The following is a 72,089-nucleotide window of genomic DNA, read 5'->3' on the forward strand; positions in this document are numbered from 1 at the left end:
CTGTAAGAATGACCTTAGATGATCCAGCATCTGTTTGGTGTCCACACGATTAGAGGAACCCCTGTCCTGTGGTCGGCACCCATCTCAGGCTTCAATCTCTAGCCATTTCCTATGACTGCAGTCTGAGATATTGCTCTCACTGACGGACTCCCCGTTCTTGGGCTGTATAAGTGCTGTCCTCATTCTCGCACTTGATGAATCATTGAATGACTTGCACCTGCCACTGTTGGACCCTTGTCCTGGGCTATGTATGCCATGGCCCTCATTCTCTGGCTTGACAAAGCATTGAATGACTTGTACCAATCACCAATCCTCATTTGATCTTGGGGACACATAAGATCACACTTGGATCACATTTGGTTTTTTTTATTTTTTATTTTTTTCTCTCTGCCATGGTCATGGGAAATAAAGCTTCCAACCCTATTAGTCCTACCTCTTCCCTGGGATATCTTTTAGAAATTCTTAAGCCTCTCAGCTTAATGCCTTACTTAAAGATCTTAAGCTTGTCCACCTTTGTACTAAGAAATTGCCTAAATGTCCCTTAGATAGCAATAAAAAATGGCTATCTAATGGCTCCTTGGATATTTTACAGTAATAATCTAACTTCTACCAGGGAATGGGCTAATGGAAAAAGGTGCCTTATACTCAAGCTTTTTTTTTTTTTTTTTTTTTTTTTTTTAGCCCAAGCTCCAAACCCTGTCTTCTTGATTCCTTCTCTCCTACCCATATGCTCCTAACTATGCAACCTGAACTTGAGGAATCTCTGACTACTACTCTAGACCCTGATAATAAACCTCCACCCACCTGACCTTCTGCTCGTGCTCCTCAGGTTTCTGCCCCTTTGGCTCCTCCTCTAGTCCCCTCCTTCTCTCCAATATTGGGCCACTACAAACACCTGAATCTGGCTCCAACCTTTACCCCTCCTATCACTCATTCATGGGCTGCTAAGGGATTCGATTCCAACCATGCCAACCTGTCAACCATTCTCCCTTTGCCAGGTGAGAGGGGTGGATGGATTGGTTAAGGATCATATCCCTTTCCCCCTCGCAGAACTTTCTCAGATAGAAAAAAAATGAATTCCTATACCTCTAATTCTGCTTCCTTTATTAAACAATTCCAATATATTACCCAATCTTATAGCCTCACTTTCATGGTATATCTATATGGATATATATACATATATGTGTGTATATATATACATATATGTGTGTATATATACACATACATATACATACATACATACACACACACACACACACACACACACACATATATATATATATATATATATATATATATATATATATATATATTCCTTGTTAATAGCCTACTTCCTGAGGAGCACAGATGGGTTTGGGAGCAGGCTAGGACACATGTAGATGAGGTTCATCAAACTAATGCTTCCCATCCACCCAAAGCTGAAGTAGTTCCCAATTAGGACCCACATTGGGACTACAATAACCCAGATGGCTCTCTAGCTAAGGATTGGTTGTAGATGTAACCAACCATCTTATTAAATAAGAAACACAGAACCAATGTAAAAGAGAAAGCCGAGAGGTCAGAGCTCAGAGCTAAAATCTCACCCTTCCTCCTGCGGTGGTCCTAGCTCTCCGAAAAGGACCTGTTTCCTGTGTGTATGTCTTTTCCTAGTCTTTTGTTCTCCCTTCTCATTGGTTGTAAACCCAAACATGTGACTGCCTCGTCACTGTCTGTATGTACAGCCCCCCAGGTATTAAAGGCATATGTCTCCAATGCTGGCTGTATCCCTGAACACACAGAGATCTACCTAGCTCTTCTACCAAGTGCTGGGATTAAAGGCGTGTGCCACCACCGCCACACTCTTGCTATGGCTCTAATAGCTCTGACCCCTGGGCAACTTTATTTATTAACATACAATCAAAATCACATTTCAGTACAATTAGAATACCACCACATTTCCCCTTTTCTATTTTAATAAAAAGAAAAAAAGAAAAAGGTTATAACATAAGAAAAACTATATACAAAAGTACAATAACTATATACAATATATACAAATAATAAATACCTAAACAATGTCTAGTCCATTTGTATTTGACAAATCAGAAAAAAATAATTCCATTATCTATCCTATTTTGGTAAGTCCAAAATGTATCTAATTCACTTTCTATCCTAGTTAATCTTCAACTATAACTAACTAATCTTCAACTATAACTAACTAATCTTCAACTCCCTCAGAGACCCAAGAAGGAAATAATATTAGCTAACAAAAAATAAAAACAGGAAGTGCATGCAAGCAACTTCTAAAAAATTTGTGAGTTGACAGAAACAGCCAGCTGCCTAGACAGTCACCTGAGGTTTCTCCACAGTGTTGGGGCATCATCTTCAGCCTACAGGTTTAGTGTATCTGACAGACTCATTTGTGAAGTAGGATGTACACAAGGTCAACAGTTCAACCTCACATTGGGTGAGAACAGTCCATGTACCAGAAACACCGGAATTCCACTAGTGTCCTGTCATGATTCAGGATTTTAAATTCTGGAAATTATTGATGGTTTTTGAACTCAGCTGTCCATTCTTCTTGGTTGTGTATATATGGTTTCATCTCAGCATCCCCTTCTTCTCCACATCCTTCTATTAAATGCCAGTCTACTATTGAGAGGCATGAACTTCCAGCTGCTGTTCCATTGCACAACAGAAGCCATCGGCCCACTGCCTGTTCAGCTGCCTTCGAAGAAAAGGGCACTATTCCTTTTCTGGATTGCGAAGGCCACTTCAGGGATGGTGCCATATTGTCTTGGCCTCAGAAAATGCCTTTTGATAAAGCCATAACCACACTTGTTTTGGCAACAATCAGTAGTCCTTTGTTTCATGTCCTGTCTGTCCATTTTGTCCTGTTGATTCGAGGATACTTTGTTGTCCAGTGGCCAAACTTTTGCCACAATAAAAGTTAACTCCATATGCAGTTTCTTCAATGCCCATATTTTCTCTGAAGTAGATTGGTACTGCCAGGAGCCGACATGTCTCAAAAAAGAAAAATTTCTAAGTTATTAAAACATTTTAAATGCCATATTCTGTAGATCTCTGAAGGGTTTGAAGATGACCTGTCTAAAACATCTCTGCTCAATTTTTAAAACATATCTAATATGACTACAAGTTCTATTGTAATGTCTAACTACTAACTTTCATTTCTTCATATCCTAATAGTTGGTAATAATAACATTCAAGGATCAGAAAATTGCATTATATTGTTAAATGAATGGTATAAATACAATTGGCAATATACATATAGCATTTTCTAACAATATCAATTTCAAATTTGTATACAATATAAAACAAACCAATGCAATGTAAAGTATTTAAAACTAGTAATTGTCTTTTTCTTTTCTTTCTTTTTTTAAACAAGAACCTTAAATCTAATCTCCTTTGCTTAGCCTTTTTCCTAACCCTTGACAACAACTTGTAACCAACCCCCCTAAACAATGAAAATTATCCCAGACCCAAAACCCATTAAAAAGACCAAAAAACCACCTGCCCCACACCACCTCTTTGGGAATGTGGGCGTTGCATTCTTAAAATTGCTTCCTGCTGGGTATGGGCGAAGTTATCTCTATCCTGAAAAAAAATTTTTAGGTTGTCAAATTCTAGGAAAGGTAACTATATCCTTCATTAACCAGTCTGTGTATAATGCCAAAGTTCAGGGTTTATCTCAAGTCATGATTCAAGTAGTCTTTGAGACTGGATCATCTCAGCTACTCATCTCAAAATTGCTCTGAGCACCTTGTAGTTCAAAGTTGTTCTATAGATGATGTTTGTCAGCTTAGTGATATTATTATTGTCCACATGGAATTGTTGTTGTTGTTGGGCCCCATCTTCTTTCTGGAGACTTCAGTTGATGTTAGGCCTGGCTGTGATTTCCTGCAGAAAACTGATAAGAGACTGGAACACAAAGACATATATATGCACCTAATTGAAGCCTTTTTTTCTAGAATTAGTTAGTACTCTATATGACCATTCATATCTTAACAAAGTTTAAAATGTATATATATATATATATATATATATATATATATATATATGTGTGTGTGTGTGTGTGTGTGTGTTAATCTTGTAAATTTTGATATAAAATTCATACTTTAAGAAAGGTTTAAAGAATCAAAATAAAATCAAAGAGTTGAGATTAGTAGTAGAATAGTCCCTTAATTAATTTGGCTTTTGTCCTGTCCCATAGCAGAAGATGGCTCTTTTATTCTGGCATGATACAGGGAGTTTGCATTTTCCTTTTAACAACATGCTTGAGTTTAAAGAAGGAGAGAGCCATTCTTCAACTCCAAAGTCAGCTTTAAATTTTAATTGAACTGGGACTATTAGGAGATTAATAGTGTCGGGCGGTGGTGGCGCATGCCTTTAATCCCAGCACTCGGGAGGCAGAGCCAGGCGGATCTCTGTGAGTTCGAGGCCAGCCTGGGCTACCAAGTGAGTTCCAGGAAAGGCGCAAAACTACACAGAGAAACCACGTCTCGGGGGGGGGGAGAAGAAGAAGAAGACTAATAGTGTTAAATCTTTAGAGAAAAGCAGAAACAAACATTTAGAAAGACATAAAATTTTTTAGATAATATATACCCATACACTGTTTCACTCTGTTTCCTGGGATAGATGATTTGTCCCTTTTCTTCAGTTGTCTCATTTGTCCAGTGTTCTTCAGATTCCTTAACCTTCATTCTCCTAAAAGACAAAAACAAAAACCTTTCCCCAAGACTAATTTTGGGGATGTTCCTTTTTGGCAAGTTATTATCTGATTAAATGAAAAGGCATGTGTTACTGGTACAAGTTAGTTTAAATTAGATGCTCATGCTGGTTGATGAACTATTACCTCCTCTAATTAAGAGGATTCTCTTGTTCAAATCGAACCTTTATCAATTTTGATGGTACCCACAGCTTATCTTCTCCTGTAGAAACCAAAGCAAGACCTCGTCCCCAACATAATACAACCCTGGTTTCCATTCTGAGGTCAGCACATCCTTAAAGTATATAGGCTGATTTAATTCTGTAGTTTTTTCTATTATCCAATGTCTCTCTGCAGCTGTTGTTCCTTTCTCATTGGCATTCAGAAAATTCAAAGTTAATGGAGCATTATGCAGTCTATTTCTGGGGTTTTTTGTTGCTCCTTTCTGTTTATTTAGCATACCCTTTAGAGTTCTGTTTGATCTTTCTATAACTGCTTGACCTGTAGGATTATGTGGTATACCTGTAATATGCTTTATATTGTAATAAGCAAAAAACTGTTTCATTTTAACAGAGACATATGATGGAGCATTGTCAGTTTTGATTTGTGCAGGTATACCAATGATGGCCATAACTTCTAGCAAATGATTACAGAATCAGCTTTTTCAGAACTCAGAGCAGTTGCCCATTGAAATCTTGAATAAATATCGATGGTGTGGTGTACATATTTCAATTTTCCAAATTCTGCAAAGTGAAACACGTCCATCTGCCAGATTTCATTCTTCTGAGTACCCTTTGGGTTACATTCTGCTGGTAATGGCATTTGATTGTAGAAGGAACAAGTAGGACATTTCTTTACTATTTCTTTGGCTTGTTGCCAGGTTATGGAAAAATCCTTTTTTAAACCTTTACTATTGACATAATGTTTTTAATGAAATTCTGAGTCCTCCAGCACATTTCCTACCAATAATTTATCAATCTCATCATTTCCTTGTGCTAGAGGGTCTGGCAGACCAGTATGGGATCGGATGTGAGTTATATATAAAGGATGACTCCTTTTCCTGATTGTATCTTGTAATTGAATAAATAGTAAAGTTAATTCTGAAGCATCAGGGATGAATTCTGCAGTCTCAATATGTAATACTATTCTTTCAGCATACTGAGAGTCAGTTACTATGTTGAGAGGTTCTGAAAAATCCATTAATACCAACAGAATAGCATACAATTCTGATTTTTGAACTGAATTATAAGGACTTTGAACCACTTTACTTAAATTTTCTGATTTGTAACCTGCCTTTTCTTGTTTGTTGGCATCTGTATAAAATGTACAAACTACAGATATGGGTTTTTGCCTTACAATTCAAGGCAAGATCCAATCAGTTCTCTTTATAAGATCAATTATATCACTTTTGGGATATTTGCCTTTAATTTCTCCCAAGAAATTACTGCAAGCTCTTTGCCAAGGTTCACTTTCTGTCCATAATTTTTCAATGTCCTTAGTTAAAGGTATGACAATTTCTGCTGGGTCTATTAAAATCAAAATCACATTTCAGTACAATTAGAATACCACCACACTTGGTTTATAACCTGCCTCCTGGCAGGTCTTCGTAAGACTTCCTTCAAACCAGTAAACTATGAAAAGCTAAAAAAAAAAATGTAATTCAAGATAAGGGGGAAAATCCATCTCATTTTTTAGAACAGTTTACAAAGGCTCTCTTACAGTATACTAGCCTAGATCCTGAGAGACCAGAGAGCAGACAGCTCCTTATGACCCACTTTGTCTTGCAGAGCTTCCTGGACATCAGGGCTAAACCTTAGCATCTGGAGAGGGGGCCCCTGACACACAGTCTTAGCTGTGGCATTTAAGGTGTGCCATGGGAGAGATGAGAAAGCCCATAAACAGAACTGCCAAATGCTGGCTCACACTATCCAACTGACTGCCTGAAAGCTTCCAGGTCCCTGTTTTAAATATGGTAGACAAGGCCACTGGGCTTGTGTGTGCCCTGCCCCACTCAGGCCACCATCAGGGCCTTGTCCAAAGTGTCACCAAGAGGGACACTGGTCAGCTGACTGCCCCTGTGCACCTCGTGGCATGGGGACATCAAACAAAGATCACCCTCCAGCTGATCTCCTAGGCTTGGCAATGGACAATTGAATGTGCCCTGTTCCCAGCCCATCCATCTCTCACAGGGAATCCAGGGTAGCCATTATAGTATCAGGGTGATCCATTTTCTTCCTTTTGGACACTGGAGACACTTACTCAGTCCTGAGGGAGTTTTGGGGTTCCACCTCTCATTCTTGTCTCCCTATTGTTGGGGTAGAGGAACAGCCTTACCTACCTCACCAGACTCTACCTCTTAATTGTATTTTCAGGGGTGTCCCTCTCACCCACACATTTTTAGTTGTGCCAACCTGCCCTGTGCACCTAAGGGGAAGAGACTTTTTATTTCATTTGCTCCCCCCATTTTCCTTACTCCAGACTCATCAGCAGCTCCTCTCCTTCTCCTCTTAGCCACCCAGCCTACTAGCTCTAACATTTCATTTCCCTTGACAGCCTCTCAGGTGGACCCCAAAGTCTGGGACATCCAGAACCCTTTTATTGCTAGGCACCATCCCCCTATTATTATCCAGTTGCAGGACCCTACCAGGTACATTACCCAAGCTCAGTACCCTTTCTCACTTCAGAGCCTTAGAGGACTTAAGCCCATCATTTCTGACCTCCTCAGATAAAAGCTGCTCTGCCCAACCTCTCCACCTTTTAACATTCCCATACTTTCAGTTATGAAGTCTAATGGAACCTACCGCCTGGTTCAAGACCTCTGGATCATTAACTCTGCAGTGGTCCCTCTCCATCTGGTAGTGTCTAACCCTTATAATCTTCTCTCCAGTATCCCTCCAGGGACCTCTCACTTTTTAGTCCTAGATCTCAAGGACGCATTTTTTTTTCTATTCCTCTCATCCCTCAGTCTCAAAATACCTTTGCTTTCACCTGGACTGACCCTGACACTCATCTGTCTATGCAGCTGACCTGGACTGTTCTGCCACAGGGATTCAAGGGACAGTCCGCACCTATTTGGTCAGGCCCTGGCCTCTGACCTGCTCTCTCTGTCCCTCCCTGGCTCTAAACTCATACAATATGTAGATGACATTCCACTCTGCAGCCTGTCATTACAACTGAGCCAAACTAACACCTCTGCTCTCCTAAATGTCTTATCCAGCTGGGATTATAGGGTCTTGCCCTCCAAAGTTCAGCTGTCCACTCCTCAGGTCATGTATTTGGGTCTAACCATTACTCCAAACAATAAAATTATCACTGTAGATAGAAAGCATCTAATCCCTCTACTAAACAGAAGATTCTGTCCTTTCTGGGAATAGTGGGCTTCTTATGGTCTTGGGTTCCATCTTTTTCTCTCCTTGCTCATCCCTTATATGAGACAGCTCTAGGCTCCCCCCGTGAATCCCTCCTTCACCCCATTACTAAACCCCTCCAGAAGCTCAAACAGGCTCTCCTCCAGGCCCCAGCACTTCACCTCCCAGACCTAACTCATCCTTTCTCTCTCTATTTAACAGAAAAAGAGGGATGTGCCATTGGAAACCTAGGGCACTGGCTGGGACCCTCCATTGTACCTTGTAGCCTATCTGTCAAAGAAGTTAGACCTTACCACCCAGGGCTGGGCACCTTGCATTTGTGCTTTAGCAGCTGCTGCATTCCTTATTCAGGAGTCAAAGAAGCTAAACTTTGGGTCACCCACCACTATCTTCTCCCACCATAATCTGTCCCATTTCTTAACTTAAAAAGGCTTACACACTTTACCTCCTTCCCGGGTTCTTTCTCTCAAAGTGTCATTATTGGAAGATGCCATAATTACTTTCCAGACTTGCCCACCCCTTAATATTTCAAGCCTCCTTCCTCAACCTAACATTAACTATTCTTCTTCTCATTCCTGCACTGAAACCTTAGAGGATCTACTGCCCCACCCTTCACATATACAGGAGGGCACACTGCCTCAGGCCACTTATACCTGGTACACAGATGGCAGCTCCTTTTTACATGAGGGGACCCATAAAATGGGCTATGCCATAGTGTCAGACACTGGGGTGGATGAAGCACAGGCATTATCCGCCCACACTACTAACCAATAGGCTGAGCTGATAGCTCTCACCTGTGCCTTCCAATTGGCACAGGGGCAATCTCTAAATGTTTACACAGACTCCAAATATGCTTTTCATATCCTCCTGTCCCATACTGCTATCTGGAAAGAGTGCAGGCTACTTACAGCAAAGGGAGGATCCATATCTAACTCAGGCAAATAATTGCCATGCTAAAGGCTTCCCACCTCCCCAAGGCTATAGAAATTATCCACTGCCAGTCTCATCAGACCAAAAGCTCCTTCATCTCTAAGGGAAATAACGAGGCTGAGCAGGCAGCTAAGACAGCGGCCCTCCAGGGCCCAGACCAACCTCACCCACCACAGGGAATCCATACTGTGCAACACATCCTCACAGGGAACCCCTGACACTGGGCAAATTCTGCCTATTTACATCAGCTCTTCCACAGTCTTGCTCTGTCTCAATTTGTAAAAGCCCACCTGCAGCCCACCTCTGAGGACTTACAGTTCTTAAGAACTATTACTGCCTCCTGTGAAATTTGCCAAAAGTCAGATCCCAACTCCAAATATCAGAGCCAACCTTTTCCCACCCACCATTCCTTACCCCAGCCATGTGATTACCCATGTCCACCCCAAATCCACACTGGGGATCAGGTCCTTCTTTCCCCTCTAGGCCAGTGCTCTGCACGCCTTCCCCCTAAATGGCAGGGATGCTTCAAGGTAATCCTTATAACCCCCACAGCTGCTAAGTTCGAATTCTCTCCCCACTGGATTCACCTGTCTCACCGGAAACCTTTTATCTTACCCTCACCCCAGGAGATTTCCTCCTCATACACAGTGACACAGACAGGGCCCTGCTCTCTCAAGTTCCAGGGGACACCAGGATCCACTGACTTGTCACCAATTCCAGAAGAATGAGGTTTCACCCCACAAGTTTTTCCTTCCTGGTTCCCTCTCCTGTCTCTACTGACCATATTCTGCTTCATCATTTCCCTCTGTGTCTCTAATAACATAGTCAAACTTCTAATTAACCACTCAGCTAATTGTTACAGGACCGCCATAGAGCCAGAGGCCAAGGACCATCAAGTGTACCCAGGTAGCAAGGAACAATAACAGTCCAGAGGTATTTATACACCCAGACTCAAAAGGGTCTGGACTCTGCAAAAAACAGACTTTAGTCATTGGATGAGATTTCTAGCATGACAATTAGGGTGTTTGGCCATCCTATCACGACAGTAGGTCAGTTCAGGCTGTCTCTCGACCATTGCCAGCTGTCTATTGTGGGGGTATCTTTGTGGATTTCTGTGGACCTCTCTAGCACTTTGCTTCTTCCTATTCTCATGTGGTCTTCATTTATCATGGTCTCTTATTCCTTGTTCTCCCTCTCTGCTCTTGATCCAGCTGGGATTGCCCTGTAGGAGATGGGAATGGGAGGTGGGTTGGGGGAAGGTGGGGGAGGGAATGGGGAGGACAAGGAATCCATGGCTGATATGTAAAATTAAATTAAATTATAAAATAAAAAAACAGACTTTAATATAACAATCTATCACTGTTAAATGCCCTCAGCAATTGACCACCTGTGTCTCCTGGATGCTAAACTAACAAAGAAAGCAGGTGCCTTGAGGTTTATCTCAGATAAGACTTATTTCAGGTGAAAATTAAAAACATGTTCCAGGTCTCTCTCTCTCTCTCTCTCTCTCTCTCTCTCTCTCTCTCTCTCTCTCTCTCTCTCTCTCTCTCTCACACACACACACACACACACACACACACACACACACACATTAATCAATAAAATTCTGATATCAGAGTACTAAACATTATGATATCGTGGCTTCCAGCTCAAGATTTTAAATTCTCTGTGGCAGCTTCTTAATGTTTAAAAATTCTTTCAAGCTCCAGAGCTAGCTTAAATCCACCTGGACAGGTCAGATCCATTTCAAATAAGTATAATTCGGGCTGGACAGATGGCTCAGAGGTTAAGAGCACTGACTGCTCTTCCAGAGGTCCTGAGTTCAAGTCCCAGCAACCACATGGTGGCTCAAATAAGTATAATTCAAACTTTCCTGATCCCAGGATCCTCCTCTCTCACCCTGGGACTCCTGGGAGACCCCCCTCCAAGGTTAATTTTTTTTTTTATAAACTCCCTCTTCTGCCTCACCAGCACCTTGTCAGACCCAAACAGTCACAGAGCCCAAAGCAGTGGAGGACAATGACCTCAGGATGTCTGGCTACCCCAAAAGCCCCCTTCCCTACCCCCAAAAGTTAACTGATGCCCACCAAGTCAGCTGGAAGCAGTTTTGGGAGACATGATACCCGCATTTCCGTTCACCCACCATTTTTTATAAAAAAAAAAAAAAAGAAAGAAAGAAAAAGAGTCTGGAATGTTAGAATTCCTAGCCACTCTGCCAGCTGATGCCCTCACGTGCACTGGCAAGATGTTTAGTCATCCCAGAGCCTTATGTCCTATGTAATCTGTGTGCTGTGCGATCATGTAATTTGGGTGCAGCATGATCATGTAATATATGTGTATGTGTGGCATAGCTACATAAGCCCATATGTGCATATGTGGGGGGAACCTATAGAAGCGGGTTCCACTTATCCCTCCTCCCTCTTCCTGCACAGTCATCCCCCATAGGCCTATCACATCCCTTCTCTTCCCTTCCCTTAATAAACTCTTATGGTGGGTTTTGTTGTACCTCACAGCATAGGAATTTGGGGTCCAACATTGTCAAATAGAGCAAGGGTCCACATCTTCAAAACCAGAAACATGCCTTTTGCTCTTCTGCCTGCTTGCTCCAACCTCCAAACCTCCATCTGTCATTAACAGAATATTCTACAAGCAGGAAAAGACAGCCTCGTCAAACCACAGAGATGTGAAGGTAGCTACAGCCACTATGACCTCTAACACTATAGAGTCAGATAAGGACGAACTACATACAACAAACTTCAAGCCCCTCAAATTACCCTGGCTTTGGTCTCATATAAACCAGGAAAACGTGCAGGCTCCAGGACTGGCTTTAGAATCCTTCCTCATAAGTGCTCCCAGAGATACACTTGTGTGTACAGACACATAGGTTGACCATCAGCACACAGAGGTTTAGTTATAATACACAAAATTCCTGAATAGCTAGGAAAGACTACAGGGCAAATAAATGTCTCATTGATGATATCAGTCAAATATGAAGGGCTTCTGCCTGGGAAGTGAACGTGGCTCACAAGAATGGCCAGACTTTCCACATTCCAGAGAAATCCCAGGTACCTCCACATGGTCAATACTGAGACCTCAGACACACTAGGCCAAAGACAAAATATGTCATAGTATGGGTGATCTTCACAGTCCAGTGGTCAATACTTGGACCTCGAACACACTGGGCCCAAAGATAAGATACATTATATTATGGGTGATCTTCACAGTCCAATGAAGAACCAATAACTTTAACTTGAAAGAGTCTGAGCACTGATCTGCTCACAAACTAGAAAACCCTCAGAGCAGGTCCTGGACCCCGGCCTGCAGTGAGCAGGACAGCAGCCAGGGGTAAAGGGGGAAGTGAGGTGTGGCAGCAGGCTTCCTGCACACTGGGGCCCCAGATGGACCAGCTGTGGTCCACCAGCTGATTACCAAAACATGTCCTAGTGGCTTCTCGCAGCCTCTGGATTATTAGACTGCAGTTCACACCTAAAGCCTGTGGATGCGGGAACAACCACAGGGGACTTGGTTACACTCATTAGCAGTAAGGAATCTGAACATGTCTCCTTTTCATCTCTCAGTTTAATTGAATTTTTAAAAACATTTTTATGAATTCCATGAGAATTTCATGATGTATTCTGATCATATTTACCACAGATCCTTCCTCTATGTCCTTCCAGATCAACCATCAGCTACCAACTTGTCAGCTTTGTTATTCACCAAAATAAAAAAAAACCTACTCTGATTGGAGATGTGCATATACTGATTGGAACTGTACATATATTGCAGAGTAGGTATCCACCCACTGGAGCACAGGAAACAGCAGGATCCATGCCTGTAGAGAAAACAGACTCCTTCATCAGAAACCATCAACTCCCCACAGCTCCTCAGCTAGTGATGAGGGCACATGAGCCCCTCGACCCTCTGCGCTGGAATGTGATGGGCTTGATCTTGTACAGGTCTCATAGCAGCAGCCAAATACTCTGTGAGTTCCTGAGTGCAGCAGTCTGCTCTTGTCCAGAACACACTGTTTCACTCTGGTCCTCTCTGCTCTTCTTTCATGGTGTTCCCTCATCAAGGGGAAGAGGGTGATACAGATGTCCCATTAGTGACTGAGCACTCCATTGGCATTCACTCTCTGCTCTTTGAACAATTGTGAGTTTCTCTGTAAACCACACTAAACTGAACATGAGACTGATGAGGTCAGAGAGCTAAACTAATCTATGGGAATGAACATAGGAATATAGAGACTTTTCATACCTAGTTCATTTAGCATAATAATTATAGGTACATCCATGGGAGTAATGAGCTCCCCAACCATGAGGTTGGGCTTATGGCCAGATTTACAGTACTTTTTTAAAGTTAGATTAATTTTCACTGATTAAATAGTAACAAAAATTATGCACATAAATATCCTGATATTATGGAAAAATAAAAGGAGGCTATTCATGAAACAGTGATTTGGCCACCATGAGATCCAGCAATCACACTCCTGGGTACAAATCCAGAGGACACAGCCAGTGTGTCAGAGGTTTGCTCACATGCTCACAGCAGTGCTGTTCACAATAGCCAAGAAACGGGAACCACCAAGTGCCTGTCAGCTGGTGAAGAGGAAAGACATGGAACAGCCACACCATTACAGCCGTCTCCACCTCCAGTTACAAAGTTAGATGTACTGCTCCTTCACAGTGAACACTGGCCATGGTCTATGCATGAGTAGCAGCAACATGTGGCTTATATTCTGCTTGCTAGTGATGTCACTCATTCTTTTCATCATTATGATAAAAATGCTGCTTCGTGTGACAGTTTTAATGTAGCTGTGCAGCGTGAAAGATGGGAAAGGGCAGTGGAAGATCTAAATTCCCGCCAGGAAACATTGGGCAACTAGGCTCACCCTAATACCACTGTTGGTTATGCTTGCGTCTGTAGTTCCTGTTCATTTACTCAGATTTCCCATTTCCAGTATTTGTAGCTGGAGGGCTTCTCTCCAGATTCCCCAAGCCCCGCAGTCCCACAATCCACTTATAAAATAATCACTCAGACGCTTGTATCACTTATAAACTGTATGGCCGTGGCAGGCTTCTTGTTAACTGTTCTTATATCTTAAATTAACCCATTTTTATAAATCTATAGCTTGCCACGTGGCTGGTGGCTTACCGGCTTCTTTACATGCTCTTCTCCTGGCGGTGGCTGCAGTGTCTCTCCCCTCAGCCTTCCGCTTCCCAGAATTCTCCTCTCTCCTTGTCCCACCTACTTCCTGCCTCGTCACTGGCCACCAGTGTTTTATTTATATAGAACAATATCCACAGCACTTGCCCTTTTTTCTTTTTTTTTTAAAAAAAGGAAGGTTTTAACTTTAACATGGTAAAATTATATATAACAAAACAATTACCGAGGAAGAATTATAGTTACAATATTAAAGAAGATGTTCTATCTATCTTATATTTGTGAGTTTAAGGTTTTATATCTAACTTATCTTTTATCATAACTGAGGAAATTACAACTATCTAGTTTTCAACTACATCAAAGACCTGAGAAGGAACATAATGGTACCTGAGAAATGGTAGATGGATGAAAGCAACTTTCGGGAATCTTGCAAGAGTAGACCAAGACAGCTGGCAGCCTGGACAGTCACCTAATGTTTCTCAGCATTGTTGGTGCATTCAGATTGGCTACAGGCCTAGAATATCTGACAGACCATTTTTAGAAGCAGGAATTTTGAGAGACCATCTTACCCTGTGCTGTGGGATGTTCTGTAGGTCCTGTGGGAGCCCATTCTCAGGTTCTTTGTGGCGTTACCCAGCAGGTCCGTATAGAGGATGATTAGGACCATGGGCCTGAGTGCAGGTGTTTGAGATGGTCTGCACTTGGCTGTGCTGGGGGATGGTCTGTATGTCAAGTTGCTTTGATTGGTTAATAAATAAAACCTGATCGGCCGTGGCTAGGCAGGATAAAAGGACAGAAAGGCAGAAGGAGACGCTGCAGCCGCCGCAATGACCAGAGAGGCTACAGCCGCCGCCATGACCAGCAGCATGTGAAGACGCCAGTAAGCCACCAGAGCAGGAAGCCTGCCACGGCCATGCAGTTTGTAAGCAAATTAAGTCTCTGTGTTTACTTGGTTGGGTCTGAGCGGCTGTGGGACTGGCGGGTGACAGAGATTTGTCCTGACTGTGGGCAAGGCGAAAAAATCAAGCTACAACCCTGTCTTGGCAGAGTACAGTGGTCACTTTCCTTGTGTCCCGCTTGTCCAGAAAGGACAGCATTGCATTTGTACTGTCAGCCATCAAGGCAAGGGCAGTTCTTTGCCCAGTAGGCCATTTTGTGCCAAAAAGACAAACTTCCAAATAGAAATGTCTTAGAAGCCCAACATTCTCTCGGGATCAATTGGTGCAGCCAGGAGCAATTGTGTCTCACATCAACAGAATTTTAAGTTATTTAAATGCCATATTCTCTAGGTCTATGAAGTGTTTGAAGATTACCTATCTATCTGAAATATATCTATGTATACCTAGAAAACTTAACTAACATGGCTACAGATATGATTATCATAGATGACTAATTATTAATCTATTTTGAATTATCCATTACAATTTTAAATGAGTTACATAAACATAATACCTCAAACAAGAATAGAAATATATATATACACAGTATAACAATATTAACTTCAAGTTTGTATCAATAAACTAAAATCCATACCAATGTAAAACATTTTAAACATAAACTAAAATCTATACCAATGTAAAACATTTTAAACAAGTTGTTCTTTAAAAGTAGGTTAATTAATCTATCCTTTTATCTTATCATCTCTATATCCTCCTATATATCTATATTATATCCCCTTTTCTTTTTTAGAAAGAGATCACATTTATAATCAATCTGTTTTAAATAAAAATATTGGTTTTTCTCTGTCCCACACCAGAGGGCTCTTCTGATTTGGGACACAAGAATCTCTTAACCATTTTTTTTTTAAAGCAATATGTCTGGGTTTAGAGGGGGAGTGAGCCAATTCCACCTCTAAAGCCAGCTTGGTATATTTGGGAATTTGGGCGTAGCATCTCTTACTACTTCCTGTTGGAGGGGGGTGCTGTATCTTATGGGGACGCAAAGAAAACTTTAGGCCTATGGGGTAGTCCGTGAGGCTGTATTGTGTGAACCAGTTGCCTTGAAACTGTTCTGGATGTTGGATCATGTGGGCCATGGTGTCATCGGAGACCTTTCAGGGGGTCTTGGCTGATGAAACCTGATGTATCTTAATCTGGAACAAATCCACAGCCTCTGGCTTTCTGTGGAAACAAAAGCAGAACCTCTTTTCCAAAGCAACATATCCTTAAATCCAAATTTTGAAGTCAAGGTCCCTTTAAAATATACATTTTGGCATAACTCAACAGCTTTTGCAATCAAATGTTTTTTTTTGTTAGTTACAAATATCAAAGACAACATAATCCAGATTTTCTGTGTGGTAGCCATCTTTACGTGGCTTATTTATCTTAATTTATCTTTTTTTGTCTCTTTTAAGCCTACATATTGTGAATCTATTGCTTTAAACTGTAGTATTTTAAGACTGAAACGGCGCTGTGACTGCTGGCTCCGCCCACTTCAGCTTCCCAACATGGCAGTGGTACGTTTTCCGCCAGCTCTGGGAATCATCAAGTCTCAGAAATAGTAGGTCTACGCTTTTATCAAAGCAGCGTGTAGCCCAGAAACCTTTTTTTTTTTTTTAATACTAGTAAAGAATAAATCTACCACACAGCGTAATGTGCCGCTGGCAGATGCCTCATTTCCGCCATACTGCTGGTCAAACGCACATGCCAGGAACCCGCCGGTGTTCAAACCTGCGTTTTGCAGGGTCTAGCTGCCCATATGAGACATGAAGCAGGAACCTGGTTTTGGCTCTTTTTAGAATTGGTTATTAAATATTCTCAGGTTTAAGGTGGAAACTCGAGCCGTTGGGCGCCATTTGTAGCTGGAGGGCTTCTCTCCAGGTTCCCCAAGCCCCGCAGTCCCACAATCCACTTATAAAATAATCACTCAGACGCTTGTATCACTTATAAACTGTATGGCCGTGGCAGGCTTCTTGTTAACTGTTCTTATATCTTAAATTAACCCATTTTTATAAATCTATAGCTTGCCACGTGGCTGGTGGCTTACCGGCTTCTTTACATGCTCTTCTCCTGGCGGTGGCTGCAGTGTCTCTCCCCTCAGCCTTCCGCTTCCCAGAATTCTCCTCTCTCCTTGTCCCACCTACTTCCTGCCTCGTCACTGGCCACCAGTGTTTTATTTATATAGAACAATATCCACAGCAAATATTCCCTCAGTTTGTGTCTTCTTTATTATCTCTGTTTCAGTTTTCAAATCTTGAACTGTTTCCTTCACCTGTTTAATTGCTTTTTCTTGGTTTTCTTGGCTTTTTTAAAGGGATTTATTGATTTTTTTCCAATTTTTTGTTTATCTTTTCCTCTTTGAAGGCCTCTATCATCTACTTAAAGTCATTTTTAAGGTCAGTTTCTTTTGCTTCTTCTGCTTTGGGATGTTCAGGTCTTGCTGATGTAGAACTACTAGGTTCAGGTGGTGCCATTATTGGTCTTTATTTTGCTGACTATATTTTTGCACTGGCATCTACCCATCTCTTTCTCCACTTGGTGCAAGTGGTGTCTGTGTCTGGGGGGGGCGCGCGTCTTTCATGGTCCAATCAACACTCTTGGTCCAATCTGAGCTCTTGGTCCTCTTAGTCCAATAAGTTCTGGCAGACTCTCTTAGTCCAATCAGTGCTGGTGGGCTCTATCTCAGGGATCAGTGTAGTCTGGGAGGGTTGGGGAGAGGGCTTGTAAGTTATAGAGTCTGGTGGGAGTTTGGCCTGCCTACAGAAGACTTGCATGTTGGCCTGAGATTAGGTCTGCAATGGGTGGTGGTGTGTGGGCATGGGATTGTGCCCCTGAGCCCAAGGCCTAGAGGCTGGGGTGATCTGCTAGGAGAACAAAGACTCACCTCTTAGTCTAATCGACACTGACAGGCTCTGTCTCAGGGACCAGTGTGGTCTCAGAGGGTCGTAATGTCTTCTTAATTGTTCATTTTATTAGAATAAAGTGACCTCTTCATCTCTTATGATCATTTTCAGTTTGACATATATTTTTTCAGATATTTGGATATGAATACCTACTTGATTCCTTTTTCCATTTGCTTGGAATACGTTTGTCCATTCTTTAACTTTAAGGAGGTGCCAGTTTTTAAAGTTAAGATGAGTTTCTTGTATATAATACAAAGATGGCTTTTGTTTCCTCATCCATTTGCCTACTCTGTGTCTGTTGGTTGAATCCAGAGTTTGGAACAATAATACTTAAAATTATTTTTGAAAACTGTGCAATGATTGCCATGATTTTTGTTGCAGTTTGTCTTCTTAGTTGTAGTTTGTGTTTCAGTAATTATACCTTCATTTACTTTCTTTCTGAAGTATCTCAGCTATGCTTATTATTTCTCTACTCTGTCACATTGCCTCCAGTGTTGTCCATGGGGCTGGTTTGGTGAACAGGAATTATTTTAGCCTGAATGTATTACAGAAAGTTTTTCTTTCTCCCATAACAATAGCAGATAGTTTTGCTGCTACAGTAGTCCAGGTTGGCTTCTGTGGTCTTTTACTATGTGAAGTACATTGTTGATCTTTCTGGTGTTTAAGTCATCATTGAGAAAGATGTTGTTCTGATGGGTTTTCTTTATATATTACTTATGTTTTTCCTCTTGGAACTTTCAATACTTCTTTTTTGTTCTTTCTACTTAGTGTTTTAACTATAATATTCCATGGGGAATTTCTCATCTTGTCTATTTGGTGTTTTGTGCACTTCTTATATCTGTATGGGTATATGTTTCCTTAATTTAGGAAAGTCTTCTACAACCTTGCTGAAGACCTGTTCTATGCTATTGACCTGGGATTCTTCTCCCTTAGCTACTTCTACATTTAAAAGATTTGTTCTTTTCACGGTGTTCCACAATCCCTGAATGTTCCTTTCCTGTATGTGAGTCTGTGGTTGTTTTTTTTTGTTTTGTTTTGTTTTTGTCTTTTTAATTTTAATAGTCTTTCCTTCTGTGGTCTAATGATGATACTTTATCTTTAAGACCTGATCTTCTACCTGAGGCATCCTATGTATAAGAATCTCTCCTGAGTTTTTTAATTAGGTTATTGAGCTTTAAAATTTCTTCTTCTGTTGCTGGAGGGCTTCTCTCCAGGTTCCACCAAACCCTGCAGTCCCACAATCCACGTATAAAATAATCACTCAGACACTATATCACTTATAAACTGTATGGCTGTGGCAGGCTTCTTGCTAACTGCTCTTTTATCTTAAATTAACCCATTTTTATAAATCTATACCTTGCCACGTGGCTGGTGGCTTACCGGCGTCTTTACATGCTGCTTGTCCTGGCAGTGGCAGCAGTGTCTCTCCTCCTTCTTCCTGTTTCCCCAATTCTCCTCTCTCTTTGTCCCGCCTATACTTCCTGCCTGGTCACTGGCCATCAGTGTCTTATTTATATAGAGTGATATCCACAGCATTCTTCAATTCAGCTTTAATTTTCTACAAGTTTCCTATTTCAATCTTTAATTCTGGATCAACATCATTTAATTCAGTTTTGTGTTTTCTTGGGCATCACTCAGGCATTTATTACTATTCTCTTTAAGTTCATTATATGTTTGTTTCTGTCTCCTTTAAACATCTTGAAATCTTTAGTGCAGTTTATGATTGTTATTTTAAGAACTTGTATGGATTCAACTAGATAATTCTCATTGGACAGTTTTATATAGGATCGGTGGATTTATGGGTAGGCATACTGTTTGACATTTCATATTGTTTTTCCTTTGATGATAAGACCTAGACAGATGGACTTCTTTTATTGGTTGTGTATCTGATATGGACTCAGCAAGGTATAAATGCTGGAAAAGCCTGAAGATTGTGGAGGTATAGATGGAGATCCTCAGGCTGGGCCAGGGACTGGATGAAGGACCCAGGCTCAGACTGAGGATTGAGGTGAGTACAAATGAGTTAGAATTAAATGACAGAGTCATGACATGTCCTGAGCACCGGATATGCTGGCCAGGCTGGATCATAGGACAGATTTAGCATTGGGTGTGACTGGATAAAATATGATCAACAGAGGGGAGTGAGATGAGGCAAGATGTGCATCCTGTTCTAAGTCTGGAGCTAAGTCATCCATTTAATACTTGGAATAGGGAATTTAGAAGATTCATTTTCCAGATTAAAGCAATTATCCATTTAGGAGAAGGAAGATGCACCCTAGAGTAGGAATAACCATCTCTTGAATGGCAGTCTGTCCCCTTAAAAAGTCCTTGAGGAACTTCTTGAACCCACTTGTAAACTGAGAATTGAGACAAGGATTAACGTAATAACACACTGACTAGAATTGTTCATATACCTCATCTTTTGTCCTAAGAATACACTTTGAACTAGAGCTCTTAACAGGTATGCAAAGAAAAATCTATGCTCTGCAGATTCCTGTATTCTCTCCCTGAGTGTGGTCACACTATGAAGTATTCATTCTGCCCCCTCCTCAGTATACTGTGGGTTTTTTTTGGAGGGGGGTGTACTTGTTTTGTTTTGTTTTGTTTTTGTGCACCAGGACAAGTAGCCAAGTGTCCCTCCTGATGGCACTTTGGACAAGGCCCAGATGGTGGCCCACGCGGGGCAGGGCAGGCACGAGCCCAGTGGCCTTCTCTACCATACTTAAAACAGGGACCTGGAGGCCTTCAGGTGGCTGGTTGGATAGCTTGTGCCAGCATTTGGTAGTTCTGTCTATGGGCTTTCTCATCTCTCCCATGGTACACCTTAAAAGCCAATGCTAAGACTTCTGCCTGTGAGGTCAGAGGCCCTCTCTCCAGATGCTGAAGTTTAGCCCTAATATCAGGGAAGCTCTGCAAGACAAAGTGGGTCATAAGGAGCTGTCTTCCCTCTGGACTTTCGGGATCCAGACTAGCATATTGTAAGACAGCCTTTGAAAGCTGTTCTAAAAAAATGAGATGGATTTTCTCCCTTATCTTGAATTACTTTTTTTAGCTTTTCATAGTTTACTGGTGTGAAGCAAGCCTTATGAAGACCTGCCAGGAGGCAGGTGGTAAACCAATCCCTGGCTGGAGAGCCACCTGGGTTATTGTAATCCCAATTGCTGCAAGCCACAGGAAAACATAATGGAATTCAGCTACTATCACAAAATCTACTACTTGGAAAAGTCAAGGACTTCTCCAAAGGTCAAGCCATGGCTTAAGAAGTCTTGGTGATATTTTAGCTTTTATATATTAGCTCGTTCCTAAAATGATTTTCTTGCATGCTTCCAAGAACCCCTAACAGTGTATTTATCTAAAATGCCTATCAAGCATCCAAGGCCATTAGAAAAAACACCTGTCTCCTAGGTCAGGGGATAGCTTTATTTCTTATGCAATTCAGGGTGAGACCCTCCTTTCTTATACAACCTTACTAATAGACCCCTAACTTCTTTCCCAACCACTTCTAGGAATATATACTGAGCACATAGATCCCCTTTTTGATATACTAACCGATCGTTAGCACTCAGTTAACCTCCTTTTTTACCACTCCCATTTGGGGTTATAAAAGAAGGCCTGACAATCACTACCTGAGGAAAATTCTTATCTACCTTTATGACCCTGTATAATTCAAGCCTGGTGACTTTGCTAGGCCAGAGGATTGCTATTGCTTGGGTTTATAACTAGATTTGAGAGAGACTTAGAGAGAACTGAGAGAACAAGGAGACAGAGAAGAGAAAAGAGAATGGGAGAACTAGATGGGTAAAAACTTGAGAGGTACAAACTGAGACAAGGAAGAACTAGATTGAAGGGTGAGAAAAGAGGACTAGAGGAATGAGATGGAAGATGAGGAAGAGCCCGATGGGGAAGAACAAGACAGAAAAAAGGAGATGAGAGAGCTGCTGAGATGGGAAAGAACTAGATGGATAAGAACCTAGATGGGGCAGAACTAAGATGAGAGAATTAAGATACAACTTAGAGGGGTCAGCAGATTAAGGTAGGGAGAAATCAAGCAAGAAAGGAGCTAGACATGAGAGCAGAATAGAAGCTGTGTAGAGAAAAAATGACACAGAATAATAAAGTGTATGGACTAAGAGTGTACATAGATTCATTTGTTTTCATCAAAGATTAATTATCAGCTGATTATGGTTTCTTTCCCCTCCCTGGGAGAGGGCTATCGAGGGGCTGGACCCCCATAGTCCCCGATACCCAATGTGGGTCCTGATCAGGAACCACCTCAGCCCCAGGTGGATGGGCAGCATTAATTTGATGAACTTTGTCTACATGTGGCCTAGCCTGCTCCCAAACTCATCTGCACTCCTCAAGAAGTAGGTTATTAGCAAGTATCATATATATATATATATGAATTGTTTAATAAAGGAAGCAGAATTAGAGGTATTAGAGCCCAGGTTTTTTTTTCTGTCTGAGAAAGTTCTGCAAGGCAGAAAGGGACGTCAACCTTAACCAGTCCATCACCCTGACCACCTCCTGCAAAGGGAGAATAGTTGCCAGGTTGACATGACTGGAGTCAAGTCCCTTAGCAGCTCTTGAGCAAGTGATAGGAGGGGTAAAAGTTGGAGCTAGATCCAGGTGGTTGGAGCAGCCTGATATCAGAGAGGAGGAGGTGAAGGGGCAGACGGCCAAGGAGCAGGAGTGGGAGGTTGGATAGGTGGAGGTTCATTTGCAAGGTCCAGAGGAGTAGTCAGAGATTCCTTAGGTTCAGGTTGCATGGCTAGGAGCACATGGGCAGGAGAAAAGGAATCAATAAAGGAGGGTGTAGAGCTGAGGCTAAAAAATAATAATAGTAATATTGGGTGTAAGGTAACTCTTTCCATTTGCCTATTTGCTGGCAGGAGTTAGATAATTACCATAAAATATTGGGGACCAGCAAGCCATTAGGTGGCCATTTTTTATTGTTATCTAAGGGATATTTAGGCTATTTCTTAGTGCACAGGCAGACAAGCTTAGAGGTCTTTAAGTAAGGCATTAAACTCAGAGGCTTAAATATTTCTAGAACACATCCCAGAGGAGAGGTGGAACTAATAGGGTTGGGAGCCTTATTTCCCATGACCATGGTAGAGAGAAAAAAAATTTAAAAATTAAAAAAAAATAAATCATGATCCAAGACTACGATCTCAGGCATCCCCAATCAAGTGAGGATCAGCAATTAGCACAAGTCATTCAATCAAGTCACAGAATGAGAACCAGGGCATACATAGCCCGAGGATGAGGGTCCAACAGCACAAACAATATCTCAGAATGCAGTCATGGGAAATGGCTAGAGATTAAGCCTGTGATGGGGGTCAACTGTAGCCAATGAAGGCATGGACAAGGGTTCCCCCAATCCTGGGGGCAGCAGAAGAATGCTGAACAATCAACGATCATTCCCACAGGTCCAGGGGACTGTTTATACTGGTTGGAAAGGGAAAACTCACTAATTGAAGTAGCAGGTGCTATGCAAAGTGGTCCGGCATCCAGGAAAATGGAAAAGTGGGCAGTTGTAGGTAGAGCAAACCTTGGTACTGGTTCCCAGACACAAGGCACTTGGAAGGCCTGCTTTATCTTGGCACCAATGTTATTCATTAAGTGCTGCTGTTTATGGTGAGAGAAAAGCCACAAGGTACAACAAAACCCACTATAAGAGTTTTTTAAGGGAGTAGAGAGGGGGTGTGCATAGGCCTATGGAATAATTGTGCAGGAAGAGAGGGAGGGAATCAGTGGAACCCTCTTTTATAAGTTCCCACACCCCCACACATGCACATATGGGCTTATGTAGCTATGCCATACATGCGCATAGATTACGTGATCACACTGCACACAAATTGCATGATCACATAGAGCACAGATTATGTAGGATGTAAAGCCCTGGGATGACTAAGCATCTTGCCTGGCTACTGGACAGTGCACATGTGGTCATGTAACTGGGGGAGTGGCTAGGAATTCTAACATTACCTGTCAAGGGATGCTGTTAATTGGAAATAGAACCAGCCAAGAGAATAGAGTATGTTGCAGTCAACAAAGCTGAAAGGAGTTGGAGACCTGAAGAGTGCTCTGACATCAGACATGGAGGTGGAATGTTTGAAGTGCCCAGCTGGTTTTCAGTCTTGCTTTGGTCCATCATTGCCTTACTCTACTCCCTTGCCTCCCTTTTGGAATTGTGATGTATACCCTGTGCCATTGTATGTTTGAAGTATGTGATCAGCTTTTTTATTTTTATTTTACAGGGGATTACAGTTAAGAGATTACATGAATCTCAGAAGAGACTTTGAACTTTGAAAGACTATTGTAGACTATGGAGGCTTTTGAAGTTGGACTAAATGCATTTTGCGTTATGATATGGCTACAGGCCTATGGGGGCCAGGGAGTGGAATGTGGTGGTTTGAATGAAAGTCCCCGTCATAGTCCTATGGGGAGTGGCACTAATAGGAGGCGTTACCCTGTTGAAGTAGGTGTGGCTTTGTTGGAGGAAGTGCATCACTAGGGGGCAGACTTTGAGGCTGCAAATGCTCAAGCCAGGTCTAGTGTCACAGTCACTTCTGCTGCCTGCCAAGAACCACAAAAAAAAAAAAATATTCCACTGGTGGATGAAATACAGCATGGGTTGTAAAGAAAAGCATATAAAAGTACATGGAAAAAGGAAGCTTTTGCTTTTTGTCTGCTTGCCCTCACTCACTGGCAAGTTCACCTGTCCAGCAGCTGAGGCATCCCTTCAGTGATACTAAAGCCTACTTCTTAGGATTCCAATGTAGACTGAAGACAAGAAGCTTTCCAGGAATCCTTCAGGACTCCACCAACAGACTGGGACTGATGAGACATTTAGTCTCACAGAATGAACAACTACCAGATTCTTGGCCTTTCTGTCAAGGGACAGCCATTGTTGGACCACCCAGACAGCTGCCTATAAGCCACCCTAATATATAGAACCCTAATACTGAGAAAAAAAAAAGATAAAAAGTGCCTTGAGAAGTATATTTCTTTCTCTTCTCTTTAGAGCTATAGGTGAGCACATTTATTAAAGTGAGAAACTAACTCATGTCCAATAGTGTTAAAAATGATAAGCGACACTGGTTACCATGCGGAAAGGTCGCAAGCCACAACAAAACCCAGTGTCAGAGCTTTATTAGGGAAACAAAAGAACCAGGCCTGGGGAAAAGCACGTGCAGAGAGAGAGAACAGAGAAGAGATAGTGGGGGAAAGAGAGAATAGAGAAGGGAGGGGGGGTCTGTGTCTGGCTTTTTAAGGGTTCCCGCAGGTGGGCTTACAGAGCTACACCATGCATGTGCTGATTGTGTGACCACACCGCTCGCATGTAATCACCAGTGCACACTGATGACATAAGACGCAAGACCCCTTGCCTAGCTCCTGAACTGAGTATGTGCAGTCATGCAGCTGGAGCGGCAACAAAATCCCAACAAATAGGGCCCCACAGTCTCCAAGAGAGTCAAATATTTGTCAAAGGCACGGGCTTTCATTATCTACAATCTTCCTTTTATCTACCCAATGATTGTTTCAGATAAGTTTGTTCTCTTGTAGAAATGAAGCAGATATGGGTAGAAACTTGTATCATTCTTATTGGTGACCAGATGTACAGAAAAGACCACCACAGTGAGTTCCAGTTCTCATTTTTCTTTCTGTTGAATGGATAATGGAAAAAAAAGAGTCCAGTGCAAGTGATTGATGGCAGATTTTATTTTCTGAAAATTATGAAGATTAAAGGAAACTACATTTCTTAAGTTAACACACATGTTGTATAGCTAAAGGCTGTGATTATTGATGCTTTGTATTATTGCTATGTTGTCTATAGACAGTTAATTCTTAGTCTCTATTAATTCTGAAGCAAGAATCATGAAGGAAAAAATTTAGTTGTTTTCATGTAAAAATCAAAACAATATGAGATATGTTATTCTTTTTGATAACTAAAAACATTTAAATGGAAAAGAAGATAAGTACCATGTCAGACACACATACATCAAATAAACAGAGATGGTAAGAAAATCCAGTGAAATATTTTGAAATGAAAATATTAATGCTAAAACAAATTTCTCTAGGCAAATACAAGCAGGGCAATTAAACTCAATTATTTTGGTTTATAGTTTGTTTAGAACCTGTCACTTTTGTACGCTGCCTTAATTCAATGTTTCTCAAATATTCCTTTGAATAGTTAAAATTTTCCAACAAAATCTAAAAAGTACTCAAATATCTTCCTTAGTCTTTCATGAGACGAGCAAAAATATTCAAAATTGATATGCTGTTTCAATTTTAATCACTGATCACTCATTGGTTTTAGAGGTTGGTAGCGAATAAGAGAAGCCTCCAATGTTCTAGAAATGATGGAAATTTTTTCTAAAGTCCATTATTGGCATTTCCTTTGGCTATAAATTAGATTCTCTGGTATCCAGATGACTGATATCTTTGCCGGATTTTGTAGACACCCAGACCCACAACACAGAGGATGACCACGATGGCCCCAACCACAGGAAGCACAACTGTGTAGTCAGACAAGCACTCATCCACTACAAGAGAAAAGAAAACAAATACAATAGAGCGGTAAGACTGGGTCATGTGGGGGGGGGGGCATAGGGCAGGGGGCAGGGACTGTAGCCAGGATGTAAAATAAATAGATGAATTTAAAAATATATTTTATGAATAGTACCAGGAAAAAATTTTCCTCTGGCATTTATTGTCATAATTCTAAATATAAAAAAGTGAATCGTGGAATTTCTTAATTGATTAGCCTAGTATAGATTCTGCCATGTAGATGTTAGTGATAACTCTGATGAAGATTTATAATGAAGAGGAGCAAGCTGAGCAAAGTAAATAACAAAATATAAATTTTGAGGAGAAAAAAAGAGCACCAGGAAGTGGAATGGAGCTAAATCCTGGGTTCAAGAAGATAAACGGATTAAGAAAAGGAATAAAAGGAGTGGTGACCTTGGGGCAAGATCCCACCCAGCTAAATTTCCAACTTGTGAAAAGGAATTAAAGAAAAGTTTGGAGCCAGATGTCATGTGGCACACCTTTAATGCCAGCACTCAGGAGGCAGAGGCTGGCGGATCTCTGAGTTTGAGGCCAGCCTGGTCTACAGAGCAAGTTTTAGGAGAGCCAAACTTAAGCAATGAAAGACAGAAATCTGGTGAGGTTGTAATTGAACAAGGGGGCCATGTTCCAGCCTCAGCAAGCAGCAGAACTTGGTAGTTTTTGCTAAGTGGTTCTGAACTTAAAATTAAGGATAGAAGAAATGGGTTATGGAAATTGCCTTAATGCCTGCCATGATAATCTCTGCCATGATGATAATGAACTAAGCCTCTGAAACTGTAAGTAAGGCCCCAATTAAATGCTTTCTTCTCTAAGAGTTGCCTTTGTCACAGGGTCTCTTCACAGCAATAGAACAGTAACCAAGACAGTGGCTCTCCACAAACTGAGAGCCATGGAAACACCAAAAAGTTGGCGATACAAATCCCCAAATAGATATCTCTTGCTACCAAGTAAAACCTCCAGTGCCAGGAATGGATTACACATAATTGAGTTGTTGGCCAATGGGGCCCCACAGAAACCCCCACACCACTCAGGTTATTGTGAAGGCTATTGGTGGCTCTCCACAAACTAATGATAAGGCCATATTGCTGAAGACACAACACCTACACAGCTCATTGAACACAGAGAAGTCAAGCTGGTGCCTACCTAGAGCCTTCACCCCTACAGATTAATATTCATGGTACTGGAAGGTACTCTGAATGCTACCAAAGGAGAAAGGTAAAGGAAACCCAGTTACAGACGCTGCTATCTGCAAGAGAGACCTGTCTGCAAGATACACTAGTGCAATCGTGGCACAAAACTTGTGGAAGTAACCAAACACTATCTGATTCTGTGAGTTGAGGCCCACTCCATGAAATCAAACTAGATGGCCCCGGAACCTAGGGGAAAATCAAATACTGCTGTTCCGCCAAAATCACATAACAATAAACTGACTTCTAATGGCATTCTTCTGTACTCATAGATCCGGGCCTTATTTAACCATCACCAGAGATGCTTCCTCCTGCTGCAGATGCAAATAAGTACAGAGACTCATAGCCAGACAATATGCAAAGAGTGAGAGACCTGGGAAAACCTTGCCCTAAAAGAGATGTCTCCATCAAATCCCTCCCCTCAGGGCTCAGGGAACTCTGCAGAAGAAGGGACAGAAAGAATGTAAGAGCCGTAAGGGATGGAGAACGTAGAGAAAACAAGGACAGATATACATATGAACTCACAGAGACTGAGACAGCATACACAGGGCCTGCATGGGTCTGGACCAGATGCTGTCCTAGAATTGAAAGAAGTGGATCTACTCCCATCCCTAAGCCAGAAGCTATCTCCAATCAATAGCCACTTGCAAATGAAAAGTTAGATTTTTCACTGGGGAAACAAACCACTCTTAAGGGTAAGCCCCATGCCCAAGAGTAGATGCCCGACAGAAAATGAACTCAACAGCATCTTTGGGGGTTCTTTGTCTCATAATTTTAGATCAGGACTATTTTTTAACCTTACATGTCCTTTGTGTATATATTATGGCTTTCAGTTTGGGGTTTTTATGGGATTCCTGTGTACATGAATGTGTGTGTCTGTGTCTATATGTGTTTCTTGTACTCTTTCCATGTCTCTTTTTCTTGTTTGGTTGTTTTCTCATATACTGATGTGTTTGATTTTGGTTTATCATATTGCACTGTATCATATCATATTGTATTGTATTATTATTCCTTAGATGCTTGGTTTATTTTTCTAAAGAGAAACAGAAAGAGGTGGAGGGAGCTCTCTGATCCAGGATGAAGGAGGTGGCGGAGGTGCTCTTGGGAAAGGCACTGCTGCTCTGTGAGTGACCTGCGATGTCTGCATCCCTCAGCCCTGAACTAGATGGCCCCAGCGTTTTCTAGTCAATGCCTTACCTACACATCCCTTTTTGTCTCGAGCCTGGGATCCTACTCCGATACCTTCCAAAGCTCTCAGGCTTAAAAGCCTGGACTCCTTTTCAATCTTTCAGGGGCTGGGGTTGAGCCTTGCTGATCCCTCGGACTCCTGAGACATAGTTGACCTTGCACTTTATTCCTGCATCTTTCCCCAACGCCACACCCTCGTGGACCGCTCTTTCACTGCCTTCCAGGCACCCTGCAGCCCACAAGCGCTGTGCCTGGGCCAGGACTCAGGATGGAGCCCTTCTGCAGAAGGCTTTGCTCAAAGACTTCCTGCCTGGTATGAGCCCTGCCATACTTGCTCTAAAGAGCCTCCCCCAGGGCTTGGCTGTGGGCCCCTCCCACGCCAGGAAACAGCCGCTTGGGGGGTCTGGTGTGTCGGAAAGCCTGGACTTCATTGGGGACCTCTAGAAGTGGACTCCGTCTTGGAGGAGAAGAGCGAGGGAGTGAAGCCACCCACCACACAAGGAGGACCGGACACTAGGCTGGTGGAGAGCCATATGCACCTGGAAGCAAAGTTCTGCTTGGATCAGTTTGGTGCAGCAATGTAGGCTGCAGAGTAATGGAAGTGTGTCCTTGGTTTGGATCAATGAGAAGCTTCACCTGCAGGTGTACCAGACTGTGTTGCCAGGCTCTGAGTTGTTGTTGTGCCCACAGTCTCCTTCCAAGAGCCTACGTGTCATGCATCCTGGGCTAGAGGAGGAAGCAGCTGTAGTGGCAGCCGAGGAGTCTGTTACACAGGAAGAGGTGGCCTCCCCTGGAGAGGATGCTGCAGAGTCTTGCACCGATCCTGGTCATGAGTCACCCCGTAGTCTCCAAGGAGAAAATATGGTAGGTTCTGGACCTGTGGCCCAAATCGGGGATTAACCTTTCAAGGACAGCCAACCCCTTAGCTTATTGCTTTAAGATGACAGCATGGACAAGGAGTGCCTGCCACAGACACCACCTGAACTTCAGGGCAGCTTAGCTACCCAGAAGAGCCCAGAGAGCAATGAAGTCAGTTAATTAACTCCCAGAGGGCTCCAGGTACAAATGCCTGTCTACAGTAAAGATCTCAGAGAATCCAGCTCCCTAACTTTCTTGTACTGCTGTGCAGCCCTCCTGACCCAGTAGAAAGCTCAAAGCAGGGGCGACGATACCCGGTGTGCGGAGTGTGGCAAGGCGTTCCTGCAGCAATGCCACCTCAAGAAATATGCATTTGTGCACACAGACCACAAGCCTTTCCTGTGCACTGGGTGTAGCAAGAGTTACAGCCCCGAGGAAAGCTTCAAAGCCCACATGCTGGGCCATCGAGGGGTGAGGCCCTTCCCTTGCTCACAGTGTGACAGGGCTTATGGTACTCTCAGAGATCTCAGAGAGCATCAGATGGTCCATTCAGGTGCCCGACCCTTTGCGGGTGAGCAGTGTGACAAAGCCTTTGCTCGCCGACCTTCCCTGAGGCTATGCCGGAAGACCCACCAGATGCCAGATGCCCCTTCTCCATGCCCATGCCCAGTGTGTGTGCAGCTCCTGGCCACCCAGGGTTTACTATGGAACCACATGAGGCTCTACACTGGGGGAAAGCCCTTCCTGTGCCAACACTGTGGTGGAGCATCCCGCCAGCGGGGCAACCTCCGAGGACAATTGAGGCTGCACACAGGGGAGCGCCCGTATCAATGTCCACACTGTGCCAATACTGTCCCCCAGATTCCCGAGCTGCAGCGCCATCTCATCTCCCACACTGGTGAGGCCTACCTGTGCCCTGTGTGTGGGAAGGCCCGCTGAGACCCACGTATACTCTGTGCTCATGAGCGCCTATACTCGGGGGAGAGGCCCTTTCGGTGCCCCCAATGTGGCCGAGCTTACACACTGGCCACCAAGCTGCGCCATCACCTCAAGTCCCACATGACAGACAGGCCCTACCAATGCCCTATCTGTGGCATGGGCTATGTCCTCCCTCAAAGCCTCAAGCGGCACCAGCTGAGTCACAAGCATGGGGTTTCCTCCAGCCCTCCTCTGCTTCCCGCTGCCTCTGAGCCCACCATGGTGCTCCTACAAAGTGATCCAGAGCTGCCGGACACATGCAACCAACAGGAAGTGCCTGCAAATGGAGGTATTGTGGAGGTCACCATCTTTGAGAACCAGGAAAAGTGCTTTGTGGTACCGGAGGAGCCAGCCCCTAGCCCCAAACTGGTGTTGATCCACAAGGACGTGGACTTTAGTGGCTGGGCCGAGGTGGTAGAGGTAGAAGCGGGCACCTGACACCTTCACCGTGTCCACCCCCGTCCCTACAAGAGCTCTATATAAAGACTGTTGGGAGGGGGGGTGGATCTGGAAGAGAGGAGAGGAGGAGGAGGAACTGGGATGATTAGGAGGAGAAGAAACCATAATCAAAATATACTGTATGAAAAAAGTCTATTTTCAATAACGTTTTTGATGAATCTAATGCTGCCAACATATTAATCTTTACTCTTAGCTCCCAGAACTGTAAGAACATAAATTTCTATTACTTAAAACGCCCATCCTGTAGCACTTTGCTATGGCATGCCCAGCAAAGTAATAACCCTAATATTTCATCCACTTAGCTTCAAAGTATTCTTATGTTTTCTACAGTGTTTCTGCCAGTGGCCATGCACTTTATTTTCATCTTGCTCACACTTCATCATGTCAGTCCAGAAATTCAATTTTCATGGGTAATGTGAGGGTGACTTACATTTGTTATTTCCATCGTACTGGAACTCTATGAATGAATTCCTTGAGGTTTTGGAATCTATTCTTTTTTATGAAGTCTGGGAACTAGCTGGGATGGAATTATCCTGTTGTTGGTATGGCTCTCGGCTCACTTCCTTCAGTCCCTGTGTTCACGCTTTCTATTTTCCATCGTTGGTCTGAAAAGGAAGACTACGGCCAGGCAGTGGTGGCACACATCTTTAATCCCAGCACTTGGGAGGCAGAGACAGTTTTATCTATGTGAGTTCAAGGCCAGCCTGGTCTACAGAGTAAGTTCCAGGACAGGCTCCAAAGCTACAGTGAGAAAACCTGTCTCAAAAAACCAAAAAGAAGAAGAGGAGGAGGAAAAGGAGGAGGAGGAGGAGGAGGAGGAGGAGGAGGAGGAGGAGGAGGAGGAGAGGGGCGAGGGTGAGGAGGGGAAGAAGAGAGAAAAGGAAGACTATGAAGCAACTGCTCTTATTTATTCCAGACAGAAGGAGGCACCTACAGAATTTCGTCCACTTGTTGAAGGGTTTTTAGAGTGACTATGTGTGTGGTAGATGGGAAGAGAGAAACAAAGTTAGGAGCCTGCCTCAGCTGACCCTCCACTCTGCACTGGAGAAAGTAAGCAAAGCTGTGAGAAAGGAACAGATTCAAGTATTGATTTACTAGCTATTCCAAAAGAACCGCTGCTCTGTGGCTGCTGGAATGTTCATCCAAGTTAACATGGAGAGCGTTTGTGTGGGTGGGGACAGATAACAGAAGTCTATCAGCTGAAAGAACTCACTGAAGATGGAAGATGTACAACTTGACAAAACATCTTATTGTTCTGCTCTTCATGTTAACTTCTGCCTCTTGTTCCCATCTGGTGTGGAAGTCACTTCCATACAATAGATTAAACTTTAATGTGATTGTTCTTCAAGATGGCTAGCGGCATCATGAATCAACACCTCTCACTCTGCTCTGTAGAGCTTTACAAGGGCCCTTGACATTGCATACCTGGGAGCCTAAAGCAGAAGTGTTTGACAGAGGACAAAGGACATCACATCTCTCCAAGCCAAGTGTGTGCTATTACCAGATCACTTAGGAGAAAGCCAGGCCCTCACATCCAGTTTCCAATCAACACCTCCTGCTTTAAGAGGAAATGGGTGTTTCTGAATACTCTGGATATGTTTTGGGGCTCTTCAGGTCCTCTTGAGTCTTCTAGATGCTTCCCTCAACCCCTCAGGAATGTGGAAAGAGCTAAGACACTTCCAAGAAGAACAAGTGCATTTCATAAATGAGCAGTAACCATGGAGTAGTTGCCAAATTGCATGAACTTCCTGTTAAAAATAATGAGTGGAAATGTGGAAAATATAGAAAAGTTTCCTTCTTTAATCCACCCCTCACCATCAGCACTGTGTTAATCTTGCTCTCTTTGAGTGCCCATGGCCCCTGCACATATGTTCTTAAATTCCATTCATACAATAGCTTTCTCATCTTTAAATGGCTGTTTCTGGTAAAAATGTAGTGTTTATAGAACGACATTTATCTTTCCACTTGAGCATTATTTAAATTTTTTTTTTTGAATTACAAAATCTAGGAATGTGGACTTGAGCTAAAGCAATGACCAAAAAGTCTTTTGGCTATAGAACAGAACAGTGGTGTGCAAGTTTGACAAGAAGGCGAAGTAGGGAGAAGAGTGAAGGAACATTGGTCTCTTGCTCGAGGTCTCTCTAACTGATGTTTTTTACTTTAATGAAGCTTCATTTTCTTTTATACATCTGCCTGTGAGCATTCATAATGAAGTAGACATGGAGAAGGTTTTATCCACCAGGCCTCCCCTGCTTCAGAGTCTTCACAAGTGGGCAAGTGTGTGCCTTATTTTGAAACCACATGATTAATGTTGGTGGGTTTTTTAATTTTCATGGTGAATTTGCAAAGAAATACATATTTCCTAGGGGGTAGATGCTCTAAGACCGGCTTTTGGCAGCTTAGCTGTAGTGACACCTACTGATATGAACCATATGACAGCGGCACCAAGAAAAGCAGAAACACTAGGACGCAGAGAAACCCTTCAAAAGCACAGGCTCCAACACAAACAACACCTGGACTCTGACAAATTAGAGGAGGTGGGTTTTTTTGTTGTTTGTTTGTTTGTTTGTTTGTTTGTTTTGCTAGACACATCTTTAGTTATATAATAGAATCCAAAGTAAAATCAGATTCATGTTAGAAGTTCGCATGGAGACTCTACTCATAATGATTAAAAAGTACTTTACAATATTTTTTAAGTTCCTCCAAGAAACATATTTTAGGTGAAGTTTATGACCCTTCTAGTCAAATGTAGAAGTCCTAGTAACACTGTTTTCAGACATGGAAAGGGGTTGTGATTTGAATAAGAATGGCTCCCATAGACTCTTATATTTGAATGTTTAGTCATCAGGAAGTGGCACTATTTGAGAAGGATTAAAAGGATTGGGAGATGTGGCCTTGTTGGAGAAGAAGTGGACTTATTGAGGTGAGTGTTGCCTTGTTGGAGGAAGTATATCACTGGGGGTGGGCTTTGAGGTTTCAAAAGCCCATGCCAGACCCAGGTTCTCTTTTTCTCTCTCTGCTGCCTATGGACCAGGATGTAAAGCTCTCACTCAGCCCCAGAGCCATGCCTACCTGCGTGCCACCATGCTCCACATTACGATGATAATAGACTAACCCTCAGAAACTCTTAAATGCCTTCTTTTATGGGTTTCTGTGGTTATGGTGTCTCTTCATAGCAAAAGAACAGTGACCAAGACAAGACACAGGTTTTTCTAAAAAGTGACTTGCCTTCCCTGGCCTTCATCTAAGGGCTAGTTTCCACCTTGGGGAGTACCAGACAAGCTCTGTGTAGTGGTTCAAATGCAAAGAAAAAGACAGGTGTCAACAAAACTGGCTTTGATGAAATGTCCAATGAAATGCCTTATATTTCAGAAAAGGGATTACCACAGAACTTATTTCTTTCTTGAATGTGGAAAAAGTACATCCTGCTTTTTCCTCTATGCAGGTGTGAAGAATCTATTATGAAATCTTAAAAAAAAAAAAAAAAACCTTCTTACTTAAGACATTTAAAATGTGCTCTAAACATGCTGGAGTTATTTAGTCTTCTTTAACAGCATTTACAAGAAGTGTCCACAGTAACCCCCCCCCTTCCTGGTATGTGTGTGTGTGTGTGTGTGTGTGTGTGTGTGTGTGTGTGCGCGCGCGCGCGCGCGCGCGCGCTCTTGTGTTTATGTGTTTAAATGAGTGAGAAATTTTTGTCTCAGTCAGTTAAAGAGTCATCGTGCTGGAATAAGGCAGTGAACATGCATATATACAGTTTTCACATATGAGTGTAGGGGAGCACAGCCCTTAGAACTTCACAGGGCTCTTCCATTATAGTAAGTCATGTGCTCTGGCTCCTTAACAGCTCCAGAATAAACACACCTTGGAACCGCCCCCCTGGGTTTCTAAAGGCTGCTTGTGAGTTAAGGATGGTTAACTTACCATTTCCAAAGCGGTCTCCTTCAAACTCGAAGGCTTGGAGACGAATGTTTCTTGTTTTCATTTGAAGCTGAGCTGACAGCTGGAGGCTCTGCTCAGTCACACACTTGAAGGAATGCCCGACTACTGTCTCAAACATCATCAGAGCACGCTTCATTCCCTGGTAAGTCTTCTCTGAAGACAAAGAGTAAACTGTGATATGCAAGAATCCTGACAGTATCAACTAAGTTCCAGTGCTATTGGCCTGCTAATGTCCAGATCATTGCCTTCATTCAGATGTGGCCTTGGAGTTTTGCCATCTTCTCTTCATGACAAAAATACTCTAGGTGTGCAAATGTTTTCTGTGGCTCTGCTTGGAATTTACGTAAATGTTTCCCATAGTTTCCCAAGTGGGAACAGTGAACTGAGTGTTTTTCCTCTGGATTCGTTCACATCATTAGAGACAATTTTCAATTCCTGGAGCTATGGAGAGTTTCCTAAAGACTTTAGAAAGAGGAGTGATATTGTTCTAACACTTATAGTGCATGATAATGAATCAGTACAAAACCAGACTAGTCCACAATGGTGCAGCTGCATGCCCTGGGACTGGATCAGTACAGCAGGAGGAAGAACCTACCAGGAAGGAGATTGCATCCATCCTTGGAAATGTATCCCATTCCTTCTGTTTGCTGTCCAGGAAAGGGACCTGCTCATTATGTTAGATATAACCTTTTCCAAAAGGTGATCGTTAAGGCAGCTGGAGTTTAACATATGACAGATTTCATTGGCTCCAATTCGACAATCACTAAGCACTCTTCCAATCACACTTTGTCTTCATAAATAACAAAAAAAATTTCATGGACCAGAGCCAAAGTGTCTTGTCTGTTTGTCAGTTACAGTAAGGAATAATATCACAAAAATTAACAGGTTGGAAAAAAGAAAATAAAATTAACAAGTTGGCCCAAAATGATGTACTAATTTATCTGTTTGCATTGTTGTATCATGTAATATACATCGGTAGCTTTCTTTATATATTATCTACCTATCTATACACCATCTGTCTGTCTATCCTGTGTATGCTATTGCTGTCATCCACATTGTTTTAAGCCTGTCACCGCTACTGTAGTGATAATGAATTACTGTTACTAATTCTAGCACCAGCACCACAATGACATGAAAACCATCATCACTGTGTCTACTGTTCTTCCTGCTAATAATGCTTAGTCCTTGATCATATGAACCTAGAACTGGTTTCCCCATCTGTTACCCTCTAGGTTAATTTCTAGTCTGATATTCCTTTGCCACGTTTCTCGAGAGTTGACAACCCTACTACTGGCTAAAATCTGGTCCATCCCTGGTGATAGCATTAAGCAATTTCTATTAACACTCATAATACTTATTCTCTAGCTTAGATAAGACAAGTGTAAGTTAACACATATGAAAATTAGTTGTTAGTTGTGACATTTTTATTTACATTTAACCAGAATCACTGACAAAATCCTCTTAAATAACATCAATAAAATATTACAAATATTTTAAATAGACTTTGCCCCCACTGTTTCATTTCTTAGCAAATTTCATTAGTTAGAGATCATTAATTAGTAATGTTTAAGCCAATCAAAGGATAACATGTTGAAAGGAGAAAACAGAAAATTCCAAAGCCAATGGCACAGTAAAGAGGCTCAATAAAAATGTGTCATCTAAGGCTAGGCTTTCTGGGGAAATATCTGAGGCCCTCTGTAGACTTGTTAGGTTCATTTAGGAGCATTATCTCTCTAAACATGAACATTGAATTTTTTTCTAGACATGCTCCACTATGGATAATTTTCCATGAGGGAACCAAACTGAACTTTCATAAATGCACATTTGATACACCATTTCCTTAACCCAAATCTTCCTATGGTATATTTATATACTTTAGAATAGAATCTCAAGTAAAGACTTACCTGCCCATAGGCCCTACATGCCCTGAACTGGCCATCTCTGGAACCCAAATCTTCCTATGGTATATTTATATACTTTAGAATAGAATCTCAAGTAAAGGCTTACCTGCCCATAGGCCCTACATGCCCTGGACTGGCCATCTCTGGAACCTCCTCTACTGTGTGTTCACTCTCTAGGGCACATTAGGACCCTGCTGTTCCTTGGCTGCTGTGGTGGCTTGATTGAGAATGTCCTTCCATAGGCGCAGATATTTGAATATTTTGTCAGTTGGTAGCACTGCTTGTGGGTGTGGCCATGTTGGAGGAAGTACATCACTCTGGTTGGGCTTTGAGATTTCAAAATTTCAGGCCATTCTCAATGTGCTCTCTCTCTCTTTCTCTCTCTCTCTCTCTCTCTCTCTCTCTCTCTCTCTCTCTCTCTCTCTCTCTCTCTCTCTCTCTCTCTCTCTCTCTGTCCCTGGCTTACAGATCAAGATGTAAGTCCTCTGATTCTTGCCCCATGCCCCAGTCACCATGCCTGCCTGCTGCCACACTAATCTGCCATGATTCTGATGAACTGCTGCCATCTGTAAAAGTTGCCCCAATCCAGATGTCTGTAAATGGCGAAACTGTGATCAGACTTCACATCATCAAAGCAATCTTTCTCCTCTGGAGGTTTCCCAAAGGACACATGAAATAGCTCTCCATTTCTCTGACATTCTGGTGGGGTTTACTCATAGAACTCATTACCACTTAAGAATATAGTTTAACAAAGCTGTGTATGGTACTCTTCCCTTCTGGATTGCAAGCTCTACTTAAAAATATAGTTTAACATGCCTGTGTGTAGTGTTCTTCTCTTCTGGAATGCAAGCTCCACTATGACAGAATCTTATCCGTTTGGATAATTATGGCTCCTTGGTGTCTAACACAGACAGAGTTTGATACTTAGCAATATCATATTTTTGTAGAATAAAATACAATTCAGAGTATAGAATAAATTGCACTCCAACAACAAATCAAAAGGGTACTGAACTTGCAATTTCTAAAGATAATGATTGCCAATATAATCTAGACCACCATTCTCCATGATCAGATAAATTGAAGTACATACATGTTGTAAATTCCCCCAAAGTTTTAGTTTTATTGTAGACTACTACTTTGTTCTTTAAAAAAAAAAAAGCATCAAAGAGTATCAGAGTCAATGACAAGAAAATGAATGAACCAGGAATTAGTGATATGACAGTAACAACTCTTACTAACCTGTATTTGAGATAGTCAAATAGGCTCCCACTTCACTGATATAATATGTGTTTTCTTCCTGTAAAACAGCAATGTGTTAATCTTTGGGTAATCTCCATTTTTATATTTATAATCTCGGCTATTAAATCATTGATATGAGACCTTAAGTATATGTTTGTGCTAGTCAAAATTATATTTGAAAAATTCAACCAAAGTAAACATACCACACAATAAATTTAAAAAAGTAATAAGTGACTCCTGGATCCAGATTTCTCTATTTCTTACTTGTTGCTAGAGCCTGAAACTAAAATTTTACCAGAAGAATTTCAATTCTGTCATGTCCAAATTGGAATTACATCTGAAAGGCAAAGATGAATGGTTAATAGAGGTGGATGGTATTAACTTAGACTATGTGTTCTCAAAATACATTGGGTGAAGTTTGAGGATTTCATCAACACTCTAGAGAAAATAAAATAACTGTATATGCATTTTCCTTGGTAAAAGGTCAATTGGTCTAGAAGGATAAATAGATTCAGCTTTTCAGATTGGCTAAATGAGCCACCAAAAATGGGAAGACTCCATTTTTCCTGGAGTCCATATCTTACCCCCACATTTTATATAGGAGTTTTCATTTTGGAAATCCAAATAAACCACATAATAGCCCTACAATATCTTGAAAGACTGGAGCCACAGAATGTTCATTTAATTTGGGCATGAAGGAGTCAATTTAAAAGTAAATTTGTGTATCTATTTGGTGATGAGAATTGAATCCATGGTCTCATGCATAATAAGCATGTACTCTACCCCTGAGCTACATCCTTGACATCTTTCTGTTTTTCAAAGTTAGTGATTTATATTGTTATCACCAGAAAAGTGTAAAAATAATGATAATATAACCAAAATCAGAATATAAAATCAAATTACTTTTAAAAGTTTCACGTGTAATCATGAAAGAAATTTGATAATTATGATTACATTATAGTCCATATCCCTGTTATTCATAGATGAAATGATGATTCATTGCACAGTACAACCTACTTAGAAAGACCAATGATAAGATACAGGAATTCTAGACTGGCCTACCATCATGCCTTCTTAGTTTGTACCACACACTGTAGCAGACACTCCCATGCATAGTCCTGATTAATTCTCACAACTATGAGAAAAAAATGAAGATTGAGTGTTATTCAAGGACACAGCACAATGGGGACAGGGTAAGATATCACCACCCACTGCTAAATCCAAACTAGAATTAACTTGTCTTTAATATCCACTCCATGTCATACATTGTTCAAGGACCTGGCAGAACAGGCTCTCCTACAAAGTACTCAATGCTATCAGTCTTAGAGGCAAAAGAAAGGGCACATTTGTTCTATCTATTTGTTGCTACAAGATAATCGTTCTGTATGCTGTGAATATGTATTACTCTCTTTGTTTGATAATAGAGCTGTTTGGCCTATAGCAAGGCAGCATAAAGTTAGGTGGGACAATCAAACTGAGGATTGGGATGAAGAAAGGCAGATGTAGCTGGAAATTTTCCTGTGTCCTACCTAGTCCCGCAGCCGCTCAAACCCAAACAAATACACAGAGGCTATATTAATTATAAACTGTATGGCCACGGCCTATAGCTCAAGCTTCTTGCTAGCTAGCTCTTTTAACTAAACTCGTCCCATTTCTATATGTTGCCACATGTTCCATGGCTTTACCTGTGTGCCATTACATGCTGCTCCCTGGATGGCAGGGTGGCATGGTCTCTGCCTCTCCTTTCTCCATTCACTGTCTCTCTTGGATTTTCCTGCCTAGCTCCATCCTGCCCTGCTATAGGCCAAACGGCTTTATTTAGCAACATATATTCCCAGCACACAGAAAGACATCCCACAGCAAGCAGAATCAAGAGAGATCCAGTGAGCCAACCAAGAAGCAAGATGCTAGAGGACCAATAAAGCCATGGGCCATGTGGCAATACATAGCTTAATAGAAATGGGTTAATTTAAATATAAGAGCTAGTTAGTAATAAGCCTGAGCTATCAGCTGAACATTTTGTAATTAATATAAGCATTTGTGTGTTTATTTGGGACTGGACAATTGGGACAGAAAAGCTCTGCCTCCATTTAAAATTTGCTTTAGGAGAAAGTATCTGTGGCTTAAGTCCTGTCTGTGTTGCTTTCATGTGCCATATATTTAAGTTATCCTTTACCTAGGATTTATTTGAGTATAAAAGAAAACTTTACTTTCAAATCCACAGTCTACGTTACAAAATCCCCCTGTCCCAGCTGGGTGTGGCGGAACACACCTTTAAACCCAGCACTTTGGAAGCAGAGGCAGACAGGTCTCTATGAATTTGAGGCCAATCTGGTCTACATAGTGAGTTCCAGGCCAGCCAGGGATACATAATGAGAACCTATCTCAACCCCTGCCAAAATAAAATACTCCTACCACATATTAAAGCAAAGAAAGGGTATGTTGAAGGGTTTTAAGTTGGATAATATGCTAGATGCTGTATTTGCACATTACTTAGGCTATGGTGTTAGACTCTTTTAAGGAGCAGAAGAAGAATTGTTACAATACTACTCTGAATCTTCCCTACCCTTGGTATCTCCATGACCTTGGGTATAGGTGTTTGGCATTTCTAGAAGGGTGTCATAGTTTACCATTCTTTCCACTCTGTTGCCCCATTTGGTCTTCACAATAACCCTCTAAGACACAATAATGTCATCAGCCAGTTTTAGACTGACTGATTAGAAAGCTCAGAGTAGTTATGCATTTCCCTCAGATTCACAGTTTGTAGGTGAGATGAAGCAGATGCTGCTTTAAGGATAATGCCCTAGCTTACCCTCAAGGACTTCACAGTAAGACCCCATTTCTGAAGTTACCACATACTCGAGTCTTAGAACATGGAGAGATCAAGCTGATCCTCACCCGGAAGCTTCATCCTTACTGACTAGCTTTCATAGTACTAGAAGTTGCTGTGAATGCAACTGGAGGCAAACAGTAATCATCCATCTCACTCAGCTGTGAACCCAAAGAGCTATAATTACAGCCAGCCGGGCAAGGGAAGTCATTGGTTTAGTAGCCCAAATGTTGTGGAAGTGACCAACCACTTTCTGTCTTGATTTAAGGCTCGGGCCACAATATAGATGACCTGGCATGGTTATCATGGGTAAGAACCTGTGGCAGATAGGTCATAGATCATAGTGGAGAACCTGCTACTATTTTTAAACTGATTTCTAATGACTTATTGCAGACCTGTAAATTAGTACATCTTCTCATCAGAGAAGATTCCTCATACAGTAGGTTGTTATTACCACAGAGACCCACAACTGGTAAAAATGCAGATAATATGAGACTGCTTAGGAATTAGCCCATAATATGACATCAGTGTTTCATCCTTCCCCATAAGGCTCAGGGATCAGTGTGGAAGAGGGACCAGAAAGGTTGTAAGAGCCAGAGACCATGGATGACTGCAATAAAACAAGTGTTTTCTGGACATTTCAGGTCACTTGCTCATGTGTATTCACAGCAGTTGTGACAATATGCACAAGACCTGTGCAAGATCAAGCCAGACAAAGTTCCAGCACAAGAGAGGAGGTGGACATAAAGTTCTACCTCTAGGTCAAGAGCTATTGGCAACAGATAGCTGCTGAGAGGGGAAGAGTCAGTTTTCTTTAAGGGTTGACTATACTCTGAGGGCTGTCCTTACACCCAAAAGTATTTGGAAAATATAAATTGGACTTGATGTGTTTTTAATTAAAAAAAATGCAAACCTGGGTGTTGTAGAATATTGTTTTAAGGTGTGTTACTTTTGTTTATGTTGCATTTGTTTCACTCTGTAAAGCTGTGTTACTGTGCCTGTCTAACACACCTGATGGTCTAATAAAGAACTGAACAGCCAATAGCAAGGCAGGAGAAAGGATAGGCATGGCTGGCAGGCAGAGAGTATACATAGAAAGAGAAATCTAGGGAGAGAAAAAAAGAGCAAGAGAACAAGGAAAGGAGCAAGAAAAGAAGGGGCCAGCCACACAGGCAGCCACGGAGTAAGAGTGAAAGTAAGATTATAGAAGTAAGAAAAAGTAAAAGCCCAGAGGCAAAGGGCAGTTGGGATAATTTAAGTCAATAAAAGCTGGCAAAAAACAAGCCAAGCTAAGGCCAGTCATTTATAATTAAGAATAAGCCTTTGTGTGTGATTTATTTGGGAGCTTGGTGGTGACCCTCCAAAAGAAGAAAGACAAACAACAACACTTGGCTCAGTAGGGAGGTAGGGGACCTTGGAAGAGTTGGGGGAAGGGGGTAATTGTGGTCAAAATACATTGTAGAAATTCTCAAATAATCAATTAAAATAATTTTTAAATTATGTATAGAAAAATATTTTTACATATTTTAACTTCTACCTAATAAAATGATGGCCAGACAGTTGCGGCACACACCTTTAATCCCAGCATTTGGGAGGAAGAGGCAGGCAGATCTCTGTGAGTTTGAAGCCAGCCTGGTCTACAGAGCAATTTCCAGGAGAAACTTCAAAACTACACAGAGAAACCTTGTCTTGAAAAAAAAAAACAAATAAACAAATACAGAAATAAATACATAAACACATAAATAATGAAAAATAAAATGAAAACATGGAAAAAGTGGCAAATGGATTTTGCCTTCAGCTAATATTTTAGTCAGTGTTTTATTGCTGTGAAAAGACACATGATCACAGCAACTCTTATGACAGAAAGCATTTGACTGGAAGCTTGCTTATAGTTTCATAGGTTTAGTTCATTACCATCCTGGTGGGGAGAATGGTTGGCACACGTGGCACTGGAGAAATAGCTAAGAGTTCTACATCCTGATCCACAGGCAGCAGAAAGAGACTGTGCTTGGTGTGGTTTTTTGAAATTTCAAAGCCCACTCACAGTGACACACTTCCTCCAACATGACCACAGCTACTCTAACAAGGCCACACCTATATGAGCTGATGGTGGCCATTCTTATTCAAACCACCACAGATAAGCACAGAATTTCTAACAGTTTATGAAGTGGCCTTGGTTCCACTTCTGACATTCTGTGTTGCATATAATGTACAAAGCAGCATTCTCAGCACTGATGATTTTAAAATCAAAAAATGGATCAACTCTAAAAACCATTAATGGAGATGCTCCATTTCCAGCAGTATCTTGTATTAAAGCCAAAGTTTGGTTCTTTATGTAAAAATTAAATAGAACATTCATCTCATGAGAATGAAAATTTGTTTCCATCTTGAATAGTGGTGAAACTCAATAACTCCTGGTTCAAGCTGCAGACACAGTCAAGAGGCCCAAGCCCCGAGGACAAGTCCCCCAGGAGCATCACAACTCAACAATCACTGTAGTGGAACCTGCAGACCTAGGAAGAGGACCAGACCTGACCCAGCATAAGGCCACAGGCATTGGAGAAGAGTTCCACAACATGATGTGATAGAAGCTGTGGACCCAGGGAGGAAACCCAAGATGTCCATCCTTGAGTAAGACCCACAGGCCTCAGGAGTCTCACAACTCCCAGCAAAAGCTGCAGGCATGACCCAGGACAATACCTAACTCTCAGAAGACTAGAGATAAAGCCTGTGGTCCTAAATACCAATTCCACTGAGCAGACTTCAGTGCTAATATGACTTTGTCTTCTGAACATCATAAACATCGACACTGAAAGAAGATTTTTACCTTGATTTTTAAAAAGGAAGAAGAAAGGAAGAAATGAAAAAAGAAAGAAAGACTCAACTAACAAACTAACTCCAGATGTGCAAGCCTTGGCACAGAAACAAAACACTGAAGTATCATGTCTTCCTCCATAATTCTTCATTTCATAGTGATAACTCCCAATGAGAACTATTTGTAAGAAAAACTTCTAAAAAAAATAATTACTATATTCAAACAACTCAAAGAAGACATGAATGAACAAAAGAACAAAGCATTGAATGAGATAAGGAAATCTATTCAAGATAAGAAAATAGAATTCAATAAAAAGAACTACTGAAAAAAATCAAAGTAAATTATACTGGAAATGAAAAACTCAGTAAGTCTAATTGACATCTCAGTGGAAAGCCACAGAGACAGAGTGCAGCATGTGGAGAACATCTGGGCTTGAAGACAAGGTAGAAACCTGTTGGTTCTGTTCTCTTGTGAATATGTCCTTTGCCATGGGAGCCTATGGTCATAAGGAGAAATTAAATTTCTTCCCCACTAGCAATCTCCAGGACAAGACAGCAGTTCAGCAGATCTCATCAACAAGAGTCCTGTTCATCATTATCCTCTTACCATTCCACCACTCCGCTCCTAGCTATAACATCTGTTACCCTGTAAGGAATGGAAACTCCTTGTGATTCTAGGGTTTGCCTTTTCTCTGTGTAGCCATTCTCAAGCAGGAGTGATTTTTGTTTTCTAAGAGTCATTTGATGATAAATGGTGTTATCTGGGGCTCAAATTGAGTGTGAGCAGCTTCAAAAAACATGTAAATCTTCTGACAGATGCCAGGGATATTGTTACATATCCTACAAGACATAGAACATATCCCACACCAAAAGTTTATCTAGCCCCATATATTGATGCTACGGTTGTTAAGAAATGCCAGTTCATCCAGAAGCAATATTTAAAGAGTGACAGACTGAAGGGTAGAATTGATTATAGCTTTGAAAAAATCTACACTTTTACTTCCAACATGTATTTCACAAAACAGATCTGTTACATCAAAATCACAGCACCAGGCAAAATCTGGCCTGAATCTGTCTTATTTGTGTTGATATGGTATTAAAATGTTGAAAAAATGTATTGCAGCATTTAAAGTTGCAATTAAAAGTTGCATTAAAAAGCCCAGGTTTCTGACTTTTTTAAAAAACAGATTATCATGTTTTTATCTGTATGAAGACTATTTAACAACTGGGATAGTTGGCAGGTGCTCAGAATGTGCATTTGACCTTCCTGGATGAATGGTCTGCAGAAAAGGATGATGGACTGGACAGCCTGGTGGCATGGGCCTTTAATTCTAGATACTTGGGGAGGCTGAGGGAAGGGAATAGCAATCAAGGCCATTGAGGCCTACAAAAATGATTCCACCTGGATAATTTTAGTGAGCCCCTGTTGCAAATTAATAAAACAAAAGTGTTCAGTGGTAGAGCACTTGCCTAGCATATGAAGCCCTTGGTTCAATCTCCATCCTGAAAAAGAGAAAACACAGTAGAAACTCCCAGGTCAAGACACCAGCTCTGTCACCTGCTCCTTATCATTCGCTCTCACCTTAATGTTTTCCATATTAGCTTAAAGGCAGAAGTGATGGCTCTTCGTATTCAAATATTTAAGAAAGTACAGTTCTGAGGGGGTGTAACTTTTTTCTATCTCATATATGAATACTGTACTTACACCATCTCCACTTTCCCTCTCCTCCCTTCAAATCCTTCCATGCCCCCCCCACCTTGATCCCTCTCACATTTGCAGCTCTTTTTCTTTAATTGTTATTGAGATGATAGTTGTTGAGTTGCTTGCATGAAGATGTGTTTAGGCCTGGCCAGCTGAGATTGGATAATCTATTAGGGGATTCTCTATGGAAAACACTGAACCCACCTCTCTTAGAAGCCCTTAATCGCTTGTAGCTCTTCACCAAAAAGAGATAGTCTTGTGAGGTTTATGTTAGCATGTCAACTGATGTTGTCACTGTTCAGGTCTTTCTTAGGCTAATATATTATTGGGATTTCATTGGGGTGCAGGTTTCCTGTCATATACAGAAGACACAATCTCACAGCAGATGTCCTGGTCCTCCTGCTCTTAAAGTCTTCCCTCTCCATTTTCTTGGTGCTTCCTAAGCCTTAGATGAAAGGGATGTTATAATTGTGTTGATTGGGGCTGGAAAATCCATGGTCAGTTGTTCTCTGTGTTTTTATCCATTGTGGTTGGGTAGTGGTCTCTGCTGCAAAAATACTCTTCTTTGATGAGGACTGAAGGAATAGTATTTAGAATAATAAATCATACTGATTTAAGAAATTGGCAGTAAGTTCCACAGCCTCACCAGTATGGGTAGCTGTCTAGGTTTATAGCATCAGACATGAATTCCCTACAGAAATGGCCTTAAATCCAATTAAGTGGCTGTCAATTACCCCAAGACAAAAGCATAACTATTGCCTCTTTGGGAATGTGTTGCTATGCTGTTCATTATGTGGTTTTCAGGCATCACAGCTGGGTGGGACTACTGATTGCTTTTCTCATGTGGCTGCTTACATAGCACCTTCTGGGACTGTGAGATCTGCTCCTCAAGGAAGAGACTTTCAGGTCAGATCCTGCTCAAGTTCTCCAAGTCCTAGGAAAGGTCAGTTTTAATCTTCATCAAAACATTTAAAGTGTCTTTAAATTAAAAATATCAAAAGAGAAAAAATATGTCTACTAGTCTGCTTCTACTATATCATGTTTAGCTTCTACAACTTTGAGTTTAAGTGCCTTCATTTAGCTTAAACAGTTTCTATGAGATGCAGAAACTCTGCAAGAAGACAAAGGCTCAGAGCCTCTTGTAGCTAGAGTTTTCCTGCCTGGCCCACAGTCAGGACAAATCTCTGTCACCTGCCAGTCCCACAGCCACTCAGACCCAACCAAGTAAACACAGAGACTTACATTGTTTACAAACTGTATGGTGGCCGTGGCAGGCTTCTAGCTATCTAGTTCTTACATCTTAGATTAATCCATTTCTATAAATCTATAACTTGCCACGTGGCTCGTGGCTTACCAGTATCTTCATATGCTGTTTGTCATGGTGGCGGCTGGCAGTGTCTCCCTCCACCTTCCTGTTCTCTCAATTCTCCTCTCTGTTAGTCCCGCCTATACTTTCTGCCTGGCCACTGGCCAATCAGTGTTTTATTTATTGACCAATCAGAGCAATTTGACATACAGACCATCCCACAGCAGCCTCTTTACTTCTCTCCTGTCCTGGAACCTCAACAGTTACTTGAGGAACTTATGCTGGGGAGTTGAGTGACTGAAGATGCTTAGCTTTTCATACTCCAGCAAAGGAGCCAAAGCCACGCTTCGGACCACCATTGGCAAGTTGCTCTGGGATGTTGGGTGGAGACATTTCAATCTCCATTTGAATTAAATTGAATCTCCATTTGAATCATGATTACCTGTCCACTCATCTAGAATAAACAGAATTTGGGAGCATATAGGGTTTTCAGAAAGGCGGGGCTTCAAGACTTAGGTGGAATCTGGTCAAGTTGTCCATCCCAAAGGCATCAAAAAGAGAGGTTAGGAGCATCAGGAAACAGATGGAGAAAAAGAGAGACAGACAAACACATACATGAGATAGAGGTGGGGGGCAAGAGAGCACTGGAGAGACCCATGCCAGCAGTTCTCCCTGAGGTCTGGGGCAGTGGCCATCACATTTCACAAAAGCTGTTGCTCATTGCTTCCCACTGGCACTTATTCCTACAGGCATATGGACAAGTTCCAAGGCACTGAGTCCATAACAAGGCATTGCTCCCTAGTCTGCATATTTCAATTTTCTAAAGTGACTTTTACATGATTTCCTGACAGTTGTATGGTTTTATGTCAGTTATATGTGGATAGAGTCCTTATTCTAGTCTAAGCAGCTTTGAGGGAGAAAGAAGATGCGTTTCACTGTGATATGGACAGGAAAATAATTCGCAAATGCATTTCCATCTTACAGAGAAAAGTAAGTACAAAGCCCTTGAGACCAAGTTAATAACAACAGTTACAGCCACCACATTTTATTGAACAAATTAACATTGTTAAACATAATGCATAGGAAGGAGGCTAGCGGCTTGTCCTGTGGCTTGGTTTATCTGACCTGCCCAGAAATCAGGAAAGAGATAATAGTCAAATCCTTACATAGCCACTTTTAGCCGGCACAATATGAAAACTCCCTCTGTTTTAACCTTTATAAGGAAAATTACTTTTAAATGTAGGATCCATTTCATGTTTTATTTCTGCTTTCCCCCAGAAACCTCGTTTTCTTATTGTTAAGAAATTTTTTTATTCATTTTACATACCAACCACAGATCCCCCTCTCTTCCCTCCTCCCAACCCCCAGCCTTCCTCCCCAACCCACCCCCCATTTCCCTCTCCCAACAAGGTAAGGCCTCCCATGGGGAATCAGCAAAGCTTTATACATTCAGCTGAGGCAGGTCCAGGCCCCTCTCTCTGCATCAAGGCTGTGGACTCCAAAAAGCCAGTTCATGCACCAGGGATAGATCCTGATCCTACTGCCAGGGGTGCCTTAAACAGACAAGCTACACAACTGTCTCACTTATGCAGAGGGCCAAGTCCAGTCCCATGCAGGCTCCACAGCTGTTGATCTAACTTCATGAGTTCCCACCAGTTTGAGAAACCTCCTTTTCTATCAAGTTAACCTTCAAGGCTGAGCTCATCCCCCCACCTCAACTTATAAAATGAAGTGTTAGTCAATCCAGAATCACAACTAAGAGTTAATTAAGTTTTGTCCTTAACAATTATGTTCCAAGCTAAATTATTTCCATGCACACATAAATACTGTGTCAAGTAGTTTACATGCACACTTCTCATCCTCCCAACAGAGTAATTTGTCTCTACCGGCTCCTTTCAGCACCTCAGTGGGCTAAGTTCCTTTTGGACAGTGGGATGACCAGGTTCATTTGTTTGCCCTGCCCCCAGATATCTGCCCATTGTAGGTAGCTGTTGAATAATCATCGCTTTCTCTACAATGCATATGCTTTTATGGAAATAATCCCTTTTTCTCATTTTTTAAGTAATAAAAATAGAAGTTAAACAGATTAAGGTTGCCTGCTTGCTGCCACAAAACAAATCAGGGACAGAGTCAAATTTACAGCAGACTCTGACCTCAATGCCCCAAGCCTTTCCCACTCTACTTAGTTGTCTCTAACTCCTGTCAGGAAAACTCACAGCCTTCCTAGTCCTTGAGTTTTACCTTCAGGGATTGGAAGGAACCCATTCTGGTATTTGATGTTGGTTTTAGAATAATTCCATGTATTTGATGTCTACTGGGAATTTCTACAGATCTTTTCATCCCTACTTCCTCCTTGAGCAATCTGCAAAGGGCATTGGTGACTAAACCATACACACACACACACACACACACACACACACACACACACACACACACACACACACACAAAGCTACGGCTCTCCTGAGAGGCACTGAAGCCCTTCTTGGACTGCTCAGAGGAGGCTGCAGGAGAAGAAGGCAAACATGTTGTCAACACTTCCTTCCTCTCCCTCCCAAGCTCCTTATTCTTATCTGAAAAGATCTCGAGAGGTTCTTAGGTACTTCTGCCAGGCCTCAGCTTGAAATTTAGCACTGAAGTACTGACACTAGAGGCCAAGTGACATCACAAGTCAGTGTGATGAAATTCATGCCTCACCTTAATAAATGTGATGTTTATTGATCCACCCTGGAAATCCAAGAAGAGATGGGATTTTTGGAAGCCACATTTCCCAGATGCATGGGTTAGGCTGGGGTCAATGTTGAAGTGTCTCTGAGTTGCAAAATCCTAAACCAAATGAGATAGATTCATTCAGTAAGAGAGCAGAGGAAACTCAAGCCAGAGACTCAGAAGTACAAGCTATTGATTGAGTAACAAATAAATGGATGTTCATTTGAATACCACAGACTCCCCTGGTGGATGACACCCTCTCACACCCAAGCACACCTAAAAGCTTTCTTCAAAAAAATTCCCCATAATAGGGACTCCTTAATGGGTAACTCATAGGAGGCGAACTGCATGGAATTCAATTTTTGTTCAGTTCAATGTATGGAAAGGTGATAGAGGGAGGAGCTTGTATTGAAGGTACTTCTGCCTCAAATACAGATATGTGAGTTCTTTGGTAGGATAAAAACTAAAAAAAATAATTTATTATGGCTCCTTCATAAGTAAAATAAAGATATATTCTTGTTAACTTGGATTTTTCTATAAACGTCACAGCGGACAGGAACCATAGGGAACATCGGGTTCCAACATCTCAAGTTAGAGGGGAACTGGGGCTGGGAAGTCATGGAGAGGGACAAGGCCAGGCTGTGATTGTCATTCAGCATCCCTAATATTGCCAATGCTGGCTCCAAGTGAGACGTATACATGCTGAAGTTCTCTTTACCTTCCCCATTTTAACTTTTCTTCTGGAACACATTCTTTTATGGTAGAGAACACTGGAAAGATGAACCCACAGCTAGCTACCTGTCTCACCTAGACAGTTTGTAGAGAACTGCTCTTTTCTGCCTCGTGAGTGCTGAAATTAAAGGTGTGCACTGTAACTAGAGTTTCCCTGCCTTGCCCACAGTCAGGACAAATCTTTGTCACCTGCCAGTCCCACAGCCGCTCAGACCCAACCAAGTAAACACAGAGTCTTATTTTGCTTACAAACTGTATGGCCATGGCAGGCTTTTTGCTACCTGTTCTTATAGCTTAAATTAATCTATTTGCATACATCTATACCCTGCCACATAGCTCGTGGCTTACCGGCATCTTTTCATGCTGCTTGTCAGGGTGGCGGCTGGCAGTGACTCCTCTACCTTCCTGTTCTTTTATTTCTCCTCTCTGTTAGTCCCGCCTATACTTCCTGCCTAGCCATGGGCCAATCAGTGTTTTATTTATTGACCAATCAGAGCAACTTGACATACAGACCATCCCACAGCACAGCCAAGTGCAGACCATCTCAGACACCTGCACTCAGGCCCATGGTCCTAATCATCCTCTATGCGGACATGCTGGGTAAAGCCGCGAGGAACCCGAGAACGGGCTCCCACAGGACATACAGAACATCCCACAGCAGTGCACCACCATCACCCAGCAAGAACTGCTCACTCTTAGCAAAACAACTTTGGTCAGACGTTAAAAATAGCGTTATCACCATATGACTCCAACTTACCGAATCCTTTTCTTGAATGATCAGCTCTATCCCCATCTCTGCTTTTATACAGAGACTGCTTCCATTTAGGACTTCATAAGTTCCAGTCTTGGCTGGTGATGACCGGGTTGCAAGAGTGGGCCCAGGAACCATGGGGGCAGGGGAGTTTGTCAAGCTGTCCTTGTGTGTAGGTACTGATGTTCCTGGGACATAGGTGGGCGGCGTTGTCTTCTGATTGGTTGTGCTTTTGTGTGATGCTGTGAAAAGTGTTTTGAAGAGGGTAGTCTGACCACCAGGTTGGGGAGTTCTCCCAGTTATCTGGTTGACAGTGGATGGACTCGCTCCAGTTGTATGAATTGGTAAATGTGCCACTGAACCAGGGCCAATGGTACGTTCAGTAGATGAAGCCGTCATGTGTGAGTTATTAGGTGTGACAAAGGTGTAGCTAACTGGTCTGCTGAGGAGAAGGCTTTTTGTAGTTCCTGGGATTATTGTTTTGATTGTTGTGTGAACTGTGTTTTCAGAGGTAGAGGTTTCAGTAGCCATTTGAATGTGATCATCCCTTGATCTTTCTGCTAAAGTTACATGGCGTGTTTGGTTAGTCAGCTGTAGAAGAGGTTTTGTTGTGGTCTGTCCTATTGCTGTTGAGGCATATCGAAGATAGTCTCTGGTTTTTGTAAATTCTTTTTCTCTTACTTGATGGCCATGTAAAATCACTGCAAATTAAGAAAGCAAATATGTTACAACTACTGACCAAATGCTTACAAGGTCCCTCTTTTATTCCCACTTTAATGTGCTCATAAGTAAACCGGTGTGCACAATTTCATGTTTGGGGAAAACTTTCAAAAGATGCAATAATGAAGTGAAGATCACCAAAGACTTGAATACTAGGCCATCACTGTAATGTTTTGGTTTGCACATGTGTTCTTTACATGTTTATGACCATATGTCAGGCATTCTACATGTAATCCCTTCATCTACATAGGCTTTGGTACCAATGCACACCAAAGTGGTCATGTTCAACTGTCAAACCAAAAGGAAGTCATAAAATGCCCTGGAGTGAACAGTGGCTACGATTATTTTATAGATTGAGGCAGCATTAGAATTATGGGGTTTTGTATTTTTCATGGAATTGTGTAATTCCAAGTTAAAATAAGTCTAACAAGTTATTTAGTTTAAACCATAATCTGATGGCTAAATTTTCCTTAATTGATATATATTCATGCAATCTATGCTTAATTGTTCCCAATGATGAGAGACTACTTTCTCAAAAGATAATCCCTTCCATATTATTTTTTCTAAATATAGACCAACTTCTATTATTTTCTTAATCTTTTGAGCAATCCAGTCTTTATTAACTAAGAAAAAAGTCAGGGTATAATTGCTCTGGTCCTTCATGTTTTGGTTTAAATGCTAGCTCTTCACAGTGTCTGCCCTTTTCCCCAATCACCATGGTTCTCCATCTCATTGATATATTCATTGTTTTGGCTTCATGTATCACCTCTTGTACTCACATATGGAGAAAGTATCAAAATATTTAATGATCACATTGCCAGTAGGTGTGTGTAGAATTCCATCCTTGAAGAAATGTTTACTTGTTGATTTATCTGTTGGTTATGCATCTCACTCACTAGATTAAAAGCCTAAAGTTGAGAATTATGTGCATAGTTTTCACCACAAGTGCCTGTGCATAGAAAGTGTTCAGTAGCTGAGTTGGATGAGTGAGTAAAGGAGGATAATAGCCTTAGAGACATTCTAGACTTACTGTACAACTCAAATAAGTTGATTTCTTTGAAAACCTTCAGGACAATTGAGTACATAGTGTCTGCTGCTGTCACAAATTCTCTCCAAAGATATCCTTTAGAGAGTCTAAGACCTCTGTCTCTCTTTCATTCAGATTCTATCCTTGCTTCTTTTTAAGCACAAATAAACCCAGAAAAGTAGACAAAATTTTTAAACTGGCCCTTGGAAACACTTTGATGGGGTGTGCTGGGAAACAGCTCAGTCTCTTCAAGCTTCTTTGGTTCTATTGCAGTTACTCAGACATTTATGCTGTAGTTACTGGTTCTGGGCTGAAACTTGAAGAAAGATGCAAAGAGAAAAAGGGACATGGCTTTACCCTAGTATTTATGAAATCCTCAGGTTTGTTACAGTCAATATAGTCTATAAATCTCTTTAGGTCTCCTTCTATTCAGTATATTTTGAGTGGTTAATTTTTCTGTGTTAATAGGTAACGACAAACCCTTGGTGTTTATGCTATGAGGACCAAATTCAAGGCTGTGTATATCACAGGCAAGCACTGTACTACATACCCTTAAAACTTCTTAATTACTGGACACTTAACTACATGGTGGCTTTGAGTCAAAGGTATTTCTTCTTCATCCTACCACAAAGACACTTGCTCAACCATGTTCATTGCTGCTCTATTTATAATAGCCAAAAACTGGAAACAACCTAGATGTCCCTCAACAGAAGAACAGATAAAGAAAATGTGGTATATTTACACAAAGGAGTATTACTCAGCATTTTTAAAAACATGAAATCATGAAGTTCACAGATATATATAGATATAACTAGAAACATGAAGTTCACAGATATATATATATAGATATAACTAGAAAAAAACACCCTGAGTGAGGTATTTCAGACAGAGAAAGACAAATATAGTATGTGTTCATTTATATTTGGATAGTAGCTGTTAAGTCAGGGGTAACCAAACTATAATCCATAGAACCACAGAGGATATGTATAGAACAAAGGACTAATGTAGGCAGAGAGATTTCATTAGGGAAGGTAAATAGGATAGTTATGGATGGATGGATGGATGGATGGATGGATGGATGGATGGATGGATGGATGGATGGATGGATGGATGGATGGGTGGATGGATGGGTGGATGGATGGGTGGATGGATGGGTAGATGGAATGATGGATGGATTAGGGCTGGAACAAGAGGATCAAGTGGGGAAAGAGAGAAGGGGAGGAAATTTGTGGAGAGACAGTTAAAATTAAGGGCAATTTGAGAGGTAGGATGGAAACCTAATACAGTAGAAGCTTCCTAAAACATACATATGTATGAAGGTGATCTAAATGATATCAGGAGACAGAGCCCCAAAAGGAAATTGTCACAAATGAAGTTTCCAGTGCTGGGATTGGGTTACATCTAATTGAGCTGTAGGCCAAATGGGTCCCATGGGAAGCTCCAAACAATCCAAGCTATTGTCAAGACTAGAGCTTTCTCTCTACAAACTGATCATAAAGCCCCATGGCTGAAGACAAAACCTACACAACTCATTGAACATGGAGAAGTCAAGCTGGTACATATACAGAGCCTTCACCCCATGGGCTAGCATCTTTGGTACAGGACACTACTCTGCACACTAAACTAAAAAAGAAACATAAACACCAACCCAGCCACAAATCCTTAGATCAACAATGCTGACCTTCCTGAAATATATACAGGTCAATGGTGGCACAAAGCTTGTGTGGGGGAGTAATGAACCAACATCTTATTTGACTAAAGACCCACTCCATCGCGAGAGCAAGGAAAGAGATACCATGATAAATGAAGATACCATGGGAATAGGGAGAAACGAGATACTAGGGAAGTTCCCAGGAATCCTCAAGGATGACCCCACCTTAGACTACTGGCAATGGTCGAGAGGATGCCTGAGCTGGCCTACTCTGATGATCAGATGACTGAATACCCTAACTGTCATCATAGAGCCCTCATCCAGTGACAGGTAGAAGTAGATGCAGAGATCCATGGCCGGGTCCCAGGTGGAGCTCCAGGAGTCCAACCAATGAGAGGAGAGATTCTATAAGCAAGGGACATCAAGACCATGATGGGCAAAAGTACAGAGACAGCTGGCCAAACTAATGGAAACACTTGAACTGTGGACCAATAGCTGAGGAGCCCCCATGGTACTGGACTAGGCCCTCTGGATAGGTGAGACAGTTGTTTAGCTTAAACTGTTTAGGGGGCCTCTAGGCAGAGGGATCAGGACCTGTCCCTAGTGCATGAGCTGGCTTTTTGGAGCCTAGTGCCTATGGTGAGACACTTTGTGCAGCCTTCATGCAGGGAGGAGGGGCTTGGACCTGCCTCAACTGAATGTACCAGGTTCTGCTGACTCCCCATGGGAGACTTTGCCTGGAGGAGGTGGGAATGGGAGGTGGGTTGGGGGAGAAGGCTGGAGGGTGGGAGGAGGAAGGACAGGGGAATCTGTGGTTGGTATGTAAAATGAATAGAAAGTCTCTTAATAATAATGTAATAAATAATATAATAATTATTATAATTATAATTATAATAATAAAGACCCACTCCGTGAGATAGAACCCATACCCAACACTGCTTGGGTGACCAAGAGCCAGATACTAGACAGCATAGGGACCTAGGATAAAATCAAATACTATTGTTCTAAAAAAAAGTAGCAATAAAAATGCCTCCTAATAGCCATTCTGCTATACTCTTAAATCTGTTCTTTGCTCACCCACCAGCAGAGAAGCTTCTTCCTGCAGCAGATGGAAACAAATACAGAGACCCACAGCCAGACTATGTGTAAAGAGTGAGAGACCTTGGAACACTCAGCCCTAAATGTGATGCCTCCATCAAATCCCTTCCCCCAGGGCACTGAGAACCCTGTGAAAGAGGAGGTGGAGGGCTGGAGAGATAGCTCAGAGGTTAAGAGCACTGACTGTTCTCCCAAAGGGAGTTCAATTCCCAGCAACCACATGGTGGCTCACAACCATCTGTAATGAGATCTGGTGCCCTCTTCTGGCCTGTAGGGATACATGGAGACAGAACACTGCATACATAATTAATAAATAAATAAATAAATAAATAAATAAATAAATAAATAAATAAATAAATAAATAAATAAATAAATCTTTTTTTAAAAAGAAAAAGAAAAGAAAGAGGAGGTGGAAAGAATATAAGAGCCAGAAGGGATTAAGGACAAGGAAACAAGGCCTTCTACATCAACACAAGCAAAGCTCGTATGAACTCAGAAACTGAAGCAGCATGCACAGGGCCTGCATCGGTCTGTATCAGGTCCTTTGAAGATGTATTATGGCTTTCAGTTTAGTAGTTTTATTGAATTCCTGGAGAGTTTCTCCAGTTCTTGTGTCTTCTCTTGGTCTTTTTTTCCCTTCTGTTGATTTACCTTGTCCAACTTTGCTGTGGTAGTCTTTGTTTTCTCTAATTATATTATATTCACATTTTTAAATGAATGAGTGAGTGAGTGAATGAATGAATGACTGAAAACCTAGCCACTGAGGTAAAGATTAATAACTGAACTGTCACTTATACCTGCTGGAAAAGGGAAAGAAAGGTTCCTTCTCTGGAGTGACACTGGGTATATCAACCGCTCCAGGACAGGCCTGTGTTCAGGAGTAGTTGACCAACACATCATGGATTGCACAGTGTTGTAGTGTGCTTGCATTTGGTTATAGTTTGGAGGGTTTCTTGTTGTTGTTTTTATTGTTTTGCTTTTCTTTTGGGCTGTGGTTTTATTTTGTTTACTTGTTTGGGGGTAGTTGTTGTTATATTGGGTTTTTGTTTGTTTTTTGAGAAAGAACTTAAATTTGTGTGGGTAGGGAGGGGGAGATGATCTGGAATAACTGGGGAGAGGGGATGAATATGATCAAAATATATTTAAGTTTTAAAACTGTTTTAAATAAGAAAAAAAGAAAGTGGTGGCACCCAATCTCAGAAAGAAAAAAAATCCATCCCCCATATGGGAGTACTAGCCAATAATGTATACACATAGGCAAACAGATGTGTTCATTGCAACACTTAGAAAAGAGAACATGAAATGGTAATTAAAAAGACAAAATGTTTACTAATGTGTTCACAAATCGAAAGAGGGGAAGGTGATGCCTCCAAAGCCCAGCCTCTTTCTCAGCAATGAAACCTTGACTGTAAGCTGAGCCTGTGCTTGGGGAGTAAGTCATCCTGCTTTCACTTCCAACTGGATGAGAGTGTGTGCATAGGCAGCAATTTCTACTTTTTATGTTAAAATGATAAGTTGTGAGGTTTTTTTTTCCCCACAGTGCTAGTGAGTGGATCTGATGCCAAGCCAACACTACCATTTCACTATATCCCCAAATCATTTCTTTTCTGTACTTCTGAGAACATAAAATTATAATCCTGAAAGAACAGCACAAACAAAAACTACTTGGATTAAGGCAGCTGCATGACCCTTCACCCAGCTTCCACAAGATTCATATAACAATGAAGGCCTCTGTGTCCTCCACTAGAGCATTCAGCAGTGCAGGGTAGACTGAGTCAGTGGCCTCGTGAGCTAAATTAGTGGTTCTAGAAGGAATTGGAAATTAACCAGTACACTTGCTAGCAGAATAGAACAACAACCCTATGGAACTCAATATCTTATGTGAAAAACACTCAAGTAAGAGTAGGTACTTAAGACAGCCGGTAATTATTCTAAGCAACCTTTCTGAGTTGATTGTGGAACAGCAGTATTTTAATAACCTTTTTGATGCCTCAATTTACACCTTTGTGAGACGATTTAACTGGTCAGATGACAGCTGATGTATCTTCGAACGTCACTGTTTACATAAAATAAACCACTCACATTTAAGAGAAACAGAGAACGTAGTATGTGACTAGATAACAACTCCAATTCCTAAGCCATGGCTCAGTTCTCCTAGATTAAGGAGATTTTCACAAACTCACATGGATATATAGTATTCAGACTAACATGGTTGCCAGAGGCAATGTCTTCTGGGGTTGATACCCATTCTAACTTCCAGAAATTCAACTCAAGTCATAAAGGTCCTTGGGAAAAATAGAAGGTGGTCCCCATCTATGTAAGACAACAGGTTTTAAATGTCTTCACACTAAATACCTGGAGTAACAGAAGTCATATCTATAGCCCTTCCTGCCTCACCTTAGGTCCAAGGCACAAGTGAGCATTTAGACTTAAGAGAACTAGATAAAGCTTGGGCACCCCAGAAAATGGGCTCTGCCACTTACCAGCTAAGGACAGGAAGAGCACAGCCACTGCAGAGAGCCGCCCAGACATGTCAGGCAAGGTTGATCTGCTGCTGCTGTGTGCTTGGCTGGGCACAGGTGGGCCTTCTGAACGGCGGGAAAGGAGTCAGAGCAGGTTCACAGAACATCAGGAACACCAATTGCCCTGCCTTTCATCCACTTGTGACAGAGAAGCTGATCTCACTCACACGAAGACAAGTAGCTAACAGAGCTAAGGATTTGCTGCACCATGAGAGAAACCACAGGCAGCTCACAGAGGGAAAGTAAACACTTGCCTCTTCCTGGAGTGTTTGTGGGAGGTGAAGGTGTGGGTGGGGGCTGGATATGGTGAAGGGCAACAGAAATCATTTCTCCAAAAAGGGTGGCAGATCCATGGCAGTTCCTTCCCTTATAACTTGGGTCTCCTCTTTATGTAACAGCTTGAGGCCATTTCTGTAAATCCTTGTCAGCCAGTCCTCAGTCACGAGGTTAAGCAGTAGTTCTAGAATAGCTGTCTCTTGAGTATGAGGCATGCCGGTGTGATGTTCATAGCTACCTCACTTGCAATCTTGTGGGAACTAGGGAGATGGGGAGTTGAGTCTGTGTCTGGCCATTCACCAGATGAGTTACACTGGTGACTTTTTGTTGTGAGTATACTAATGTAAAAAGATAGACAAATGGCCGGGCAGTGGTGGTGCACACCTTTAATCCCAGCACTCAGGAGGCAGGGGCAGGCGGATCTCTGTGAGTTCGAAGCCAGCCTGGTCTACAAAGCGAGCTCCAAGACTACACAGAGAAACCCTGTCTCAAAAAAACAACCAAAACAAAACAAAAGACAGACAAACAAATTTGTGTTTTCTCAAAATGTTAGGATCTATCAGATAACAATAAATTCACAAGTGGTTCAGTGGTAGCTATTTGCTAGATACTTTTGCTTTGCTTGGCAGAGGGGGACATGGGTTCTTTTATTCCAGTCTTAATTATTAATATTAACTCAGATCACTCACACACCACACTGTGTGTGTACGGGTGTGTGTGTGTGTGTGTGTGTGTGTGTACGGGTGTGTGTGTGTGTGTGTGTGTGTGTGTGTGTGTGTGTGTGTGTGTGTGTGTAGACTATAGGTTATCTATAAAAAGCTAAGAGGTCACAGCAGAGTTAAAGAATTTTTGGAAGTGAATGTTTTTTTTCCATTTTAATTGGTTCTATATATTTATTGCTAAAAATTAAAATGACAAAATTGCCTTTATTGCAAGTATCTAAAAACTAGAAATCCAATGGTATACTCTACTTTTTACCCTGTAACCAATTTACCCTAAATTCTATTTATATTCTTTCAAGTTCTTGAATTTCATCTCATACCTGAGGCTTCTAAAATCACAAAATACTTGAGACTCGCCTGTGCTTCTTTGGGTTACATAAAAACATGAAGGTATAATGAAGTCACATGCTTTCAAACTGCATATTCCATACAGATCACTGGGGACAAATTAGGAAGAGATCCCAGCACCAGAGGACTGAAAGAAGCTAAATGCATCCGAGAACTCACACTTGGATTATCAAAATGACTGCTGTGCAGGTCAGTCTCAAAAAACAGCTTTCACATCTCTGCTGCTTGGCATTTTCCTTGTTTTGCATTCTCGGAAGGATCCCGTCCATGATGCAGGCAAAAGCACAGGCACATCTGGATGGAGCCCTTCTTTCTTCATTCTGGTCTCCATTAAGACCAGCATTTATTTGTTGCCAACCCACATAAATCTTTCCAACTTGGCTTGGATCATTTTACATTGACAGCAATGTCCAGTAATTTCCCTGGAAAAGGCACCTTTAACCTTACACAGAATTCTTTCTCTCTGTCCTGAGTCTGGCACTGTGCTGGTGGAGGGGAAGAAAGCTTGGTGCTAGAGCAGAGCGTCAGCTTTCACGGGTCCTTTGCTAACATTTCTGGCTGTGGGCCTTCTGAACCTTCAGAGGAATTTTGTTCTCAGGACACCTGAAGAGATCCTGGTTTCATGGTAGGGTTAAACATCTATGATGGCTCCCTAGTGACAGGCAGAAGCCTCAAATGCTAGGTCCAAACAAATATGCTTAGTCCTGGAAGAGATCAAAGTCGTAAACTCCATCGGGCAGAGGAGAGACAAGATCTAAATGTAAATTTTAGGAATGTAAACAGAGTCCCTGTTGGTAAGACAGGGACCTGCTGAGACATAGGGAGGAAGGTAGAGAAGCTGTGGCAGCTGTGAGTGCCATGGGTGTGGAAGAGAAGATAAAACTTGAGCACAGCTACTGAAGTGAGAGACCAGGACCAAATCCAGATAACGGAATGAGGAGACCGATGGAGAGCACAACCAGATGAGTGAACAGAGGGACAGACAGAGGTGAGAAAGCCGTATCAACAATGAGGACTAAGATAAACTGAAGCCCTGGGACATTTGGGAGTTCTCTGCTTGCTGATCCTTCACACACACAGCAGGTTGTCAGACAGCAGGTGGGCACAACAGTGCCTTTGCAGGGCTACAAGGCGGGTTGGTGGGACAGAGCCTTTGCAGAGCTGGAAGTTCACCTCTTTATGGAGTTTGAAAAAGAAGTTAAACTCTTCCCTAGGTCTGGTATGCAAAATAAGCTCTTGGGTATTATTTCCCTGACATGATTCTAATATACCCATATTCCCCTACCATCTCAGTTCACCCCAATAAATGTATAAAGTGGCCCCCCTTTATTTCCAGGAATAAGTTATTTATCTGTCTGTGCCACAGGGTGGTGCCATCACCATCTATCCTGAAAATGGAGTCAAAAGCTGCTTATGAAAGGGAGTCTCTCAAGTGCAAAGCACAGTTTGAAATACCACGGTTTTACACAATGTGGAGTATCTTAGAGCAGGGCACAGCCTGATCTCAACTCTCTAAGCCTCCGTTTCTTGTGTTGTAGGGTGAAGGTAAGCACACCTTGTCACACTCAGTTTTACAAAACAAACATTCCAAGGACACAGAAAATACTCACAGTCTTTGAAAGGCAACCTTTCCCTGATATCTTTCCTTTCTCTATTAGTTAGACAAGATGCCTGCGATCTGTCTGTGGGCTGAGAACTGGATGAGAAGCATGCACATACTCTTCTGATGATTGATGTTCAGCTTTTAGCCCAATCACTAGTCATTCTCTGCACACAACCTTTGTCACAACTTTTTACCTTACCCTTTTGGTCAAAAGACTGAATTAAGTTTATGTCCCAAAACTTGCACTAGGGTTGAAAATGTAACTTTGTGCCCATCAGTTGAGCCTCAATAACTGTCTGCTTTCCAGTCTGTGGGTCAACTCTTTCAACGGACAATAAACAGTATGTTCCGGGTGCTCTTCCTATTCCAGCTGAGTCCCACAAGTACCCTATGTGGACAGTACTGTTATTATTGCTATTCTCATTTTGTAAAGAAGTAACTGAGTTGTCCAGGATCATTTAGATAAAAATAAAAATGCTGAGCAACAAATCCAAGACTGAAAGTCTACACTGTTCTATTGCTGAAGAAAAGTTCAAGTGTAATATATGGCATCTGGTTTCAAGTTGTTTGCTGTCTAGTTGGAAAATAGTGTCTATGATATGCAATAGGCAGAATGAGCAGTTTTCTGCTGGAGTCACATTATCTAAAGAATGCAATTATAGTTGGACTTTCTTTGGACTGCCAACTCCCAAATAATAACATGGAGATTTCTTATTAATTATGAAAGCTTGGCTTTAGTTTAGGCTTGTTCTCAACTAGCTCTTATAACTTAAATTAACCATTTATATTAATCTACATTCTGCCACATTGCTCATTACCTCTCTTCCTTACTGTACTGCCAACTTCCCTAGTGTTTTGCTGGTGAATTCCCTGCACCAGATTGTAACCCAGAGTTCATATCTCTGTCCTGCCTATTCTCCCCACCTAACTATTGGCCATTCAGCTCTTTATTAAACCAATCAGAAGGTGCCTTGGCAGAGACACATCTTTACAGTGTACAAAAAGATTATCCCACAACATGCAATAGTCATAGATGAGCTCATTGTGGGTGGCCCTTGTAAAGTCTTTGAAGGTCAGAGAATTTGAAGGTCAGAGAATCTGAATTTATTGGAGAACAACTGTAATAGCATAATTGTATAGTAATGATAATAATTTCTACATAAGGAATCTCTCCAATATGACTGATACTGTATAATACAAATAGCAACTCTTTGAAGAAAAAAAATTAAATTCCTGTATTAATGATGTGAAAGTGGACTACCCAACATCACACCACAGGCTAAGATTTGAGTTGTGGCCAAGTGATTCTGAAGCCTATATCTTTTCTGATGGTCCACAAGGATCAAAATCTTAGAAGGAGTGATATAGGCTTCACTAGAAGTTTCTGAGGAGCAGTGGTGAATATGACTGAAAGGTAAGTTAACAGTTGACCCATAGAGCAGAAAGCAGGCAGAAGCACATTTGAGAAACTGAAAAAGAGACAGAGAAGTTCAGCCTGGGTGGATTTGAGAAAAAGTTCAACTATCACTCTTCCAGTGTTGACTGGATGATATCTGGATACAGTATCCTCGGAAGGTGCCTAAGAGATCGTAATCTTAAGGGTCTATTTCATGGCTCCTGTTTTTGATTTGGGAGTGATGTCATTTCTGTATTTTAGAAGCAGTTGAAACTTTATGTATATTCCACTCCACCAATAGTAAAGCAGTTTCTAGTTCCTGAGGACCTACAAAGATAAATTTCAAGTCCTAAAAGCCATGCTCCTTTTAAGAAATTAAAGGAGGCGATAGGCCTTAGTCAGAAACTTACTTACACTTTGTCAAACTGTCTTCTAAATACTTATGTAGATCTTGACTCAGTCAAAGAAGATTGTTTTTGCAGTGGGCAGCAATCAGTGCAGACTCATAGCCATTCAAAGCACTGAGAATGTGTGACTGTGAGTTCTAAGCCCTATCAAATCCTACCATCAAATCCCTCCCCAAAGCTGAAGGAGCAAAGTGGAAGATGAGGCAGAAAGGATGTGAGAGCTGGAGGATGGGGGTGAGTGTTATGAAGTGCTGTCTGTAGAACATGTCATGGCCATTGCACTCAAACCAAATACCTTTAATTACCTACACAAGACCTAAATATCAAACCAGTCAATATTTCAGCATGGATGTGGATGGGGTTTATGAGACACCACAGCCACCTGAACATCTACTAGAAGTTGATTGCAGCTGAGGTGAAGATAGTGATTTTTCCTTGGGATTATGACCACTGGTGGGTTACCCATGCTCCAGCAGATCTTTGCACACCCAAGAGTATGGTCAGCACTAGCTTCATGAGGAAAGATGTAGTTAAAAAAAAAAAAAAGGACATGGAGTTGTGTCAGAGGGCTCCAGGGAGAGCCGGAGGGGAAATGAAGCAGGGGCTTGGTATGATCATAATTCATTGTATCCATATATGAAAACATCAAAGAATGAAAGCACTCATTAATAAAAGATATTAATATAAAATCTTAGGAGTTTGGGAGGCAGGGACCAAAAACAGAGCAAAAGAGTCTCTTGGAAACCTCTGTCTAATGAGGCTTAAGAAGTTCTTAGGAGCTGGGACCAGATATCAAATAAGTGTTTCTCCATGATTCACAACATCCCGGAGCTCTGACTTTCAGTTTTTCCAAGTTATTGAATTTATTAGCATAAAGTAGAGCCAGCCTATAACCCTCAAATACTGTCTCTGTGACCTTAATCAGGCAGCTAGATCCCATATCCAAAATAATAAAAGAATCTACAAGTTTCTAGTGCCAACAACCAGAGACCAAGTGTTCAAACACAGGGTCCTATAGAGGATATTTCATTTTCAAATCCTAACAGAGTTAATGAGTCTTATTTGTGATGTCAAATAACCAAAATTTGGTCTCATTGAATATCTTTATTTTCCTTCTCTTTCTACTTAATTTATTTCTATCTTATTCTTTTATTCTTTGCTGTCTTCTACTTTACTTTTGTTTTTTATTTATTTTATTCTATTTTTTGAGACAGGGTTTGTCCACCCTGGCCTTGAACTCATGATCCTCCTGACTCATCCTCCTGCCTTCAAAGTTCTAGGATTATGGCCATGTGCCATGTGTCATGTGCCACCACACACTATAATTCATAGTTTTAAAAAAAAAATTTAAATATTGTTACTCAATTTTTAAATATGTAGGAATTTTACTGATATATTGACTTCTAATTTAATTTTATGGTTAAAAACAATTCTAGAACTTAAATCTTATAGATTTTTGAGACTTCTGCATCAAAAAGACTGTGATTGTATTAGTTTTCTAGATTGTTATAATGAAAGGCCATGGATGAGGCAACTTAGAGTCCAGAAGTTTACTTTCCTACAATTCAGATAGCCTTAAGTCTGGTCAGGGCATCACTAGGCTCACTTCTTCCAAGGCTAGTAGACGGAGTCTTCCTCTTTGTCTTCACAAGACCATCCACTGTGCATGCCTATACCCTGCTCGCCACTTATTAGTACCTATGCGTATGGCCTCGGTTTACTTTTCAGAGACCACATCTCCAGTACAGTCACATGCCAAAGCAAGGGAGTCTTACATATGGATCTGTTGGTGGAGAGGAATGACACATCTCCTACAGCAGATCGGGTCAACTCACTAAACTGTTGGTGTACATTTGAGAATATGTCATCATCGCTTTGTTTGATTGCTGTAACAAACACCATGACCAAAGCAACTTGGACAAGAAAGGATTTATGTCAGCTGATTACTCACAGTTCACAATTCACAACTGGTAGAAGTCAGGGCAGAAACTCAAGGCAGGAGCCTGGAAGCCGGAACTGAAGCAGATATATGGAGGAATGCTACTTACTGGCTTGCTGCCCACCACTTTCTCAGCCCACTTTTTCATACAACTCAGGACCACCTGCCTAGACATGGCACCAGCTCTAGTGGACTGGGCCCTCCCACATCAGTGATTTAACCAAGAAAATGCCCTATAGACTTGCTTACAGGCTAATAATCCCAGCAGAGATACTCTACAAGACCTGGACACTCACTAGTCATCAGAACTCCTGGTCACTTAGATCAGAAGACCAGAGAGGAAGAAGAAATCAAGGAACAAAACACCCATCCAACAAAGACAATCTCAGAAATCAACACCTAGAGCTATAGTCATCCCTGACCCAGATACCTAGAGGTCAGTATAAGAACAGAAACAACAACAAAAAGGGCAATATGGCACCACCAGAGCCTGGCTATCTTAAGTCAGCAAGACCTGAACATTCTAATGCAGCTGAAGCATAAGAAAACAACCTTTAAAATAACTTTATGAAGATGATAGCAGTCATTAAAGAGGAAATTTAAAAGTCCCTTAAGAAATTGAGGAAAAAACAATGAAAGAAATTGGAGGAAATCAATAAATCCCTTAAAGAATGCCAAAAAAAAAAAAAAAAAAAAAAAAAGCAACCAGGTGGGGGAGGGGGGAAGTATTTAAGACCTGAAAATAGAAACAGAAGCAATAACCTGATGCTAAGGAAATTCCCAGGAATCCACAGGGATGACCCCAAATTAGACTACTAGCAATAATAGAGAGGGTGCCTGAACTGGCCTACCCCAGTAATCAGATTGGTGGATACCCTAACTGTTGTCATAGAGCCTTCATTCAGTAACTGATGGAAGCAGATACAGAGATCCACAGCCAAGCACCAGGCTGAGCTCCAGGAGTTGATTAGAAGAGAGGAATGAGGGATTATATGAGCAAGGGGCGGGGGTCAAGATCATGATGGGGAAATCTGCAGAGACAACTGAACCAAGCTTGCAGGAACTCACAAACTTTAGACCAACAGCTGTGGAATCTTCAATGGGACCGGAGGAGGCCCTCTGCATACAGGAGACAGTTGTATAGCTTGGTCTGTTTGAGGGGCGCGTGGCAGTAGGATCAGGATCTATCTCTGGTACATGAGCTGGCTTTCAGGAGCCCATTTCCTATGGTGGGATGCCTTGCTCAACCTTGATGCAAGGGGAAGGGGTTTGGTCCTGCCTCAACTGAATGTATCATGCTTTGCTGACTCCTTAGGAGGCCTTACTATTTTGGAGGAGTAGACTGGGGGAGGAGAGGTTGGAGTGGGAGAAGGGATCAGAGGGGGATCTGTGATTGATATGTTAAATGAATTTAAAAAAATTAAAGAAAAAAAGAAATTGAAACAATAAAGAAAACACAAACAGAAAGAATTCTGGAAACAGAAAATCTGGGTAAGCAAACAGTAACTAAAGATGCAAGTATCACCAATAGAATGCAAGAGATGGATGAGAGAATCTCAAGCATGAAAGACACCATAGAAGAAAGAGATTCATCTGTAAAGAAAATGTTAAATCTAAAAATTCCTAACACAAAACCTCCAGAAAATAATGGACAGTATGAAGAGACCAAACCTAAGAATAGGAATAGAAGAAGAAGAAAAGTCGCAGCTCAAAGGCTCAGGAAATATATTCAACAAAATCATAGAAGAAAATTTCCTAATGTAAAGAAGGACATAACTATAAAGGTACAAGAAGCATACAGAACACCAAATAGATTAGACCAGAAAAAAAATCTCCATGCCACATAATAATCAAAAAACTAAATGTACAGAACAGAGAAGGAATATTAAAGGCTGAAAAGGAAAAAGGCCAAGTAACTTATAAAGGCATACCTATTAAAATTATACTCAACTTCTCAATGGTGACTCTAAAAGTCAGAATGGTCTGGCTTTTAGACTCTAAGACACCATGGATGCCATCCCAGACTACTATACCCAGCAAAACTTTCAACCATCATGAATGGAGAAAGCAAGATATTTCAAGACAAAGTCAAATTTAAACAATATCTATTCACAAATCCAGCCCTATAGAAGGTACTGGAAGAAAAACTCCAATCCAAGGTGGTTAACTACATCAATTAAAACACACGTAATAATCTCACACCAGCAAAATCAAAAGAAGGGAAGCACGTGTGTGTGCATATGCATGCGCACGCACACATACACACACACACACTACCAACAACAACAAAATAACAGGAATTAACAATCACTGGTCATTAATACTTCACAATATAAATGGACTCAATTCTCAAATAAAAAGACACAGGCTAACAGAATGGATAGGAAAACAGAATCCTTTCTTCTGCTGCATATAAGAAATGCACCTCAACACAAAGATAGACATTACCTCAGAGTAAAGGGTTGGAAAAAGAATTTCCAAGCAAATGGACCTAAAAAACAAGCTGGTGTAGCTACTCTAATATCTAACAAATTAGACTTCTAACCAAAATGAGACAAAAGAGACGGAGAAGGACATTTCATATTCATCAAAGGAAAAATCCACCAAAAGGACAATACTTAACATCTATACCCCAAACACAAGGGCATCCACCTTTATAAAAGAAACATTACTAAAGCTTAAATCACATATAGAACCTCACACATTAATGGTGGGAGATTTCCTCACCCCATGCTCAAGATCATCCAGACCCCCCCAAAAAAAAAATAAACAGAGAAATACTGAAACTAATAGATGTTATGACTCAAATGGACCTAACAGATATATACAGAACATTTCACCCAAATGCAAAAAAATATACCTTCTTCTAAGTACCTCATGGAACATTCTCCAAAATTGACCATATATTCAGTCATAAAGTAAGTCTCAGCAGATACAGAAAAATAGAAATAACCTTCTTAGCAGACCACCATGGTTTAAAGCTGGATTTCAGAAACAACAGAAAGCCTACACACCTGTAGAAACTGAACAACTCTCTACTGAATAACCCCTGGGTCAAAGAAAAACTAAAAAAAATAAATTAAAGACTCCCTAAAATTCAATGAAAATGAATGCACAATATACCCAAACTTATGGGACACAATCAAAGTAGGGTTAAGAGGAAAGTTCATAGCACTAAGTGCATTCATAAAGAAATTTCAGAGATCTCTTACTAGCAACTTACAAGAATATCTGAATACTCTAGAACAAAAAGGCAAACACACCCAAGATGAGTAGTCAGCAGAAAATAATCAAACTGGAGGCTGAAATACATAAAATAGAAATAAAGAGAACAATACAAAGAATTAATGAAACAAAGAAGTGGTTCTTTGATAAAAATCAACAAGATAGACAAAGCCTTATCCAAACTAATTAAAAGACAGAGAGAGAATATCCAAGTTAACAAAATCATAAAAGAAAAGTGTGATATAACAACCGACACCTGGGAAATCCAAAGAATCATTAGGATATAATTCAAAAACATGTACTCCACAAAACTGGAAAATCTAAAAGAAATGGACAATTTCCTCAATAGATACCACTTACCAAAGTTAAATCAAGACCAAATAAACAATTTAAATAGACCTATAACCCCTAAGGAAATAGACACACTCATTTAAAGTCTCCCAACCAAAAAAGCCCGGGGCCAAATGGTTTTAGTGTAAAATTCTACCAGACCTTCAAAGAAGAGCTAATACAAATACTCCTCAAATTATTCCACAAAATAGAAACAAAATGACATTTTCAAATTCATTTTATGAGACCACAGTTACCCTGATACCTAAACCACACAGACTCAACAAAGAAAGAGGATTATAGACCAATTTCCCTAGTAAACATTGATGCAAAAATACTCAAAAACTAAATCCAAGAACATATTGATAAGATCATTCACCATGATCAAGTGGGCTTCATGCTAGAGATGCAGAAATGGTTCAACATTGTAGTCAGAGTTTTCTCCAGTCCTACCCAGCCCCGCAATCCCTCAGCCACTTATAAAATAATTATTCAGAAGCTTAATATTAATTACCAGTTGCATGGCTTCTAGCAGGCTTCTTGCTAGCTATCTCTTATAACTTAACCCATTTCTATTAATCTATGTTTTGCCACAAATTCCATGGCTTTACCAGTCTGCTGGCATCTTGCTGCTCCTTTGGTGGCTGCTGGAGTCTCTTCCAACTCCACCTTTCTCTTTCCTCTCTCTCTCCTTTCCTGTCTGCCTCTAAGCTGCCTTGCCATAAGCCAAAGCAGCTTATTTATTAACCAATGGGAATAACATATATTCACAGCATACAGAAAGACATCCCCCAGTACAACATATTAAATCTGTCAAAATAATCTACCATATAAACAAACTGAAAGAAAAAAAGCACATGATCATCTCATTAGACGCTGAAACAGATTTTAACAAAATCCAACAACCCTTTATAATAAAAGTCTTAGAGAGATCAGGAATACAAGGAACATACCTAAACATAATAAAGGCAATACACAGCAAGCCAATAGCCAACATCAAATTAAATAAAGAGAAATTCAAAGCAATTCCACAAAAATCAGGAACAAGACATGGCTGGCCACTCTCTCCATATCTATTCAAAATAGTACTTGAGGTTTTAGCTAGAGCAATAAGACAATTTAAGGAGATCAAGGGGTAACAAATTGGAAGGGAGAAGTCAAAGCATCACTTTTTGCAGATGATATGATAGTATACATAAGCAACCAAAAAATTCTACTAGGGAATTCCTACAGCTGATAAAATTCAGCCAAGTGGCTAGATACAAAATAAACTCAAAAAAAGTCAGTAGCGCTCTTATATACAAATGATGAATGGGCTGAGAAAGAAGTCAGGGAAACAACACCCTTCACAATAGCCACAAACAATATAAAATATCTTGGGGTAACTCTAACCAAGCAAGTGACAGGCCTGTATGATAATAACTTCAAGTCGTTGAAAAAAGAAACAGAATAGGATATCAGATGACAAGATCTCCCAAGCTCACAGATCAGTAGGATTAACATAGTAAAAATGGCCAACATACCAAAAGCAATCTACAGATTCAAAGGATTCAAAGCAATTCCCATCAAAATTACAACATAATTCTGTACAGACCTAAAAATAACAACACTTAATTCATATGGAAAAACAAAAATCCCAGGATAGCTAAAACAATCCTGTACAATAAAAGAACTTCTAGAGGTATCACCATCCTCTGATTTCACTGTACTCCAGAGCTGTAGTAATAAAAATCACATGGCATTGGCATAAAAACAGACAGGTTAATCAATGGAACTAAATAAAAGATCCAGATGTAAATCCACATACAATTTTTGACAAAGAAGCCAAAATTATACAATGGAAAAAAGAAAGAATCTTCAGTAAATGGTGATGGCCTAACTGGATGTCAGTATGTAGAAGAATGCAAATAGATCCATATCTATCACCCTGCACAAAAATTAAGTCCAAGTGGATCAAAGATCTCAACATAAAACCAAATATACTAAACCTGATAGAAGAGAAAGCAGGGAATAACCTTTAACACATTGGCACAGGAGACACTTCCTGAACAGAACTCCAACAGTGCTGGCACTAAGACTGACAATTAATAAGTGTGATCTTATGAAATTGAAAAGCTTCTGTAAAGCAAAGAACACTATCATAAGGATAGTTTACAGAATGGGAAAAGATCTTCACCAACCCCACATCTGACAAGGGGCTGATTGCCAAAATATATAAAGACTCAAGAACTAGACATCAACAAACCAAATAATCCAATTTTAAAAAATGGGATACAAAGATAAACAGACAATTCTCAACAGAGGAATCTCAAATGGCTAAGAAGCACTTAAAGAACTGTTCAACATTCTTAGCCATCAGGGAAATACAAATCAAAACAACACTGAGATACCATCTTACACCTGTCAGAATGGCTTAGATGAAAAACACAATGGACAACTCATGCTGGCGAGTATATGGAGTATATACAGCCACTTTGGAAATCAATATGGTGGTTTCTCAGAAAATTAGGAATCAACCTACCTCAAGACCCAGCTATACCACTATAGGTATACCAAAGGATACTCTACCATATCACAAGTACACTTGCTCAACTACATTCATAGCAGCTTTATTTGTAATAACCAGAAACTGGTAACAACCTAGATGTCCATAAACTGAAAAATGGGCAAAGAAAATATGGTACATTTATACAATGGAGTACTACTCATGTAGACTGGGGGAGGGGTCTGGATGGAGGAAGTGGGATGGGAACAGGGGGCACCAGGTTGGGAGAGAATGGAGAGAGAGAATACTGGAAGAGACAACAGGAATCAGGGGGCATCCTTGGGATGAGCTAGAAACCTAGAGTAATGGAAAGTCCTAGGAATTGTGAATGTGACCCTAGCTAAGACTCTAACAATAAGGGATATGAAGCCTGAACCAGACATCTCCTATAACTAGGCAAGACCTTCAGTGGAGGGATTGGGACCTCTACCGAGGCATGTAACCTTTGAGCTTCAATTTGCCCTGCTTACAAGATGTGCTGGAGTAAAGGTAGGGCAGAAATTATGGGAGTAGCCAACCAACGACTGGTCCAGCTTGAGACCCATACCATGAGGGGGAGCCCACCTGACACAGCCTAGAGGGCCAGGACCCAGAGGCTGGACAGCCCAGACAGACCTAGGATAGAAGCAAACAGGACTGGTAATTTTTAAAAAGTCAATGAAATGATTCCTAATGATATTCTGCTATACGCAGGATGGAGGTGTGTGGGAGGACCCTAATGAGGCTAAGAATTTCGAACCCTTGGATTGCCAGGAGATTATCTTACCTGAGGAAATAGTCTTTCCACTTTCAGCAGAGCCAACCCCCATCTCCACCACCTGAAGCATTGCCTTTTCCACCTCTATCTGAAAAAAATTAATTCTTTATTGTCTGCTAAACCAGCAGTGACTTTCCCTGAAGGAAATGCCAGACAAGGCAATACTGATGTCCCTCAGGGTCCACCAGTTGCCCCTAGACCTATAAACAGATTTAAGGCTAAGCAGGCTACTAGAAGGGAGCTAGAAAGTTCATGACGAGGTATGCTACACTACTAAAGAGCTTAATGAGTGTTCTAATTCCTTCAAAGAGAAATCTGGAGTATATGTGTCTGAATAGATTTTAAGTGGAA

General features: G+C 41.3%; 1 protein-coding gene and 1 pseudogene across 1 annotated transcript; one reads left to right on the plus strand and one right to left on the minus strand.

Moving 5' to 3' along the window:
- Positions 1-25,710: 25,710 nt before the first annotated feature.
- Lamp3 (lysosomal associated membrane protein 3) lies at positions 25,711-58,378 on the minus strand. Its single transcript, XM_006987725.3, has 6 exons — positions 58,152-58,378; positions 51,179-51,873; positions 49,678-49,806; positions 38,331-38,388; positions 35,173-35,343; positions 25,711-26,553 (listed from the first exon to the last, which is right to left on the minus strand). Exons 1-6 carry the CDS (start codon positions 58,198-58,200, stop codon positions 26,420-26,422), a joined length of 1,236 nt encoding a protein of 411 aa, XP_006987787.1. The 5' UTR covers positions 58,201-58,378; the 3' UTR covers positions 25,711-26,419.
- On the plus strand, positions 28,843-31,227 carry LOC143268179 (zinc finger protein 408 pseudogene; annotated as a pseudogene).
- Positions 58,379-72,089: the final 13,711 nt, after the last annotated feature.

This window comes from Peromyscus maniculatus, chromosome 12 (genome assembly GCF_049852395.1).
Source record: "Peromyscus maniculatus bairdii isolate BWxNUB_F1_BW_parent chromosome 12, HU_Pman_BW_mat_3.1, whole genome shotgun sequence".
NCBI lineage: Eukaryota > Metazoa > Chordata > Mammalia > Rodentia > Cricetidae > Peromyscus > Peromyscus maniculatus.

Coding starts and splice junctions, on each gene's coding strand:
- Lamp3 (XM_006987725.3), bottom strand. CDS start 58,200: ATGTCTGGGCGGCTCTCTGCAGTGGCTGTGCTCTTCCTGTCCTTAGCT. Junction 51,874..58,151: donor GCTCTTCCTGTCCTTAGCTG/GTAAGTGGCAGA, acceptor CTTAATTTGCAG/TGATTTTACATGGCCATCAA. Junction 26,554..35,172: donor AGGAGACCGCTTTGGAAATG/GTAAGTTAACCA, acceptor TTTCTCTTGTAG/TGGATGAGTGCTTGTCTGAC.